General features: G+C 34.5%; 6 protein-coding genes across 6 annotated transcripts; 5 read left to right on the top strand and 1 right to left on the bottom strand.

Moving 5' to 3' along the window:
* Positions 1-1728: 1728 nt before the first annotated feature.
* Positions 1729-4920, top strand: LOC133333320 (probable serine/threonine-protein kinase yakA). Its single transcript, XM_061541635.1, has 3 exons — positions 1729-3177; positions 3977-4213; positions 4342-4920. Exons 1-3 carry the CDS (start codon positions 1729-1731, stop codon positions 4882-4884), a joined length of 2229 nt encoding a protein of 742 aa, XP_061397619.1. The 3' UTR covers positions 4885-4920.
* A 4297-nt stretch (positions 4921-9217) lies between these two features.
* On the top strand, positions 9218-12536 carry LOC133333321 (uncharacterized). The gene is made up of 5 exons (XM_061541636.1): positions 9218-9788; positions 10410-10559; positions 10621-10890; positions 10951-11207; positions 11342-12536. The coding sequence occupies exons 1-5, from the start codon at positions 9218-9220 to the stop codon at positions 12524-12526; spliced, it is 2433 nt and encodes an 810-aa protein (XP_061397620.1). The 3' UTR covers positions 12527-12536.
* A 3087-nt stretch (positions 12537-15623) lies between these two features.
* On the top strand, positions 15624-18443 carry LOC133333311 (pre-mRNA-processing factor 40 homolog A). The gene is made up of 6 exons (XM_061541626.1): positions 15624-16053; positions 16120-16367; positions 16429-17780; positions 17854-17916; positions 17982-18071; positions 18129-18443. The coding sequence occupies exons 1-6, from the start codon at positions 15656-15658 to the stop codon at positions 18417-18419; spliced, it is 2442 nt and encodes an 813-aa protein (XP_061397610.1). The 5' UTR covers positions 15624-15655; the 3' UTR covers positions 18420-18443.
* A 547-nt stretch (positions 18444-18990) lies between these two features.
* LOC133333324 (splicing factor 3B subunit 2) lies at positions 18991-21699 on the bottom strand. The gene is made up of 5 exons (XM_061541639.1): positions 21638-21699; positions 20754-21580; positions 19726-20692; positions 19421-19665; positions 18991-19357 (listed from the first exon to the last, which is right to left on the bottom strand). Exons 1-5 carry the CDS (start codon positions 21656-21658, stop codon positions 18991-18993), a joined length of 2427 nt encoding a protein of 808 aa, XP_061397623.1. The 5' UTR covers positions 21659-21699.
* A 455-nt stretch (positions 21700-22154) lies between these two features.
* On the top strand, positions 22155-23202 carry LOC133333322 (histidine protein methyltransferase 1 homolog). The gene is made up of 3 exons (XM_061541637.1): positions 22155-22237; positions 22299-22719; positions 22780-23202. Exons 1-3 carry the CDS (start codon positions 22155-22157, stop codon positions 23200-23202), a joined length of 927 nt encoding a protein of 308 aa, XP_061397621.1.
* Positions 23203-28795: 5593 nt separating this feature from the next.
* Positions 28796-31606, top strand: LOC133333323 (uncharacterized). Its single transcript, XM_061541638.1, has one exon. The coding sequence runs from the start codon at positions 28796-28798 to the stop codon at positions 31604-31606; it is 2811 nt and encodes a 936-aa protein (XP_061397622.1).
* Positions 31607-72089: the final 40483 nt, after the last annotated feature.

Raw genomic sequence — 72089 nt, forward strand, 5'->3', positions numbered from 1 at the left:
TATAGGGACTTTGGTGCACCATTTACATGTAATCGGACGAAGCTATATATGGGAGCTATATACAAATCTGGACCGATTTTCTCGAAACTTGGCAGACATCATTCTAGACTCAAGTCAGTACGTTATACCAAATTTCGTGGAAATCGAAAGATATGTAAGAACATTAGGGCACCATTTACATGAAATCAGACGAAACTATATATGGGAGCTATATCTAAATCTGGACCGATTTTCTCGAAACTTGGCAGACATCATTCTGGGCTCAATTATGTACGTTATGCCAAATTTCGTGCAAATCGAAGGATATATAGGGGCTTTGGTGCACCATTTACATGTAATCGGACGAAGCTATATATGGGGGCTATATCTAAATCTGGACCGATTTTCTCGAAACTTGGCAGACATCATTCTTGGCTCAATTCAGTACGTTATACCAAATTTCGTGCAAATCGAAAGATATATAAGAACATTAGGGCACCATTTACATGAAATCGGACGAAACTATATATGGGAGCTATATCTAAATCTGGACCGATTTTCACGAAAATTGGCAGACATCACTCTAGGCTTAATTCAGTACGTTATGCCAAATTTCGTGCAAATCAAAAGATATATAGGGACTTTGGGGCACCATTTATATGAAATCGGACGAAACTATATATGGGAGCTATATCTAAATCTGGACCGATTTTCACGAAACTTGGCAGACATCACTCTAGGCTTAATTCAGTACGTTATGCCAAATTTCGTGCAAGTCAACAGATATATAGGGACTTTGGGGCACCATTTACATGAAATCGGACGAAACTATATATGGGAGCTATATCTAAATCTGGACCGATTTTCACGAAAATTGGCAGACATCATTATAGGCCTAAATGATTAGCCTGTACCAAATTTCGTGCAAATCGAAAGATATATAGGGACCGTTTACATTAAATCGGTTAAATATATATATGGGAGCTATATCTAAATCTGAACCGATTTTTCCCAATTTCAATAGGGTTCGTCCTTGGGCCCAATAAGTGACCTATGCCAAATTTCATCCAATTCGGATCATAAATGCGACCTGTACTTTGTTTACAATTTAACATGGACAGACAGACGGACAGACGGACAGACGGACAGACGGACGGACGGACGGACGGACGGACATGCATAAATCGACTTAGAAAGTGATTCTATGCATATTCTCAAAAGGAACCATGGGTCTATCTCAATTATTTTTGCCTGTTACAAACATATGCACAAAGACATAATACCCTGTACCACAGTGTGGTGAAGGGTATAAAAATAAACCACATTATGTGTAAATTATAAAATGTCCGAGGACGGACCTATAAGGGTTAATAATAACAAAAATTCCATCATAAATACTGTGCGTCTGCAGTCTGTTTGTGCCGGCTGTCTGTCTGTCTGATTTACTAAACTGCTTGCATCATACTTACTTACTAGCTTACTAACTGAAGTCAGCAACTAATTGCAATAATTGTATTTCTTCTTCCTCGTTTTGTTTTTCTCATTCGTAGGTTTGAGCGGTTGTGAGACTTTTTGTGCCAAAAATAACAAAACAAAATTGTACATGCAACGAAGCGACATAATGATTTCCAGAGAAGTACTTTGAGTAGGGGTTTTTCGCCCCCGAAAATAACCCTAAGGCTTTTTTATCCAACAAAGGAAGGCAACGTGCATTTTATGCCACCATAAATGGTAACACAACGACTGACAATGTCTGCCGTCACCAACACACACAAAATTAATGGAAATTTGTTTGTGAGTGCAAACGCTGCAACAACAACGACAACGGCATCATCCAGCAAAACGTTTCTGCATACTAACCCCCACCCATCGAGTCATCAGCACCACCAACACCACAGCAATCAACTGCAACCTTCTCCCAATAGCCTACAGCAGCAGCAACAACAGCAACAGCACAGCACAAATTTAAAGTCATCATCAGCAATCGGTCTAAGCAAATTGCAGGCTCCGCAACAACATCAAAGGCGCTCCTTTATTCCCTCAGCAACATTGCAGCAACAACATCAACATATAACGGTTGCAACGTCTGGCGCGGTCACCCAACCACCCCAAGCGAATCAATTACAAACAGTAGCGACAATACATCAGCCATCCACACCAGGCCAACAACTGCACACCGTTCAGTCGGCGTCATCGTCGTTAGCGGCCGTGGCTGCCACACAAACTCCAACAACTTCAGCGACGGCGGCGATAACAACAGCTCCTAGTGGCGCCAACACCGATCAATTGACGAATCCTCCCAACCGGCGAAGTTTTTATCATTTGCAATCTCTTAAATCGGCTACAAATCTAAAGGCTCCGGCTCATTCCATACCGCCGCGTTATCAGCCACCACCACAGCCGGCCAACACCACCAACAACAGCCAGCAGCAGCAACATCCACAACACACGACCGGCATTCTGAAGAATTTGAATTCGCAACGATTAACAAACGGCACCAAGACCAGTCAGGGCACAACCAACGGTTACACATCATATTTTGCGGAGAGTCAGAGCAACGGTCATTTGGGCAACCTAAAATATCCCCCGGATATACCACAACTGTCCAGCGTTTACATACCCGACTCCTTGAAAAACGGCTCCGCCAGCAATTCGCGCTATTTGCAACAGAAACACCAACAACAAACGAATCAATCACAACTGCAACAGAGATTGCGGAGTGTTAATCAAGCAACGGCTATAGCAGCGAACGGCATTGCTCATAACACCAACACCAATAGCAACGGCAACAACAACCACCACAGCAATCATACCAACAACGTCTTAAACGGCCATCAATCGTCACTGACGGATAACCAGCTGCAACAACAACAACAGGATATGTTAAAGTTTGTACGCAAATCTGATCAAGATCATCCTTCACCAAATGCATCGGTCACATCCAGTGGTACAGGTGGTATAACGTCGACGGCGGGACGTCTAACAGCCGAGCAGAATCGTCAGCTACAGTCATTGATCAACGAATTGCGCGCCCTAAAAGAACAAAATCAACGGCTTATGGACGATAATCAGGAGCTGCGAGATCTGTGCTGTTTCTTGGACGACGATCGACAGAAAGGTCGAAAGCTGGCACGAGAATGGCAGCGATTTGGTCGTTATACAGCAAGTGTTATGCGACAAGAGGTGGCAGCGTATCAGGTGGGTAAATCAATCAAAATACGGGACTGTAATTTTATTTACTACAAAGTTTTAATTAGAATCAGGACAATTTTTAATATTTAATAGTCACGTCGTAAAGTATCATCATCAGAAACATGTAAATATTTAAAAAAAATCCTGTGGGCGGCACTTCTGAGGTACCGACATGAGTTTTATACAAATATTAAGATTTAGAAAATATCGTTCTAATAAAAATATGGATCTAAGTGCGAATAACTTATTTAAAATATCCATTCTAAGTCTTCCTGATCTTTTTTGTAGAGCCAAAAATTAAATGGAATGCCAGAGTTCAATACAATAAAAAAACATACGTCGTTTATTTTTAAAGTGGTTTAAGCCCATTTTTCTTATATTATGATATTTATTTATTTTGGGTTTAATTTGTTTCAAAAATATTGCTAAGTGGTATAATTTTTGTTTGTGGCTTACATGATAGATTATATAACGTAATATGTTTTGTAAACTTTTTTAGAAAACCAAGATTTGTATCAAAACCTAAAATGGACTTAAACCACTTTCAAAATAAACGACTTATATTTTGAGAAAATAAAATAATATCCGATTGAATTTTGCACTTAACATCTGAATAACATACAAACTACATACGAAAATTTGGCAATCTAAGTACATAACAAATCTTTGCTAAAATGTTCAATACGACCAATCTATGACAACAATTATATATTTATTTCAACGAATCTTGAAAATACCATAACGCTTTCAATAGATATACACATTACTATTAAATATATATGTATCTGCCCCTTTCCTGTTCCAGAATAAACTACGTCAACTGGACGATAAACAACAAGAACTCATAACTGACAATTTGGAACTTAAGGAACTCTGCCTTTATTTGGACGAAGAGAGGGCTCACATTGCTGCCAATTCGTTGTGTGTGAATTGTGGTGCCTCGACCCGTAACACGCTAAGAGATGACGGCGATGGTTCAAGTTCAAGTACAAATGCTGATGAAAATATAACTGCACTGCGAAACTACGAGAGGCAATTACCGGTAAATACAAAAAAAAAAAAAAAAAACTAGAATCGAATCTAGTCCATGTACCATAAATACCATTAGATAGAAATTCACTAACAATTATTGTTCGCTGTTGTTGTTTTCCGTTTTGTATTTCCCAACAGGATCTGCATTTACGTTCAACACTGCAAGACCAAACACTGCAATATGTGCGATCTTTGGAACGACGCATTCAACAATTGGAGGAGGAACGTTTGACCAATAATACCAATACGGCAACAACAGCAGCAGCCAGCCTGGCAAGCCAACAACAGCAACAACATCGATCGTCGTCACAACAGCTAGCGACGCTGCAGCAGCAACAACAGCCGCAGCAACTGCATCAGCCAACAAATGTCACAACAACAGCCGTAACAAATCACCAAAACCAAAAAATAGCAACACAAACATCGACATCGTCGTCGCCATCTGCATTAAATGATGGCTTAGTTGATCCCATATCTGGTCGGCCAGAAGCTGTTGTACGAGCTCTACAAGTTTTAGAAGTCAGAGAACAACTAGAACGCGATAGATTGGGGCATCTAACCGGCAATGCCATCGATCAAATGGATGACGGTGAAAAGGCATTGGTACGCGAGATGTGTAATGTTGTTTGGCGCAAACTGGAAGCCAGTCCAAATGGTCCGACGACACTGGAGCCACTATAGAAGCTTGTAAATTCAATCAAACACACATCGATGGACACACACACAGACACCGTCGCATTTCATCTTCTTCTTCTTTTCTTTTATTGTAATTTTAAGAAAACATTTTTGCACAAAACTCAAGAAAAGAAACCTGCCACCAGACTTTCCTAAAACATTTCGTTCATACAACATCTCGGTTTAGAAAGTTCTCCCAACCAAATAGTTGGAGGACTACGTTTGGCTTCACCTTTGTAAAATATCAGAACATCACTGTAGCCCATTTTTGTCCAAAGGCCCGCTAGCATGGCTCTTTATTGGCCTTTTTGTTTAAGCTTTAATATTTTTGCGTTATTTTTTAAGATGTCCATACAAATTACGATAATATCGTAAGTTAGTTACCCCAATAAGAAGAAAACTCAACCAATAATCGATTATATATTCTTGTCAATATATAATTGTGATTATTGATGTATGCTGCACTGCACTGTTTACTGTAGCGCAGTGTACACTGTATATTTTTTAAATAGATTTTCTTTAGAATTTCCCCAAATGGAATTCTTCTGAAATTCGCATTTGTCTACTCCTTTTTTATATTAATATTCTGTAACTTTTCATTATTTAATTTATTATTGACTAAACCTAGATATATAGTTATATAAGTTCAGCGACATAAATAACCCACTTCCAAAAATTGAAATAAATGATAATTATACATACAAATATACTTACATGCATATGTACACAGAACTTAATTGCAAAGGTTGTTTGTAATGTAGTACATGTAAATAGGTAAGATAACAATTAATTAATAAAACTCCTTGTACATTAGAACTTTTTACCGGGTTAACCTACTTTATGAGGATTTATTTGACATATATGCAAAGGAAATGACAATTTAAACCCACTGGGATAACGACATCCGGTTAAGTGTAAACGTACTGTAACAGTTTATTTTATGAAAGAAAAAAATTAAAATTAATATTATATAACACAAGGAATTAGGAAACACAAAATCGCCGGAGAGAGCTTAATATTTAGACCGCGTATGTTAAGATTTTTTTCGTTAAGTTTAATCGTGTGATTAATCGTACAATACATTGATACAAAACAAACAAAGTATGCAAAGGAAAAGATTTAGTTATGTTTCTAAATATATCTTACCTAAAAAATTAAAACCGAACTTAAACGTGTTCAGTATTAAAAATTTCTATGAAAATGTTTAAGCCTTGACATATTGACAACAATAAGACGAAACAAAAAAAATCGATATTGTGCGGAAATATGGAATTCACACAATGTTATCTTAAATGTTCTGAATAAACAGTTTCAATAGGTAATTTCAATATACAATATTCTGCCATTACCAACAACAACAGCTCTCTGCAATAAAAACTTTCTTCTTTTGATCTTCTTGTTACAGCGATATACGAGTGCCTACATATAGTTGTTGTTGTTGGTTTTACTTCAGTAGTTTGCTAGTCGATTCGTCATGTAGCGGTTTCTGTTTAACCTGATTTTTCCAACAACGACAGCAGAGGCTACCAGCAACAAGAGATGACAATGACAAAAGTGATTCCTGCAACAGTTTCACAGCAACGAGGTGTAATCTGAAAGATGTGACCATAACTCCAATCGTCCAATTGAGTTTATGCATACCCAACAACATGTTCAATAGCCAAGCAACAAATAACTAGTTGTAACCAAAAGACAAAGACTACGGTCGGATGGCTACCCTGCATATCTACCTAATACTCATTCTGCTAAGTTCCATTCTTAGCCATAAAGTGAATATATCCTGTAAAAAATCGAAATGTTGCGATAATAATTTGGTCTTCGGGTTTGCTTTTGGGACTTAAAAGCTACCTACAGTTTGAACAAATGTTATAATGGACAGACGGAAGTACTCATTAGGTTAGGACAAATAGTTTGCTGTGTTACAAATGTCAAGCAATATTGTAAAAAATAAAATTTTAATAAATCATTAAATAGGCTTGTTTTAAATGTACCTTTGGCTATAGCCACATAACATTTCTTCTCCAACCCTCTTAAGAAAGTATCCATATATGTATAAATAAATATAAACCACAACGAACATTAAATTACAACAACATAGAAGAAGAACAAGACAGCTAAATATAACACAAACCCAAAAGAAAAGAAGCTGTACTGCAACACCAACGTGGTCATATCATTACCACTGCACTCAAAAATGAAACAGAAAGAAAAGACAAAAAAACGAAAAACTGGAATTTTCCAAACAATTTGCAGAAAAATGCACCAGCATTGACCACGATATGCTCCACAAAACAACGAAAAAAACAACAAACGAAGAATCGGGAGACTTCACAACAATGTTGCATGTGAGCACATATACGCTGTGTGGGAATATCCGCTGCAGCATCACTGGCGTTTTAAACGGAATTTGGCACAGCAAAAAAAAATCAAAACCATCTTCAAGACAAAGGAAAACAGCTAAAAGATACAATTGCGCAAAACAATCAATGAAAGTGAAGTTTTTCCTTCCTTTCGAGATTCTCACAAAATCTCAGTTATTTTAGTTGTGAATGAAACGCAAAACCACCAGAGGTAAAGTCTCTTCTTAGGTATTTGCCAACAATGGCCAGAGAAATGACAAAGACAACGGCTGCTTGGAAAATAATTACGTGGTTGGCGATTAATCTTCATATGCACATAATTAATGAAGACGAGGCATGCGGAATGGATGCGGCGGCATTTAATGCAATCATAAAAACATAGTTGAAATGAAAAGTCATCTTTTGTTAAACGAACGTCTATGAAGTTCAACCAAATAAGGTGTTGTCTGCAAGCGGGTGTGTCGTAATTAGCTAATATTTTTTCTACGGAAGTTGGGAGTTCGGCTGTTGGACGAAAGCTTGTTAAGTTGTGTTGGATGGGAAAAAATGCATTCAAATTATGCGAATATTTTCATTATTGTGTTTTTTATTTGTACGAAAGTAAAATTTCCCTCTTCAATTAAATGAAAATTATAATAAGAGGCAATTTCTCTTCAGAATAACGTTGGAAATGTTGGATGCAATTATTGTAATGATTATATTTAATTGGCACATACTTTCAGCGAAACTTAATTCAAAAAAATCTTAGAGGGCAGTCTAATTTAAATAGCAAAAAATCGCTTAAATTGAAAGAGAACTCAAACCAGTTTGTAGTTAGTTTTGCTTTTAATAAAATAGGGCAAACCAAGGAAATCTATTTAAAAATTGGGTATTATAAAATTTGTATTATTTTGGATTAAATAGAGTGTATATTTGGTAGAATTCTTTGATCCGTTAAACGTCCATTCGACTGGATAAATATTAACCGATCATCAGCTAGTTGAATTCGGTGGATCTAGGACCGATATTTGGCCACACAAACAATACTTACTCTTATAGTAGTGTTAGGTATAAACCAAGTAATTAATTGTCGCCTTATTATCTTAATCGAGTTTATGAACCACTATGTGATTATTAGTTTGTTGTCTCTAAGATTTCATCAATTTGTTGGAAATATATTTGAGACTAATGTTTTCACACAGTTTATAATTCAATATAATCTACAGTTATCATATAAATACATCTTGCGAACCTCAAATATGTATCTAACATGACCCATCTACATAATAACAAACGATCACACACAAAACTTAAACGACAAACTTTCTTTGCTTTTGAAAGACTTAAGTGGCAAACTTTCATTGATAATAACAAAAGACTTAAGGCACAAGCGCGCTCTACTCCATAGAAGCTGTTGCTGACCAACTTGTTTTTTTGTTTACATTTTCTTTTTATCCTCCAAATCCAATGAACAACTACAACAATATATTCTTGAATTTCCATATATATAATAAAACTAAATAATATAGTAATAGCACAAATGGTTGTGTGGTTGGCCAAAATCGAGTGAATAACTGACATTGTCAATACTTGAAAAGTCTAACGCATGTAGGCTCTCTCTCTCCATTTGTTTGTGTCTATTACAATACTGGTGGATAATGGACATTTTAGCAACATTTGTTTGTTGACCAGCATCCATTGCAGTGGTAGATAGTCTTCTGGTCTATGCTAGTTTGTAAGCACAATATCGCACAACAGTGGCTTATTTTCAATTTAACAGTGAAAAGGAAAGCACAGACACGCATTAAGTGAAAACGATATCTTTGTCTCTTGTTGTTGTTGTTGTTGTTGTTTTTCAATGTGCCAAACGTTTAAAAAGCCATTAAAAATCCGCATTCTGTATTTTAAAATTCATTTCGATTTTGTGATACGAAAACAAAAGTTTAACAAAGCCATAATTAATTACCTAAACGAAGAACAAAGCAGAAAACATCGCACCAATGGAACACCATTTGGAAACACTAACCAAAACAGCGACCTATACAATATTTTCTAATTCCAATCTAAATTCTGTATTCCACAATAAGAACAATAAGAAAGTATTTTTAAAAAGAGCTAATCATCACCAACTACAACAACAACAACGAAATCACTTCTGTGCTCATCATCACAAATGTGTTTCAACAAAATACCTTTTACCGAAATGCATAATAACAACATGGATGATAATGGCATGGCTGACGGCAGTAGTAGATGCGGCGCCGCCTCATGCTGCTAGTAGTGATAATAAAGTCAATCGTGCCGCCTGGCCTCCTCTGAAGCACCATGACATTTGGAACGATGATATACAGGATTTAGGGGCAACGGAAAAACATCAAGGTGCTGATGATTACAGAATTTATGACGATGAGCCTACGCACCATGTCAACTATATGAAAGCGGTTGCCAACGATTCGTTACAAACACTAAAGGATTTTAATTGGAATTTGTATTCATTAATGAATTCAACGTCTTCAACGACCGCGATCATCAATAGCTTAAAAGATGTTAATTTTCGACGACAACATCGAGGTGAGAATGCATGTTTTGTGTAATGTGATCGGCATTCTTATGAACATTTTAAACCCTTTTTAATTATAATTACAACTTGTCTTCCTCGTGTTGAACTTTGTTTATTTCTTGTCTAGGTGTATATTTACTGGAATGAATTTTATAAGGTACATTTAAGTACCTCTTTAAGATCTTGATCACTGCCCAAAAATTTTCAGGGTTAATGTTAGGTTTGTTACTAACTCCATAATTTGCTCCATCCATCAAAAATTAAAAGACATAGATGTGATAGATGTTTGAAGTATTTTTATTGAAAATTTCAACGTTTACAGTTTTTGTGGTGGGATAATAATATGCGTATAATATATGGTTTGTTCACATACTGCAAGAATCGACTACTTTTTACTACGATTACAAATTGTCCTTTATGATATCGAATAATATTAATATTTGTGGGAATTCCCCATACTTAAATTTCTGTAAATTGCAGTAATGGTTTTTACCAATTATGTAAAATTGCTTATTAAACAAATTATGTATTCGAAACCGCAATCGATGCATTCTGCTTAGATTCGTCACCAAAGTGATCCTTTGTAGTAAACGAATTTCAAATTGATAACGTAATTTATTGACTTCCTGTAGTGATTCATTTGTTTCCCGTACCTGTGGATGGCGAGTGCTTATCCAACGATGGTCGCCGTACTGGCACCTGTTTCAATGCCTATGAATGTCGCAGCAAAGGTGGACAGGCCAAAGGTGAATGTGCTCATGGCTTTGGGGTTTGCTGTATTTGTAAGTGGTACGAATCGATCATTCTGAAATATAGCTCTTATTTTATTCCTCGATTTTACAGATATTGCCAATTGTAATGAAACGATTAACAACAACATTACATACCTGGTATCTCCTAGTTTTCCAAGTTTCATGCCCAACAACATAACCAACTGTAAACTGAAAATCAAATTGATGAACGACGATATAAGTCAGTTGCGTTTTGATTTTTACCATTTCATATTGGGGCAACCGAATCGTCGAACGGGAGTTTGTGATGGAGATGTATTCAATGTCACGGGTGGACCGGGTGGCACATTTTCGTTGTGCGGTCAAAATAGTGGACAACATGGTGTGTATAATTATATCAACGTGTATGTGTTATTTCAATAATAATTGTTTCCTTAAATAGTTTACTATGATGTTGGGGGAAGAATGGCTGCCAGACAGACACTGTACGGTTCGTTAAGACCCCTGCGATTTGAAGATTTATATCCGGGACGCAATATTACCGGAGATACTAGCATGGAAATTGAAATCAGTTTACATTTTGCACCAAGATTTCTACCAACTCGTCTATGGGAAATTCGTATTGCCCAAATACCTTTTAGCCAACGAGCACCGGCTGGTTGTTTGCAGTATTTTACAGGTGCGGAAGGTGTTTTTCAGGTAAATTGCTGCAGATTGATCGTTTATTTTTTTTTTCAATTTTAAATTACCTCACAACTATTATTAGAAAATGTGTTGTTATTTATAAAAAGCCTACTTATGAATTATAATAAAGTACCTATCAATGTTTACAGACTTTTAACTTTGCCGATAATGGACGTCATCTAGCTAATCAAAACTATCGCATTTGCATGCGACAAGAAGTTGATATGTGTTCGATTGTGTACCAACCTTGTGATGATCAGTCATTTCGCATTGGACCCAGAACGTCAATGAGACTATCGACAGCAACACAAAGTGGCGGTGTTAGTAACAATGGTATGGGCACAGGTGGAGGAGCCGCAATGCCACCGAATATTATGAATATGCCCTCGATGGGAAGTATGCCAATTATGAATCAAATGCTGATGTTGTCTGATGACGCAATGGACACAATGACTATGACCACCACCCCTATGACAACAGCAACTACTCCCGTGAGTACCTCGTCTTCTGCTAGCACAATGTCAACGTCTACATCTACGGCAGCTACAATGTCTTCTACAACCTTTACCTCAACAGCATCCACTACAACATCCACTTCCACTACATTATCATCCACCACTACAACATCAACTACCACTACAACCTCTGCCCCCGATGATGATCCCGATGAAAGTTCTGAAGCACCTACTTCGTCGACAATGACAGCCACAACAGCTACGATGGCGACATCAACTTCGTCTGTGGCACCAGACCCGACAACTTCAACTAGTTCGTCGTCAAGTGCAGACGATCCTGATGAAAGTTCAGAGAGCGATATGTTATCAACTACTACTGCCAGATCTTCTACCTCAACCACGCAAACAACCATTTCTACAACCACCGCTCTTAGTGATGATGTTGAGGGTTCTGGCGATGGTGATACCAGATTCCGCCCAACACCATCAGAGGTATCCAAACGACCACGCCCAACAAGTGGTGGTTTCGATTTATTAGGATTTTTACGAACGGCTTTTGAATTGAGATTTCGCAGTGCAAGGCAGGCACGATTTTTAACGGAAAGACAAAAACGTCAATTTTATAGTAGTTGTCGTGATCGAATTACAATGCCTTGCATTGTGGAAGATTTCATTGGGACTGGGCTTGGTCCGCTGCCAGGCTGTGAGCCCGTACACTGTGGAATGCAGTTTTGTTCAAATGGAATGTGGCCATGTCGCATTGAATCGACAGTAACTCCGTTCTATGTGGGAATTCATTTCGGCGATGGTAGAGGAAAAGGAAGCCCGGAAGACAATATTGGTGCTTGTCTACGTTATCAACAAATACAATGCATGTAATCGTATTATATAATAGGTTTGTTTCAAAACCTGCAAGAATGTGCAATTTTTGACAATGATAAAAATTAAATTATTAAAATTAAAACTATGTTATCGAAAAACTAGTTGATTTTTACAGTCATGGAACAGAGTAAATAAAAATTATTTAAAACAAGTGTTAGAGGGTTTTGCTGACAGATATGTACCCTCAGCTTACGTTTTGTGGAGGTCTACGGTCGCTTTAAATGAGGTATATTTTTTCAAGAGTTTAAAGATAAAAGAGTTGACTATCTGTGGTAGCAGAAGATGTTGACAGTTCGGTTCAAATTAAATTTACAGGTTTGTAAAACGTTTACCGTGTGTGGTGCAAGTACCAGAAGAAGAATCCAAGAAAAATCTTATTTTCTGTCGATGTGGCAACTCTGCCAATAAAAATTATCGAAAATAAATAATTTTGACAGCATGAAAATATTTAAAAAAATTATTTAAAAATCCACGCCTATTATCCCTAATAATCCTTGCGAAAATATTCTTTAAAAAATTATCCCTAATAATCCTTGCGAAAAAAATTCTTTAAAAATCCACGCCTATTATCCCTAACAATCCTTGCGAAAATATTTTTCTGGTTGCTTGCTATATGATGCTGGGCGCCTGGTACTTTTAAAAAATTTAGAGGAAAAACTGACCATTTTTTATTCTCGAATGATGACGTCATATAGAGAAAGGAAGTAATTGAAGACCCCTACCATTTCCATGGTAAATAAAACACTGTTTTTTGTTTTTAATTCAATATTTATTTTTATTGCAGACTTTTTTATTCGAAAACATTTTAAAGGTGGACAAATATTCTTGGCATTTTTATCAAATAAGAAAGACTCCATTTTTCGTAGATGAAATCATTCAAATCCTTGAAATGTTCATTTTTTGGATATCAACCTGAAGGCCATATCTTGTCAAGCCCTGTTTAGCCTCAAGATTTGAATAATGAAATCTGAATAGAAAAAAAATATTAAAAATTGAATGAAAATTAAATTTAAAAAAATCAATGTGTCTTATTTTCAAGAACTATTAAGGATAATAGGCGTGAATTTTTAAAGATTTAAGGATAATAGGCGTGGATTTTTAAAGATTTCAGGATAATAGGCGTGAATTTTTAAAGATTTAAGGACAATAGGCGTGGATTTTTAAAGATTTCAGGATAATAGGCGTGGTTTTTTAAAGATTTAAGGATAATAGGCGTGGATTTTTAAAGATTTCAGGATAATAGGCGTGGTTTTTTAAAGATTTAAGGATAATAGGCGTGGATTTTTAAAGATTTAAGGATAATAGGCGTGGATTTTTAAAGATTTAAGGATAATAGGCGTGGATTTTTAAAGATTTAAGGATAATAGGCGTGGATTTTTAAAGATTTAAGGATAATAGGCGTGGATTTTTAAAGATTTTTAAAGATTTAAGGATAATAGGCGTGGATTTTTAAAGATTTAAGGATAATAAGCGTGGATTTTTAAAGATTTAAGGATAATAGGCGTGGATTTTTAAAGATTTAAGGATAATAGGCGTGGATTTTTAAAGATTTAAGGATAATAGGCGTGGATTTTTAAAGATTTAAGGATAATAGGCGTGGATTTTTAAAGATTTAAGGATAATAGGCGTGGATTTTTAAAGATTTAAGGATAATAGGCGTGGATTTTAAAAGATTTTAAAGATCACTGTTGAGGTGTAAGATTGAGATATGTAAAAGTTTTAGAAATTTGTACTACTGTGTACTAAATTTGGTACAATTTGATTTGTGGGTAAACCGATAGAATAGTAATCCTGAAACTTGGATTTAGGATAACTGTGGGCTTGGGGTAGGAGGTATTGGAAATTCGTACTAATGTGTACTTAATTTGGTACGATTTAAATTGTGGGTGGACAGATAGAGTTGGAATCCTGAAACTTGGATTTAGGATCACTGTGGGGCTGAAGGTTTGGGGTATGTAGTTTTTTTGGATAGTTGAGGTGGGTACTCTTGGAAATAATGTGGGCTAAATTTGGTACAATTTATTATATATATAACTACACTTTTTGAAAAATATTAAATTTAAGTATGAAAGTTCTTGGTATAGTCATAAAATTGTATACTTATAATAACTTATCTGAATAATAAAAATTACCCTCATTATGGATTCTTCATTATGTAGTTGAATTCATATTATAAGGAATGTTAAAAACAACATATGTCATCAGATTTTTCTATTTTTCATTTTAAGGAGATAATCCACCGATATGGAGATAATGCACCGACCGACAGAAGTGTTTTTGTCACTTATCATGCAAGAGGAATCCGAAATAACCTTCAGTGTAAATAACCTTCATTTATTGTCAGGATTTCGTAAATCCACATCATATATGGCCTGTTCCAGAACTGTAAAGCTAGTAAAAGGGAGAACTTTCAAAATCGCTCTAAGAGTACAAAATAATGTGAAAAGTTCGGGAACGCAAATCTAGTAAATATTCCAAAATTAGATGGCAATACTTCAAAATCAATAGCATTTTTACTCGTTCAAATTTCTCGAGTAAAAAGTTTACAAAGATAACGCCATTTTGTTTTGTGTTCTCTTAAATTTGGTTCAAAGATTTACTAGTTTTGTGGGTTGAGGAACGGTTTTCGAGTAAACAGTTGAAAAACTTGTAAAATTAGTAGATTATTTTATGTTCTGGAACGGAACTATAAAGTACGTATTAAATACGCTACTATACATCCCTAACCGATAAGAAAGAAATTTGAATCAAATCGTTTCGATTAATCGAGGAGTCGAAACGATTATCGACTTAGTTATCCCTTATTGTGGTCTCCGAAATAATCCGGCGTATCTCTAATTTCCAATTGTGTGTTTTATCCAATAAAACAATGTACAGGTTGTAAATATCTAGGTCATTGTTAAAAAAACTATTCAAAATTGAATAAAATATTGGAAAATAGTGAAGTTTGCTAGCATATAGTTGTAAAAAGAGTTGGCAAAAAAGACGCTGCAATTGACAGTTTGAGGTTATGCTGAAAAAAGCTACGCTGTCAGACGACGTACAGTGAGAGAGAAACTGGGGGTGAGAGAAAAATAGACAAGTGAGAATTTGTCAACATTGGTTGTTTGCTAGAAACGTACCGCAATGAATTTGCCACCAGCAGCTGGCGCTCCTCCTGCATTGGGTGGTATGGCATTTCCACCTGTAGTACCTCAGTTTAATATACCTCCTCCTGGATTTGGAGCCCCACCACCTGCTGAATTGGCTGCAGCATTTGGTTCAGCTCCGCCCAATACAGAATGGACAGAACACAAAGCACCCGATGGCAGGCCCTATTACTATAACAACATTACCAAACAAAGTTCCTGGGAGAAGCCAGAGGTGCTAATGACGCCGGCAGAACGCTTAAAGCATCAGTGTCCATGGAAGGAGTATCGTTCGGATGCCGGAAAAGTCTACTATCATAATGTTACCACTAAAGAATCGAGATGGGATCCACCTCCAGAATTTTTAGATATGCAGGCAAAAGTAAAAGCTGAAGAGTAAGTGCAGATGGATTTTCACATACCAAAAAACGGATTAACATAAGTTTGTTTTTTTCGTTTCAGGGCAGCTGCGGCGGCTAAAGCTGTTGCGGCAATGACCTCTTCCAGTTTGGCTGGAATTGTTCCTCCTGCAGCGTTGGCCAAAATATTGCCTGCCACATTACCGACAGTAGCAAAAATTCATACACCCGATATTCATTCTCCCTTAACTCCTGGTAGCAATGAAAATTCTTCGTCTGCATTGGACCAGGCAATGGCTGCAACCTTGGCTGCAATAGAAATTCCTGCCTCTAACAAAGAGGATAAAGAAAGTAATTAAAATAATGTCGTATGCTATTTGGTTTCTGTTATCAATCTTGTAATTGTTTTCAGATAAGAAGGAGTCACCAGATGAAAACAAGCTTGTTTTTAAAGACAAAAAAGAAGCCATTGAAGCTTTTAAGGAGCTGTTAAAAGAGAAGAACGTTCCCTCCAATGCAAATTGGGATCAATGTGTCAAGATCCTTTCAAAGGATCCACGCTATAGCTCCTTCAAGCATTTAAATGAAAAGAAACAGACCTTCAACGCTTACAAAACTCAGAAACTAAAAGATGAGAAGGAAGAGGCGCGTCTTAAAGCTAAGAAGGCTAAAGAGGATCTGGAAAAGTTTCTCATGACTAGTGACAAAATGAATTCAACACTACGGTACTATAAATGTGAAGAGTTATTTGCAAACAACAGAATTTGGACATCAGTTCCGGAGCCAGATCGTAGAGACATTTACGAGGACTGCATTTTCAATTTGGCAAAACGTGAAAAAGAAGAGGCTCGTATGATGAAAAAGAGAAACATGAAAGTGTTAGGTGAACTGTTGGAATCAATGGCATCTATAACATATTCGACAACATGGGCTGAAGCTCAAGTAATGCTTTTAGAGAATTCCGCTTTCAAGAATGATGTCAATCTACTGGGCATGGACAAGGAGGATGCTCTCATAGTGTTTGAGGAACATATACGCACACTTGAACGTGAGGAGGATGAAGACAAAGAAAGGGAAAAGAAGAGGCAAAAGAGACAGCAACGGAAAAACAGGGATAACTTCCTTACACTTTTGGATTCACTGCACGAGGAGGGGAAACTTACTTCAATGTCGTTATGGGTTGAACTCTACCCTATTATTTCGGCTGACATTCGTTTTTCTGCAATGTTGGGACAGCCCGGATCAACACCTCTAGATCTTTTCAAATTTTATGTTGAAGACCTGAAAGCACGCTATCACGACGAAAAGAAAATTATCAAGGAAATACTAAAGGAGAAGCAGTTTACAGTAAAGGCCAGCACAACATTCGAAGACTTTGCCACCGTCGTCTGTGAAGACAAACGATCTGCTACTTTAGATGCAGGCAATGTTAAGCTTACATATAATTCCTTGCTTGAAAAGGCAGAGGCATTGGAAAAGGAACGTTTGAAAGAGGAAACCAAACGTTTGCGAAAATTGGAGAATGAAATCAAGGCTGCATGGTTGGAAGCGAACGTATCGCCACACGAACCGTTTGAGTCTGCACAGAAACTTGTAGAGCACTTAGAAGCGTATGCTATCTATGAAAAAGAACTTGGAGTTCGCAAGATTTGGGATGATTTTGTTAGAGAAAGTGAAGATGCATGTACGCATCATCACTCACGGTCAAAGAAATCCAAAAAGAATAAAAAACACAAAAAACGCCTGCGTTCCAGCTCGCGATCTGTATGTAAATAGAATTATTACAATGCCTTCAGAAATAGACTAACATTTTCTTCTGTTGTTTTTTTTTTCACAGGATATTGAAAATGATCCCGCCGAAATTGAAAGAACGCGGAAAAGAAAATCACGTTCAAGATCGGTAAGAGTATCATATTATTAGATCTTTATATTGCAATATTAACGTATATCTTTAACTTTATCTAGATATCGGTTAGTTCAAGTGTTAGCCTTGATAGTATAGACAGAGTCTCCAAAAAGAAGAAAAAGAAGAAGAACAAGAAATCTTCCAGAGACGTGAGTACGAAGTATTCTTTTATTACGATGTGTTTAATGTTTGATTTCTCTTTGTAGTCATCCTGTGAATCGGAACGTGCTCATTCTGTGAACGGATCACCGACAACCTTAGCCATAGAAGAACTTTTGGCATCACAGCCCAAGAAAAAGAAGAAAGACAAAAAGAATAAAAGAGATAAAGAACGCAAGCATCACCACGATAAACAACGTTCCGTTACGCCTCTTAGTCCCGCTGCCAGCAATCGTTCCCACAGCTCACGAAACGATGAACAGGCGCTAAGTGAAACAGAGTTAGAGTCGAAAAGGGCTGCCTTGTTAGCTCAATTGAACGAACAAATGGAAGAATGATTTGGGCAGATTGTCTAGTTAATATAATTTATAAAAGTACGCTTTGATGAGGAATCACAAATACCACACCGGATGTATGTTTCACATCAATATCATTTTGAATATCATTTGCGTATATTGAATATTAGTTTGTTTTCCAAGCATTTCTAGTTTCGTACTATAATCACGTAATATATGGTTCTTTTTACCGAATAATAAGCGCGGTAAGTGTGGACATGATTATTTTAGATTATTTTTTACAAAATCAAGAAATAAACTTTTTTAAGTAAATGACAGCAGTTTAGAGTCAGAGCATTATGAACTAAGAATTCATAGCATTAAAAAAATCTAAATATAACCAAACAAATTAAAGACTGCGTGTACTTATTGGTGTTTTGTGGAACATTGTCCTTTATTTCAGAATAAGAACTGTGTTCCGTGGTTACATCGTTCTACAAGGTTACATGAATGCATTATCCGCTTCTTTTTGTATATCCCTGAATTGGGTAAGGGTAGAGCACATAGATATGGGTCTACGTTATGTTTATTCATAATTATGACTAAATGAATCGAATTACTGGTGTGTGAATATTTAAAACTTGAATTCTTTATATTTCTTTGTTGTCTTGGCTGGGTCTGCTTGTTGACGCTTGCGTTTGAATTTCTGCTGAGCAACATGTTCCGCCAACATATCCGACAAGTCTTCCTTTTGTAAATGATTCTGTTGTTCGCGCATTTGCTGTTCGTACCGTTGAGCCATTGCATCATTATCCATATCTAATTCTGAAGGATCCAATGCCAATTCAACCGTACCTTCTCGGCCTGAAGCAACAGTTGTTCTCGCTGCTGTCTGTTTGACACCTCCTACATCGTAGACGTGTGTCGAACCCATCATCGATGCACCAATGCGGTCAGTACGTTTTTCAGGCAACACATGATACAAAACAGGCGTTTCATTGCTGAAGAGAGAAGGAATGCAATTTTATAGAAAAAACTGAGTCTACATAAATCTTGATACTTACTCTTCCATTTCCTGCTCAATTTTCTTTTTACGCAATTCAATATTTTCTGGTGTTTCCATTCCTGTCGGCACACTTGTTAGGCCAGATGGCGTAATCAAGCCTTCAGCCGGAGTTACTAATCCGCTCTCATCGGGTTGATTAGTCATATCTTCACCATCCTCTTCTTCTTCATCCGAAGACTCCTCCGATTCAGATTCTAATTCACCCCATTGATTGCGTTCAATGTCACCTTCATCTATGCCATTCTAAAATAAAACAAAACATTTCTGTGAACTTTGTATAGAAAAGTGGGTGCTGGTACTCACATCCATATCCACAATATTTGTTCCAAAAACATCTCCATATAAGGGTTTGCCGTTTTCATCCACAGGTGGTTTACCCCAACCACCAGCGTGGTAACCGAATGAACAGCCTTCGGGAATGGGGGCATTTAAACCAGGTATCTTTAGATTGGGATAAGATGGCGGAGGTCCATAACGCTGCTGAGCGATTAACCATGGCGGTGGAATTTTGTGGGCATTGGGGCCAACAGGCATACCCAGTGCTATACGCAATTCTTCAGACAAATCTCCTGGTTTCTTTTCTTTTAGGCGTGTCTCGAACTCCTTGCCTTCATAGTAAAGGTCGCCGTGTATAGTCATCTTGGGCTTTGTTTGCCACTTGAAAAAGGCATCGTGCAATTTCTGATAGTCAATGTCGATTTTGCCCATTTTTGGACGTACGCGTTCACGCATTTTGCTCTTCAAAGATTTGGCATCCTCTTTCTCTTGGAGCGATTCGCGCATTTCCATAATGCCTGTTTTCTTAATGAAGGCGGGCAGATCGAATGGTGGTTTTTCAATACCACGCTTTCCCTGCAGATATTTTCTTTTGAAACACCAATGTCTTGGCACTTGTACCGTATTGCGGTAGGCCTTGAGTTGTACTAATAGTTTGGGATCTCGGGCAGTGACATCATGCATTTCAACTACATCTGGTCTGGAGACAAGTTGTTTGAGTTCAGCCACACTGAGACGTGTAAGTTTCTTTAACTTTCGTTTTGACAACTTTTCCTTGTCTTCAATCTTATCTTCATCTGCATCCTCCTCTTCTTCTTCTGGAACTCGACTTAAGGGCTTTTTCTGATTGGAATTTGCTTCGGCAGTCTCAGCTGCTGCCTTCTCTTTTTCCGAAACCTTGGGTTTGTTTTCTAATTTGAAAATCTCAAATACCCTATAGAACTGACGATACATAGGTGCCAAATCGGCAATTGTTATTCTTTCCGGTACATACCTAAGGAAGAAAGAGTACAATATTACACCGCTCATTATATACTTGTGAAATAGTTTCTTACTCTATGGTAACATCTTCATTTGAGGCTTCGACATCATCAGTGTCATTGGTACTAGATTCAGCTTCTTTCCTTTTGTCGCTGTGTTTGGATTTGCTTTCCTTAGATTTTCCTTCTTTTTCTGAATTGTCTTCTTTCTGTTTCTCTGGATTGTCTTCGGCATCTTCTGCAACAGCCTCCCCCTCCTTAGATTTCTCTTCTACTCTAGCTTGCTCCTGTTGCCGTTTAAGTTGCTTGTTTAGCTTCTTGCGTCGTTTTTTCTTTTTGTTCTTCTCGACTTTACTAAGCTTTCCTGGTTTAGATGGCGCACTGCCATTTACAAGATTTTCGCCTTCATCGTCAGAGTCTTCTCCTGCATCGGCATAATCGTTACTTATGACACCCGAAGCATTGCCAGATGACTGAACAGTATTGTCGACATTAGAGAAATCTTCAGTATTTACATCAAACTCGGCTGCTCTCTGATCCTTTAGTGCTAACACATCTTCCAATGCTTTAGGTAAGACTACTTCAGGGCATTTAGTGTTCTCTTTGCCATCCTGATTTACACTTTCTCCATTGGAAGATCCATCTCCAGAATCAGAATTGCCATTTACTTCGCTTTGATTGATAACAGGAGGCGGTTGTTGTTGTTGCTGCTGCTGTTGAGGTGGTGGCGGAACTTGATTGGTATTTTGTTCTGCAGGCGGAGCTGTGTTGTGCCAAGGTTGTGGTGGAGGAATCTGCTGTATATTTGGTAAAAATGTAGGAGCAGGTGGCCTCATGCCTGGCGGCAACGGCATCAATGGCGGTGGTGGTGCTCCATTTCCGATAGGCGGCAAATTAGTACGCTAGAACAGGAATTGTATTAACGAAATGTCCACATGCAAATTGTTCGAGCAACTTACCTCTCCATAAGGATCTGACATATTTATTGAGAAACGAAGAACTTTTCCTATTTATAAATGCAGTTATTAACAACGTTTGCCGAAAAACCAATCCACTTTGTTGGCTGTGTCGTGATTACTTTTCCGACATGTAATTATTTGGTATTCGGTTATTCAACACATGCCGAATTAACTGAAAAATGTTCCATACGCAACCATAGCACATCTGAGGCAACTAACTTGATGTATTGTTAAAAAAAATTGTTTAACTTTCTACAAGGCTATTAAATCATATGTTGAGTTGAGTGTTATTTTAGAAAGTGTCAATTTTGATATGAAAATGTAATTTCAGTTAAATTTACCTAATGGTAGTTACGCTTCGGTAATGAAAATTATACGTGGTACGCCACGCTTGTCTATCTCTCACTTACTCACTATTCTCATAGATCCGAGCATTTGCTTATGACACAATCACGCACGTGGGAAAATGTAAACAAAAACAATTAGTTGTATATTAGTTGCTCTCTCGATGTAAACAATGTTTAAGTTTGACTTCAAAATTGAGTCGGAAACTGGTGACATTCCACTGGAGAATGGCGAAGTATCCACTGAATGTAAAGGGTACAACCATCTAAAATAAATCATGTTCATTTGAGTTGTAAAGTATTGGTTTTCATTGCAGAATAACGGTTGCTGAAGAATGTTCCAACAAAGATTGGTACAAATCGGAGGAAATAAAACCGACCGAAGATATCTTGGAAAACATCGACATTTGCAAATTAAACTCTTTGAGCAAAGACTACAAAAGCGTTGCCCTTCGCTATATGGTTTCGGGTTTTCTTCTGGAAGATATAAAGAATAACGAAGGTGACGAGGTCACCGATTTAAAGAAGGCCGAAGAAAATCATTCGGATCTTATACCGGCAGTGTATGAGGGTGGGGCAAAGATCTGGGAATGTACCGACGATCTGTTGATGTACTTTGCAGAAAACATTTCTACCTCGGAATGGAAAGATAAATATGTATTGGATTTAGGCTGTGGATCTGGACTTCTGGGCATTTATGCTTTCAACAACGGAGCAAAAGTTACTTTTCATGACTATGTATGTAGGCAGATAAAGTAATGCATTTTTTTAATTATATTGATTTCCCCTTTTCTCCAGAATAAGGATGTGCTTGAAAACATCACAATACCGAATGTGGTTTTAAATACATTGCAACAATCCGATGATGATGATGAGGACATTTATGATTTCGAGAAATTACTTGAGAAAACTCGTTATTTTTCAGGTGATTGGGAAAAGTGGTGCAGTTCGCAAATATGTGACAAATTATATGATATTATTGTTACCTCCGAAACTATATATAATCCAGACAATCAACAGAAGTTGCTTAACTGCCTGCATGATAAACTAAAAGTGGACGGAAAAGTTTATGTAGCTGCAAAAACCTATTACTTCGGAGTGGGCGGAGGATTACGCCAATTTGAGCAATTAATCGAAAAGGACAAACGATTTACATTCAAATCGTTGTGGTTATCCACAGAAGGTGTTAATAGGGAAATACTAGAATTAAGAAAGAAATGACAATTGTATTTGATGCTATAATCATAAAACATAGTGTACATATTTTATTATTTAGTTTATTGTACAATGGAATTGTTTTATGAAAATAAAAAATGATTTTACAATATGTAACTGCTGTTAGTTTCATCCATAACAAAGTAATTACTTCCAACGATAAATCATTTCAATTAAACCGTAAATTTTATAATTAGAAAATAACTATTATTTAGCAGTTGGTGTATTCGTACAATTTAAAATTGCATTTTGGTGATACAGAATTGTTTTTTATTCTGTGCAACGAGGTTTTTGTGATAACATAGATTTGTGCTAAGTCTGAAAAGTGAGTTTTTCAGCAGAAGCTCTCAATGTATGGAAGTTTCTTTAATCTTACGTGCCATGCTAAGTACATTTTTGCTTATAACTTTGGTTTGGATTGGCCGATGATTACCAACATTTCAGGGAATTTAAATTAAGGACCGTAGTATCTAAAAATGTAAAGAACTTTAAAACATGCTAAATCGACTTAGCATACTATGGTTCGGAGACGTCGATATGTGTAGTTGCAACGTAAATAAAACTTTGTATACCGAGCGTCAACTATATATGGTAAGTGCACCAGTAGCAGGAACTTTAAGTTAAACAAAAAATATATATTTAATCGATTTTTCTGATATTTGCATTAATAAATGATTTTTATAGGACGAGTCTTCCAGTGTTTTATTGACAAATTTATATAAAATAATTGTATTTATTAAAATATTACAATTGTAAAACATGAAGTCGACTTTGGGAACCTGTTATCGAATTCTCGGAATTTGCTAAATTACGCATTTCAGAGATTAAAGGGATTTAAGATTAAAACCATTTCCTCTATTATGTGAAACCACTTTTTTAATAAATTAATCGGTATTAGGACACTTATTTAAAATTATTTCCAAAATGATCGAAAAGGTGCTTATTATTCACATATATACCGACTATCGGAAAACCTGTATGCTCTTGTAAATAATATATAATTTTAATATAGTTACAAATCTTTTAAAATCGACATGTCCACTATTTATTTATTAAGAAACATGAATAATCGCTAGTGTTGAAATCTCCACTTTTTTAATAAATTAATCGGTATTAGGACACTTATTTTAAATTGTTTCAAAAATGATCGAAAAGGTGCTTATTATTCACCTATATACCGACTATCGGAAAACTGTATGCTCTTGTGAATAATATATAATTTTAATATAGTTACAAGTCTTTTAAAATCGACATGCCCACTATTTTTTTATTAAGAAACATGAATTATCGCTAGTGTTGAAACCCCTCTTTGACAAAATGCAAAATTTTGCTGAAAATATGTAATGTTAGCTCAATTAAATTTTACACAGAGATTAGTTGCAATATTATTGAAGATTATTCAAGGTATTTTTGGTTATATGATTCTATAGTTATTTGAATTTATATACAACAGATGACGGCTATAGGTACATGCCGACATTGGGAGCACGTACCCAAAAAACTTTTTATTTATATAAACAAATTATTCTATACACAGTTTTGTCTTGTTTTCAGAGTTTAAAACAAGAAAATATTTTCAATAAAACTCTAAAATAGTAATGGGTGATCTTATTGCTATTTTCCGAACCATATATTCAACGAAAATAAAAATACAACTATACGATTCAAAATAAAATGAATTTTTGGAAGGAAATACATAAATATAATGCTCGTTAAAAAATAACTTTGCTTAAAGTAAATTATTTTTTATATTATTAATTCGATTCGATATAACCAAGTTACTTATCCTGAAAACAACAAACATTGGTATAGAATGTTACACGAACGTAGCCTTTTCCTTCAATGTAAAAATTGCAATACAAGTTTCTTTAAAAAAAAAATCAAAACTCATTCACCAAATAATTAGTGTCGTAAACATGCAACACAACACAACTAACCTACGACAACAATTGATGTGATGTGTCGCAGCAGTAAGAAAGCGTAACTATCTTAAGATGTTACGAACCACTGCATTTTGGGTTGGGTGGATGAGTGAATGGATATATAGATAGATAAATTATGTATATGGTGTAATGTCGAAGTCATTATTGTCGTGATTAAAAGCTACCATATATGAGTCGCTCAGTGCACACATCGTTTAACTCCCTAAAACGATAACATAAGAAAAGCGTCGATGAAATTTGTGTTGTTTTCAAAATTCCTTTATAATATCAATTCACCTTTATAACGTAGAAAGCATAGAGATGGTAATATTTAGGTAAAATAATAGGGAAGAAGAATATTATAAATATAAAAAGCTACAACAATATCAAGGTATTTTAAATATAAATTTAAGGTTTTTCAAAAAGTGAAGTGTACGCTGAATGCCTCATATACAAATATGTATAAATAAACACACAAATAAGGGTGTTTGTTACTCTATATCGGTCTATGTTTTGGGCATAATCTCCATATTAATATCCCGACCAAATTGCTGTACATTTTCCTACCAAAAGCTGATGTTTGGTATTCCACATTCCAATCGATGTACTGGTTTTAGAACTTATGTTTTTTGAACCAAATCCGTTTCAGGAAGTTTGGAGTCGATTTACAAATGTCCGTCCGTCTAGTCTGTCCGACTAACTCTCGAAGGTACTAACCGATTACATCCAAACTTTTTACATCGTAATATTTTTCCAAACTTAAATCATGTTTGAAAATGGCCATCGGTCCACTCCTCACACAATGGTCAAAATATTGCTTAAAATTAATTTCATAATATCATGAAAACGGCTTATCCGATTGGAACAACACTTTTCACAGCCTAATATTTTAACAACGCCTTTATAATATTGGAAGATGGGACTTATCGGTCCACTTCTTTTAGTATCTTCTCGCAAGGGGAAATATTTTTAAAAACATTTAAATCTCATATGCAGGGTATATCGTATTTCATCGAAACTTTAAACATCATAATTTGTAAATCTTATGCCATGTACAGACGAGCGTTGTTCGCTCTCTCATTCGTTGTTCGACTCTTAATTATGAAGTAATTACTTAGTTCCCCATACAAAATTGTCTGAGCGAACACCTACTTTTGTACAAAAATTCTCCAATTTTTTAAATTTGACATTTGAGGTGAGAAAATATAAAAATGTATTGAAAACAACAATATTTTCAGGAAAAATGGAAAACATGAATTGAAAGTAAAGAGATAGGGGTTGATATTATAGTCAGGAGAAAAAGAATTATTTTTTCTATGTAGATCCATATGTGATTCACGCAAATATGTTACAATTTTGGTGTAAAAAAGAAACAAAAAGTTTGAAATAAAAAAACTCTGATGACTGAATTAAGAATAGTGTTGTATGAACGTGTTAATTCGTGTACGTAATACTGAGAGCGAACTACGTTGTTCGAATGCCCGTCTGAACATGGCATTACATAGATCTAGTTTGATCAAGTATTTGCAGGTACGACTGTAAAATATTGACATAATATAAATTTCGATTAATAATATTATAGTGCGTTTACATTTAACCGGATTTCGTTAACCCAGTGGGTTTCAATTGTCTATTCCTTTGCATATACGTCAAATAAATCCTCATAAAGTAGGTTAACCCGGTAAAAGTTTTAATGTACAAGGAGTTTTAGTCTATTTGCCTTCTACCTTCAATTCGATTTACTTCTGGTCTGTTCCCGTACTGCAAGAATCTACTACCTTTTACTACGGTAACGAATTTTCCTTTATGATATCGAAGAAAATAGTAAAATCTAGTAGATTCTTGCAACAATTATTATTAAAAAACTCATCCAACTTTTGATATTCTTACAAAGAGCAAACTTTATATTCAATTGTACACAAAAAATATATCAATTTCGGGAATTCAGAATTAACTCTTATTAGAAGAGAAGATAATTGCCAGAACATTTATATGCTTACTTAGGATCAATAATTTGGACAAAAACATAATTTAGGGACAATATTACGTAATATAATCTGACCTTTAAAACCCGACAATGGGTCATAAATTCATGATCCTTCACCAGTTATGGCTTCCTCCAGCCGATATAGAGACTAAGTTCGATATTAAAAAATTAGAAAAATTGAGAAAAAATCTATGCATATTCAATTAATACGTTCAAATGGATCGGATCCCTTATTATGTGAAAAAGTGTATGAAATATTAAAAGTTGTTAAAATTATATATCACTTCCTTTTCATTTTTTTGGTCGAATGTTGAGTAAATTCTGGTCGAATGTTGCACTGTCTGTATTACTTCGCTGGCAACATTCCATCTGGAAAGCACCCAAACATCACTCAGGGCTCTCTCCACATGGTGTTTGTTGCTGATGTTGTGTGGCACGCATGACTGGTCGAAATGAAGATGTAAAACGAGGCACACAGACGTTGCCTTGACTTGGACGATGATAATTCAGTTCGTTTCGATTAGCCATTGCCGATGGTTGGGTGTTCAAAGCCGTCGTTACTGAGCGTTCCCTAAAAATCATAACTTAAATACATATCTCACAGAATATCATACATACATATATAAAGATGAAGAAGAAGCTAGCATGTAAAACATGCTACAGATAAAAAGAGAATAGGCAAAATAAAAAACCAACAACATTAAGAACAAAAAAAAAAAAAAAGCAATCAAGCATATCATCGTAATCGTCATCATCATTCATAAAAAAAAACATATCGACGAATACGCGTGCAACACAAAAATACCAGTTAACTAAAAAACAAAATAGAGAATAAATTAAAGTGCGAAACGGAATAGTAAATCGGAAAAAGGAAAACGGATACGCTTGAAAAATTCTAAAACGGATTTGGCATAAATTATACGAAAAATTGCGTAAAACCTGAAAACATTAAAAAGAAGAAGAAAAATGAAAAACGGTTGTGCGGTGGTGATGGAATACGACGGTGTGCAAGTGCCCATTGCCTTGTGTCGGTGTGGGCCTACGCGAATGTGAGATGCACCGAAGTAGAATGGCATTCGACAAAGAAAGAAGTTGTTGGCAATATTAATTACCGTAACCAGACCAATTAAATGAAAAACAAAATGCTTCTGCAACAACAAAAAATTATATTAACAAAAAATAAATAGCAACAGCAAAAATAAGAAAAAATATGATTAATGGCGAAAATTTATTATGAAAATAAATCCCCAAACAAAAAGAAGAAAAATAGAAATGCAAAACAAACCAAAAGTAAAAAGTTGTTAAGGCAACATAACCTAAAAAAAGATCTCATTTTTAAAATATGCTCAAAGTTATAAAGTAATTAAGAAAATATTCACAAATTAAGTGTAGTTTAGTCCCATGACAGAATGTGTACCCAAACAAAAACCGTAAAGTCACAACACCAAGTTATATAATTTCTTCGAAGAAGAAGATGTGCTTTCGAATCCATTAAAACGAAACAAACTTCCCAAATAAAAATAATCATCTGGTGCTTGTTGTGTAACAAAATTAGGGAAACGGAAACACGGGTTGCGTCCCAGCCCCCACAAAATAAGGATAACAGGATACCAGTGCTTGCTAACGAACCCTTTTCAGTTTCGTTCGTTCGTTGGTTTGATGTCAATAGTCATTAAGGAAACGTACAAACATGACACAACATTGGAAGATGACATTTCTAATCCATTTGCTTGTCCTGCATTTAACATCTATGGTGTTCGGGGGGGTTTCCTCCCGTTCTTCGTCCTCATCATTAACGTCACACTATGGACGTGCTCAAAAAATGAAACATTATGCCGGTTCCGGTTCATCGTATCATTTCACCAAAGCATTGGCTTCGTCATCAGCGGCCGGGTCTTCCTATTCTTCTGCTTCCGCATCATCTCATCCCACCGATATGTCGCATCATCATCAGCAGCATCGTCATTATGGCTCAAGTTCGCGCCATATAGCTGCCCGTAAGCAGCAACCTTCAGATAATATGGCAGTCAGTAGCAGTTTATCATTTATGGAGAGTCCCACATTATCTGAGGAATACGAAGAGCAATTTCCCCAACCCAATGCGCCAGACAACACGGTCATTGTCAATCACCAACAGATGAGCACCTGCCAAACTGTGTGCGCCTGTAAATGGAAAGGTGGCAAACAGACGGTGGAGTGCATCGATCGTCAATTGAAACAAATACCCAGTAACATTGATCCGTCCACTCAGGTCCTGGATATGTCAGGCAATCGCCTGCAGACCTTGCTCAACGAACAATTCGTGCGCATGAATCTCCTCAACTTGCAAAAATTGTATCTCCGTAATTGCCGCATCGAACACATTGAGCCGCAGACGTTTAAGGGACTCACAAATCTGGTCGAACTAGACCTGTCTCAAAACCTCCTCTTCAATGTACCATCAATGGCACTGAGTTATATTTCCTCGCTGAGAGATCTGACCATAGCCTCGAATCGCATACAGAAGATTGAGTCGAACGCATTTGTGGATACTCCGGCATTGCATAAATTAGATTTGTCGCACTGCGACATACAGACCATAGCCCCCCAGGCCTTCGAGGGTTTGGAGGGCCTCACCCTGTTGCGTTTAAATGGAAACAAGTTGAGCGAACTGGTACCGAAGACCATAGAGACCTTGAGTCGTTTGCATGGCATCGAACTGCACGATAATCCTTGGATGTGTGATTGTCGTTTGCGTGATGCCAAGCTGTGGCTAATGCAAAAGAATATTCCATACCCAGTGGCACCTGTGTGTGGAGGAGGCCCGGAGCGCGTGTTGGATCAATCCTTTGCCGACCTAAGTATAGACGACTTTGCCTGTAAACCTGAAATTTTACCATCATCTCATTATGTTGAGGCCACAATGGGTGAGAACGCCTCCATTCTTTGTCGCGCCAAAGCCATACCGGCCCCTGTTGTGAACTGGTACTGGAATGGACGCCTCTTAAGCAATAACACAGCGTTCAGTTCGCATCAAAGACTTCACATTCTGGAACATGGCGGATTTGAGAAGACATCCCGCCTGGTAATGACCAATGCCCAAGAAATAGATTCGAGTGAATTTTATTGTGTGGCTGAAAATCGTGCCGGTTCTTCAGAGGCCAATTTCACATTACACGTTCGTATGCGAGCAGCTGGAATGGCATCACTGGGCAGTGGCCAGATTGTGGGTCTGAGTGCAGCTCTGGTTATATTGATAATATTTGTCCTTATATTTGTTATGTTCTTGATGATGCGACTGAAGCGCGAACCCTACAGTGTCTCGAAAACTCCCAATAATATGGAGGTGATAACTAGCATCAACCAGCAAAACATGATCGGCAACAAAACACAAGCGAATGGCGTAAATGGTACCATGGGCTCGGGCAATGGAAACAGTGGTGAAGCCAAAATTATAACCGACGAAATGGACCCTAGCGAAAAGGACTCGGCTTCAACACAAAGTGCCAATCCACTACAGAAGCCACCACGACTGACTGACATGAGCTATTCCACAAATGGCAGTGTTCTGTCTACGGCACCCTGCTTCATTTCGCCCACCGCGTCGGCCGGCAACAATCCAGACCTTATCAACGATACCAAACGTTTTGAGGGTGATGAGTTCACCGATCTGAAAATTCCTCCAATTTTGACCAAAGCTCTGAACTCGGAACTAGCAGGCCTCAGCACTAATGGAGAATACAAAAGAGCTGGTGGCTGTGATTCCCTCTATCCATCTGGATTGTGGGAAGACATAAGCGCGGCTGCATGCACCACGTCATCGGCAGATGATCTGTTTTTAAGACGATATTCGGACAAAACACCCATTATGGATAGTACTCAGTTATACGATTTACACGAAAGCGGCAGCAGTGCGGATAATTTCAGTAAAACCTTTCCACGCACCTCCTTCAACCATACGTTCCCCTCGAACGATGGCAGTTGTCAAATGAACACTGAATCCACTGCATCAACTACAACGACGAACCTCTCAAACTCCGGTTCAGGAATCATGGGCGGAATGGGAGGCTATCCAAATGATTATGGACTGCCGGTAGTGCCCGGTGCTGAACTGCAGCTGCAGCATCATTTACAAATGAATCCACTGCAAAAACAATTGATGGGCGGAACATTGGGTCGCCCAGGTGCTAGCAATCCATTGTGTCGAGCGACGCTAACCTCAAGTAGTTATACTGGAACCACGAGCACAAGTAGTCCACCATTCACCAGCCGGACACTGCCACGTCAGAGACCTCACAACACAAGCCTGGATGCTGCAAGTTCCCGAACGTCTCCCATACACAATAATATAACAACAAATCACAACAATACATCGGTCAATGCCAAAACGATACGTGTCTGGCAAAAGGGTGGTGTTCCTGTTCTTCCTCCAGTCACAGCAATAAAACGAGCGCTGATTAGCACAACAAGTCGAAATTCGCCGGACGAAGGTTATCAAGAAGGTTGCGGAACTGATGTGTAAGCAGAGCACCAAACTTTCCGAAACTCTCAACCCCAGCTTTGTTCTTCAAATTGATAGAGGGGTGCTGCCTCTGACAGCATCTCAAATGCGCCTGACTGAATTTTAGTTGCATCCCGGCCGCCTGTGCCAGTACATGTTTTTGGTCAAAGCAATAATTGTAAAAATCCTTAGGCATAAGTCAGAATATGTGGACTGATATATGGGACACCAAAAACAAAAAACAACAACAACAAAAAATAGAGGAAACAATTAAACTCTCAAAACCCTAGCCCCCAAAAAAATGTGTAAAGATATGCAACATGTTGCGTATTAACAGGAATGTGATAGTGTATGCGTAAATAGATAATAATTTTGTAAAGAAATAATTAAATTAATTTCAATGAAAATGGAAAAATATACGAAATTAAATTAGTTTATGTAAAAAAGATAACACAATTTCCCAAGACCCCTATGGGGGGTGAAAGTAAAAATATGTTGTGAGCATTTCAAATAGCAGCAATCAACAATGTGATTTTAAACTTTTAAATACCAGGATATTCACTGAGAACAATCAATAACTGTAAATAATCGATTGTCACTGTGTGGAGCAAGGAATATTTGACACAACTGCATGGAGTATTTCCGATTTTTTGGGTAAAACTAATAATAATTATTATTATATATCGCTGACAAATGTTACTTTACATCACTCTGCTATGCCGCAGGAGCCGAAACTATAAATTTAACTGTTTTTGCTTTATAATTCGCAGGTTGAATTTCTAGCCATTTTTGGCTAACCTTTTTTCTATGTCATTGTAGCACTTGTACGCAAATGGTGGTTATTCCTGACATCTATAAAGAATGACCAAAAATGTATATATTAATTAATTATTATTTATGGCCAATTAATTGCCATTGATGATATTATATGACGTGGTTATTCTTGTGAAATTGCCAAAACAATTATTTCGGAATGTTAACACATTGTTGTGTTGAAATTGTTCTGTTATTGCTGTAGAAGTTGTTAATATTTATGCGCCAAATAATTTGTTTTTATTTCACTATCGATAATAAGGTCGTACAATTATGACACAATCGACATCGACATTAACAAACAACTGCACACACTGTTTATTGATTCGAAAATAAATACTGCTATTTATAAAGTAATTGTTGATTTGATTTTAAATGTTGAAGATGTTAAGTCTTTGTAATTCTATATGTGATATAATATGCAATTATATTCACAATGGTTTTGTAAATAACATTTAAGTCAGATGACTGCCAATCTTGACTATACCGTTTTCATATGTTTTTCCAAGAATTTCAATTGCAATTCATTTGTAATTCGGAAACTCAATTTGTAATTCTTAACATTCAGTTGTAATTCGAAAATGTAATTGGTAATTCACAACTTTTCATTTGTAATTTCAAACTTTTCATATGAAAATCAAATTGCATTTGAAATTAAAAAAAAATCATTTGTAATTGGTATATTAACATTGGAAGAGAGTTTCATTTGAAATTCAAAGAAATCCGTTTAAAATTTAAAGAATTCAAATTGAAATTTATAACATTTCACTATTTCAGTTGTAATTCTTAACAATTCATTTCAAATTCATACATATTCTGTGTGTGTTACCAATATTATTTTAAATATTCTGAATAACAAATGAAATGTTATATATTTCAAATGGAATTATTTGAATTTCAAATGGAATTTAATTAATTTCAAATTAAATTTTATGAATTTCAAATGCAATCCTTGGAATTTTAAATGGAATTCTATGAATTTCAAATGGAATTCTATGAGATTCGAAAGGTATTCTATGAATTACAAATGAAATTCTCGAATTACAACTGATATGTTTTGAATTCCAAAATCAAGTTCTCAAATTGCAAATTATATGTTGTGAATTACAAATGGAATTCTCGAATTACATATGATATGTTTGGAATAACATGGGAAAAAGGCGTAGAAGAATGGGAAAATGTAATGGTTTGTTGTTCCGTACAAGCATTTCATTTTAATTTCCAAAATGTGGTATTTATATTTATACACAAATCAATGTTGACAGTTCGCTAGTTAATTAAAACAATTGTAGAATGCGCTGTGGATGATTAATTAAAAAAATTAATATTAATTTTGTTTGGGATACCAATTGTATTAATTCCAACTTGTGGTTATTATGACACATGATTGCAAATTCATATTACTTAAAAACTCTGGTTATTTAAATACGTCAAGGCGTTACAACAACAAACTGGGATTAATCCTGACTATTTCGAATAAAAACAAAATGTGTATTCATTATAATATGTCTACAATTTCAAATTCCTATTAATATCAATAGCTTATTAATTGGATGTAAAATATCATCGCTGTTTATGATGGCAAAAGTATTTTAAACATATAATTATAATTCTGAAAATTTTGTAAATTTAAAAAATCTGCAAGTGAAGCTCTTCAAGAGTGATGTAAAGTATTTTAAAATACATAATAACAATTAATTTTACAAACAGTGTATTACAGTTATATAGACCAATAAAAAACGACTTAAATTCTGTAATGTGTTTGATATTGAACTTTTAAATTTGAATTAATATTAATTATTATAAACATTTAAACAAAAAGAAAAAAAAAACGAAAATATACTTTCCTTGTTCCACCATAAACCATTCAAATTTAATTATTTTATGGATTTTGAAAAACATCAATGCAATTTGTACTTGGCATGTTGTTGTACAATAACATAAATTGCTGCTATTTGGATGCAACCAACCAACTGTAAATTTATTATTAGACGTAAGTTTCCTATACTAGACCATAAAACAATAATTGCACATAATTATTAAAACAAAAATATATATACATAAATGAAATTTAATTATAAGATTGAATGTACATATTTCATCTTCCAGTGCTAAATGAAAATAAAACAGAAAAAATGAAAACAATAAATACATTTACAAGAAACAAACGAAAGTTGCCTCTAAATAAATGAAGGAGTAAGAGAAAATAGCATAACTTTTGAGTTTCACATTTTGTTTTGTTTAATTTATATTGCAAAGGCAAAAAAAGCGTTGTGTTTTGCGTAAAAGACATGAACGCAAAACATACATACATATCTGCAAAAAAGAAAGAGAAACATTTTTACGGTTCCTTAAGTTTAATTTCTTTTATTTAATGTTGTGTTAAATACACTTACATGTATAGACCCCTCCCCTCACCCCCTTCATTTAACAGTCGCTCTCCTACATTATTACCATCACAACCGCCATCATTAGTATCGCAATTATTAACAGTATCATTTCAACATCATCCTCATCATACTCATATGAACACGTATATTAGGGTAATCCTTTTTTCATACAAAATACATCTTGACTACGATGTGACAAAGTTTGTTTTCTGGCAAAAACAAATGATTTGCCGAAGTTGAAAAAAGAACTTAAAATATGTTTTACATTTTTGATATCTCATTTTAAAATATATATCCCAGAGAACGTGCGTTACCATTGCCAATGTGGGATTCATATTGCATAAATATTTATATTATTTTTTCGCAATTTCTTTTTCTGTAAATTGCATAAAAAGTACGAAAATAGAACTCAAAGTCGTGATCATTATTTGCTATAGTATATACCCTACAATCATAGAATGGAGGATATTGAAGTTTTTTTTTTTTATAACATTATGTAATACTTGTTTAGAATAATATAGGGTCAGACAGGGATGATATCAGGGTTTATATACTAAAAGTATATACAGGATATACATTTGGTCGACAGTTTTATCACCTTCTATATATGTATGTACTATAAATAGTAAACATGGATTCAAAATTGCAAAAATTATTTATTGAGCTGTATCTAGGGGAACCCCTACGGTCATGCAAAGGGTCTCCCATAATTTTCCAATGGTTTATAATATGCAATATTGGGTAATCTAAATTATTTCACAATCTCTTAAAAAACTAAATTTTTAATAGTGAAGAAAGTTAATGTTTGTGTTTTTTTTTTGTTAAACTAATTTCCATTTTACGCTAAATTGGTTTCATTCAGCGACAAACTATTATGTTTTTGGTTCAATTAGTTCAACTAACCGAAAGTACATAACTTTTTTGCGAAATAATTTTCACTTTTTTTGTTATTGTTGGTGAATGGATTTACAATGGAGCTTACTGTTATCTGTTGAATAGCTTCTGGAGTCTTCTTTGCGAAGAAACAGAGACAACATGCTTTTGGTTTGATGTACAACAATCTTAGATTACAACTGCCGTAAGCCAAGCATGCCATTGTAGAAATGTTGCTTCGTTTTGTGGCAACAGATATCTGGCTGCTTGTATAACTCTCTTCTTAAACGCCCGTGCCAAAGAGATAATGATGTCGAAGACAACGTTGGCTGTTGTTGTTGATGATGATTGTGGTGATGACGACGAAGATGAGTGCGACGATGTTGTTGGTGGTGAATTAAACGCTTTTCAAGTTTATCAAACCGTAAACACATCGTAATTTGGCTTAATTTGTTGCCCAAGGTATGTGAAAGTTATTTCAGCAACTCACAACTGCAAGGCACACACCAACAACAACAGCAATAGCGAACCTCACAAGAACAAAAATCCAGTCGTTTATTTTTGGTAGTTAGTGTTGTTGTCAGGATAAATGCAATGTTAGAAGTTAGAGGGTGGGACGCTCTTTACAAAAGTATTTCTTCGTCCATGTTTATTTCGTTCTGTTGTCCATGTTTAACTGCCAGACAATACAAAGGACACGGCAATGCCTAATTTGCTCTGCAAGGCTTTTGATCTTTGTATCCTAAGGATATGCGAGTTTTTTGAGTGTGTAGGTGTGCGTATTTAGGCAATTCCTTTGAAATATAAACAACGGACGTTATCAAAGGTGTATTAAGGCTATCGATTTTACAAAAGACATGCTGGCTGACCTCATTTCGAAAACTGTCTTTAACATTTTAAATAAAGATAGACGGAAAGTTTTTTGTTCAAACGATTCGGTTTTTGTTTTTTTTTGCAAATCTTTGAAACATTTTCCATAGCCCAAAGACATACACTGACGATTGCATGCAAACACCAATTTGTTCGTTTATCAAATTATTGGCTGTGTCACAAATGTCCTTTACAAATTGTTGAAAATTATAATCAGATATGAAATTTCCTGTGGCCTGTCGTTGTCGTCCATGCCATTTGGCCATTTCGAATTTAGTTTTCAAAATAACTGCCACTAAATTCATGACCATATTTATTTTTCCATTGTCTAATCTCAGGCAATTAATCTCATGGTTGATGCATTTTCTGAAAAAATACAACAAACGAAAATTGCTCAAAATGTAACAACAACACCAATAACAAAAACAACAATGACAATAGCTGCAAAATAAATAGTTTTAAATCAAACTAATTACATTCATTTGTCGCTTTTTCAATATGCTTCGGCTAGAATGACGGTTGTTATTGTCTGTCATGCCAACTACTAGGTACACACACACACATGCATACACTCATAAGCATGTGTTGTTTTTTTTTGTATTTACCAAAATTAACCCTTTGGCAAGCTAAGGATTAGGAAAAAAGAGAATTATTTACTGACAATGTTGTTTGTCATGCTAGCCTTAATGGCTGTCCAAATTATAGAGAAGAGGTAAAAATGGATTTTTTGCAAACAAATTTGAATCGGCATTTGTTTGCAATTTCTGCACGACCACACGATTTTATATCCTTCAATGATTATTGTTGTATCGTTATTTATCTTTCTATTTTATAGTATTTTAACAATCTGAATAATTTTGTTTAATTAACTTTTAGTCTAAATTTGATATTACAAAAATAAAAACAAAAAATAGAGGAATGATTTCAATTGATAGACAAAAAAAAAAAAACAGAAAATTCGGCGAAATGGCATACAAATTATTTTTCAGAGAACCATAAATGAAATATGATATATAACTAATATCAATTAAAATCAGGCGATATTCAAATACCGACAGGAATACCAGCCAAATTTCGCATTAACTTTTGAATTCTTTGAATTACTTCAAATCACAATCATGATTGTGGTTTTCCATAAAGGAAATAAACCTTTTGCGAGGATTTATTCATCTTTATAATGCCAACATTTCAACTAATTTGTGTGAAAAATCAGAAGCTGGGTCAAAAAGTGCTCGATTGATTCGGTATGAGTGTCTTTTAGTGAATAAGAATACAAAATGCCAAACGAGTGGAAAATGTGGCTAAACCACTCATTGTCAAGATATGGATATGTATTGAATTTTTCTTACGGAGAGGACTCTAGTAATTTGTCAAAACGAAGGTTCGTGTATGTTTCGCGGTGTTATAAATGGGAGATTCTGTGATCAGGATACAGGAAACGTCTACCAATGTTATACTTTCTAATTATACACAGTGAAGTGCGGTTATAGCGAACTAGTTGGAGCCAAGCTTATTAGTTCGTTATATCCAAGGTAAGACAAAACAGGGGCTTAGAAGAAACCATATCCAATCCTTTAGAAACTGGTAGGGTTTGTGTCATTTCTGACAATACTTTAGCTGATTCTCTTTTTTCCTTTGATAAACATTTGTATGGTTTGCCGAAGTCTTCGGAGTTTCACACAGGCGGTCAAACCGGTTTCGGATTAAATGCTGATGAAATCGGTTATTCCATTCGCTTCAAATAAAATTTACAGTTTTATATAATATTGAGGAGAGGGCAGATGGTTCCTACCTTCGGTCTTGATCTATACATGGTAAATATAATAGGTTGTGGACAGTTTGTTTAAAATCTGACATTTCATTCGCCTCATATTAGACTTATAAATATTGAAAATGTTGACCATTTGTGTGGGAGGTGCCAGAAGGAGCGGACCAATGGGTCACATCTTCGGACATTGCTTAGATTTAATAAAGATAATATGTTGAATAAAGTTTGGTTCAAATCGGAAATTCCATTGGGGGAGGTACCAGAAGGATATTGATATTCCTCATTTTTGAACATGAAGAAAGTTTGGTAGAAATGTTACGATGTGCAGAGAGTTATTATTAGTTAAGCACAAACCGGCCAGACAGACATACGGACGGACGTTTGTAAATCGACTCAAAATTGTCCAATGTTTCGATAAGGTACATTTTTTACCGTATCAAAGTATATATACCCTCCCTCATTAGCCATATGGCTGAGGGTATAAATATGTCTTAAAACTACGGGACCAAGAAATATGTTAGCTATAAAAAACAGTTCGTTATAACCGGTGTTGATTATAAGCATACCGTATACTATTTTTCTGATCTGAGCTTTCAAAAAATATTTATTTATATATGTATTCGTATTGAAGTGTTTTTTTAAACTCATTTTTTTTGTTTTGATCATTTGGAAGCGAAAAGTTTACACCATTTCAAATTTAAGTTATCCCCTCTAGCCTTGCAGATTATTTAACCATAGAAACATTTTTTAGTTCATGATAAAATTAACATTCGTTACTAAAAACAATTCTTTGTAATTTTGAATTTTCCTTTGTAAGCCTTATGATAAGAGCTATGTCTGTGGAAAGTGTTTCATTCTCCATTTATATTGTAAAGTTTACCTTACCTTGCAATGTCTTTAAAAATGAATTTTATATACTGTTTAACAATTTGTTTGTTATTCGATATTTTTCCAATATTTGAATATGCATTTGATTATTTTTTGTTTGTTATTTTCGTATTTTTATTTATTTCAATTAAAGAATATAAACTGAGCATGTAAATAACTCCCTGTAACATAAAGTAATATATATATATATATATATAAAATATATATATGTATATATATATATATAATGTATATGTATATATATATAAATATATATATATATATTGTTTTGTGATTTACTTTTCTGGAATTGATTTTCTTACACAATTTTGCATTACAAAGTACATAACATTGTGTAAATAAATGGAAAATCCTTTAAGAGTGTTAAACAAAAATTTGAAAATATTTTACTAATACTTTAACATTCATAATGGTAAGAAAATGGCACACTTGATTGCTTAGATTTGCATAAATTTTACAAATGTTCGCCTTGCCCATGGCAGTACATTTTTATTTTTGGAAATTTAAAAAAAATAGCCTGATGTGCAATAATTTTTAAACATGAAAGTGTTTTAAACCGCAAAATGAAAGAAGGGAATAAAAAATAAATAAGCATAAACTACATAGTAAATTGAGAGTAGTAAGGAGTCATCAGTAAAATTGAATGTGTTGAGGGATTTGTATATATATAATATATCTATATATGGGCAATATTGCCAATTTTTTAATATTCCATTTTCAAAAAATCAGCTTTTTTGTTTTTGTGACACATCAATGATTTTTGGTACACATATAGAAAAAAATGTTCTGACTCCGAAACCGTTCGCGATCAAATTTTTGGTTGATGCGCGCAAAAGTTATCGAGGTTTTAATTTTGGGCATAAGAAAAAAATCTTAAAATTACGCCGTTTATTATATTGACCAAAAGCGTTAATATATATCTTCCTCCGTAAAATAAGTATATGAATATATTATAATAATCGCGAAAAAGTTGCACATTTTCGCGAAATATGAGAAAAATAATAAAAATGTAGGAGATTACGTCAATATATTCAATATATTAATGACATACATACACCTAAAAAATAATTTAAAAACACCATGATGAATCAAATAATATCAAAATCACACAAGTCCGTGTAGTGGTTTCTAAATCAAAGCGACAACAAAACAAGATATTGAGGAAAAATATTTGTTTTTGGTTCGAAGAAATAATGTCATCATATTTATTTTTTTAATTGTATACAAGAAATTTCAGAAAAAAATGTTGGGGTCATTCTGCTATTTTACCCGAATTTCGCCGAAAATTGACATATATATTAATAATCACTTTTTGTGTATAAGTATACGCCTTTCGGATTATATCAAGACCCTTCCTATAAATCTTAGAATTCTATAAATAGGAATAAATCTTAAAATAAAATAATATTATGAAATATACATTTTAAATTGCGTCTAAATCGCGTAATTCTCAAAATCATTTGATGCGCATGCGGTTTCCAGGAAGTACTGAAGTTTATCTTCCAATCCATATATATTTTGCGAAATTTCATTTGACGGCTAAGATGTGCCACACGTTACATTGAAGTATCCTAAAAATCGTAAAACGCGAATAATTTCCAAAAACTCCATATGCCATTAACGCGCATCCGATTTCGGTGTGCACCCTAAAAAAATACATCGATCTATACCGATTTCAATGTGGTCCATTAAGAACCATGGATGTGCCAGCACAATCTATTTTTGAGATAAATTGCGTACATCTCTCTTTCGGCTGAAGGTTTTAAAGTTCTCTTTTCGAAAAAGATCAAAATCCATTTGAGGTCATTTATTGAAGCGCAAATGATACACAGAAAACGCAAATAAATCCGCGATATTTTCAAAAACATTTTTTGCCAAATTTCGTGTTTTTGGAAGGCCAGTTCCCGCCGTTCTAGTAGATGGATTTTCACGAAGAAGATTTTATATCATCCGAAACGTAAAAAACCTTATTGATCGCGGGTACCCATATCATTCAGTTGACAGATCTAAAAATTTGGCCCGAAAAATAGGTTTTTTAGAAATTTGATCGCACAAAATTCACACCTTCGGATGAGTATTACTCTGAAGCTGTGCATACTACATACACAAAATACATATCAAATTACGCAGATTCGCGACTACAATAATCTTATAATCGATTTTTAGAAATTCCTGTTTGCGTATTAAAGCTAGAAGTAAAATTAAAAAAACACTCAAAATTGAGCTTCAAAATGTCAACATCATTTAAAGGTAGATGCAGTTAAAATTTTGAAAAATGATACATAAGGGGTGTAGTCCCCATTATGTTGGCTTCTAGTTTTCTTTTGACACGCAGACCGTGCAATGAGTGGTTTAGTCACAAATCGATAGAGAACATAAAAAAACTAGTTCGCCTCAACCTGTTTTTACACATTTTTTTACATTAAAGTACACACAGCTTCCACCAAAATAAAGTTTGGAGGTCAATATCATGAACAGTTTGCAACGACAGATCAATTAACTCAAAACTATTCACTTTTTTTCATATACTTAAGTAGTTCGCGAGTTATAAAGGGGTGAACCTCCGCTTCAGCTATGTTAAAAAATTGGCAATATTGCCCATATATATATCAAGAGATATTTACATATCTCTATATGATATGTGGGTGTTCTGGTAGTTTAGTAGATTCTTTGAAAAAAAAATGTAAAATATATATAGGGGTGTTCTTCGGCTTGTTTGAATTTTAATTTAAATATCCTCATTGAAATGCCGAATTTGACTTTTTAAATTATTTATATTAATCCTCAATTTTGCTACCGCTGCTATAGATTTTACCGAATTAATACCGTACCTTTCAAAGGAATTGTTTGTTATACATTCGTAATTTTATAGTAAAATTTTATTGTTGTTGTTGTTATTGTTGACCTGTGATATGTTAATTCTTGTGGATTTTTGTTTTGGCTCTAGGTCAATTGAAAAAAAAAAAAAAACTCGTTGTTTATGTTTTTCTTTTTTGTTTTATTTTTATTTTCCAATATTTCGACTGTCTTCGGCAGTCATCTTCAGGGAAATACTACAAAACATACAAATATTTTAAAGATATAGACTTAATTGTATTGCACAGATCTTACTTTTATGAGAAAAGCAACCGATTTTCATCACCGTCTATGCTAAACTAAGTTTTTCTTTTTTCTCGTCTGTGCTTATGAACTATGTTTCTATAAATATGTGCACAGTGGTCCGTGTCAGTCTTATAATTCATTCTTCTATCGTTAGGTACATTAATTATGTTTAACATTTCTAATGTGAATCGTCGTTTATAATTATTTTCTTGTGTCAATATGTCCACGTCTTTAAAATTCGGTGTATGTCCAGTTTTTGTGCAATGTGCAGCAAGCGCCGTTTTTTGCTCTAAAGGTTTGTCTGAATTTTGATCTGACTTATGTCCAGAAAGTCTAGTCTTGAGTTTAGTTTTTGTTGTACCAACATATACCTTTTGGCATACGTTGGATTTGTCCCCATTACATTTTATCTTATACACTACATTGCATTTGTCTTCCTTTTTAATTTTTGATTTTATTTTGCTGAACAGGCTATTGACGGTATTCTTCGATTTTAAGGCTAATTGATAATTGTTCTTGTCATATATATTGGAATTACGTAATCTCTCAGACAGTCCAGGTATATAAGTCAATGTTTTGTATGCTTTTTCCTCTTCTTTCTTCTTTCCGTTCTTGTGATTGGATGTTTTTAGTAATTCGTCAATAGTTCTCTGTGGGAAATCATTTTTCCTCAGTATATTACGTATCCTTTCTTTGTTCTTTTGGTGGAATTGTTCGTCGCTAATATCAAGTACTCTGTTGATGAAGTTTGTGGCCGTATTTATTTTTATTCGTCTAGGGTGCTTAGAGTAAAAGTTTATTAATCGTCCAGATGCGGTGGGCTTTTGGTACCAATCTATTGTTAGTTTTTGGCCCTGTCGGATTATTATTGCGTCAAGATAAGGCAATTTTTCGTTTTCTTCCAATTCGTGCGTAAATTGCACATGTTTGTCAAAGGAGTTCAGGATATTTAATGTATTCTCGATCTCTGTTCTTTTCACCATTGAAGCGTCCAATAACTCCTCCATTAGTATATCTGCAATAATCGGCGATGCTGGAGAGCCCATTGGTAGTCCTTTTCGTTATTCCTATACCTGGTCCTCATATATGAAATATGTTGAGTTTTTTTTTATACAAAGAGTCAATATTTCGATGAAGATGTCCTGTGGTAGTTTTGTGTATTTTTTTTTAATTATGTTCCTTTTTTCCGTGATTGTTCTCAATGCTAAATTTATAGGTATACTAGGAAATAACGTCAATGGATAGTAGAACTTCGTCTTCGTCAACCTTTATATCTTTAATTTTTCTTTTCATTTCAACGGCGTCTTTAATGTTATATATAGAATCTTTAGTTAAATTCTTTAAAATATCCACTATGTATTTTGAGAGCTCATATGTTGGGGAGTTAATGGATGAGCATATTGGTCTAAGTGGTATTCCTTCCTTATGTATTTTGGGTAGTCCGTAAATTCGTGGTGCAATTGCTGTGTATGTCATTATTTTGTTTTTCTCATATATATTTAAAATGTTCATACCGTATAATTTTTCGGTAAGCTTATTATTTTTGTTTTGTAAATTAGATGGGTCCCGTTTTAATCTTTTATATGTACACATGTCTCGTAATATATCCTTCATTTTTGTTCCATAGTCGTTTTTGTACATAGCCACTGTTTTTCCCCCTTTATCTGCATTCAATATTAAAACATCTTTGTTTTGTTTCAAAAATTGTTTTGTTCTACCCACTGTGTCAATTATCATCTTATCTCTTATAAAGTTTGTTTGTAAGTGGCATCAATTAGATGACTAGTTTTATTTCGCGTTTTCCTGATCTTCTTTGTTACTCAATGTTTGTACGCATTTCGCTCTCTGCTATTACGTCTAATAAAGGGAATGTTGTTTTTGTTGTTGAGACATGCATATTTTGGTCCCAACATAGAAGCAACTGAACATCGAATAGGTATGTTTGTGTTACAAACAACATAACACAAACATACCTAACGATGTTAGTGGCTTCATGTTGGGACCAAAATATGCATGTCCAACAACAAAAACAACATTCCCTTTATTAGATAATAGCAGAGAGCATATGCGTACATTTTGAGTAACAAAGAAGATAGGATATAAAATTTCTCTTAATTGACGACCACTTCAACGGACAAACTTGTGTATAAGAGATATGTGATGTTGACACAGTGGGTGACAAAACAATTTTTGAAACAAAACAAAGATGTTTTAATATTGAAAGGATAAAGGTGGGAAAAACAGTGGCTATGTACAAAAACGACTATGGAACAAAAATGAAGGATATATTACGAGACATGTGTACATATAAAAGATTAAAACGGGACCCAACATCTAATTTACAAAACAAAAATAATAAGCTTACCGAAAAATTATACGGTATGAACATTTTAAATATATATGAGAAAAACAAAATAATGACATACACAGCAATTGCACCACGAATTTACGGACTACCCAAAATACATAAGGAAGGAATACCACTTAGACCAATATGCTCATCCATTAACTCCCCAACATATGAGCTCTCAAAATACATAGTGGATATTTTAAAGAATTTAACTAAAGATTCTATATATAACATTAAAGACGCCGTTGAAATGAAAAGAAAAATTTCTACTATCATTTGACGTTATCTCGCTATTTCCTAGTATACCTATAAATTTAGCATTGAGGACAATCACCGAAAAATGGAACATAATTAAGGAATACACAAAAATACCACAGGACCTCTTCATCGAAATATTGACTCTTTGTATAAAAGACTCAAGATATTTCATATATGAGGACAAGGTGTACGAACAGCGAAAAGGACTTCCAATGGGCTCTCCAGCGTCACCGATTATTGCAGATATAGTAATGGAGGAGTTATTGGACGCTTCAATGGAGAAATTGACAAATAAACCAAAATTAGTTACGAAATATGTAGACGATATACTTTGCATAGTGAAAAGAACAGAGATCGAGAATACATTAAATATCCTGAACTCCTTTGACAAACATGTGCAATTTACGCACGAATTGGAAGAAAACGAAAAATTGCCTTATCTTGACGCAATAATAATCCGACAGGGCCAAAAACTAACAATAGATTGGTACCAAAAGCCCACCGCATCTGGACGATTAATAAACTTTTACTCTAAGCACCCTAGACGAATAAAAATAAATACGGCCACAAACTTCATCAACAGAGTACTTGATATTAGCGACGAACAATTCCACCAAAAGAACAAAGAAAGGATACGTAATATACTGAGGAAAAATGATTTCCCACAGAGAACTATTGACGAATTACTAAAAACATCCAATCACAAGAACGGAAAGAAGAAAGAAGAGGAAAAATCATACAAAACATTGACTTATATACCTGGACTGTCTGAGAGATTACGTAATTCCAATATATATGACAAGAACAATTATCAATTAGCCTTAAAATCGAAGAATACCGTCAATAGCCTGTTCAGCAAAATAAAATCAAAAATTAAAAAGGAAGACAAATGCAATGTAGTGTATAAGATAAAATGTAATGGGGACAAATCCAACGTATGCCAAAAGGTATATGTTGGTACAACAAAAACTAAACTCAAGACTAGACTTTCTGGACATAAGTCAGATCAAAATTCAGACAAACCTTTAGAGCAAAAAACGGCGCTTGCTGCACATTGCACAAAAACTGGACATACACCGAATTTTAAAGACGTGGACATATTGACACAAGAAAATAATTATAAACGACGATTCACATTAGAAATGTTAAACATAATTAATGTACCTAACGATAGAAGAATGAATTATAAGACTGACACGGACCACTGTGCACATATTTATAGAAACATAGTTCATAAGCACAGACGAGAAAAAAGAAAAACTTAGTTTAGCATAGACGGTGATGAAAATCGGTTGCTTTTCTCATAAAAGTAAGATCTGTGCAATACAATTAAGTCTATACCTTTAAAATATTTGTATGTTTTGTAGTATTTCCCTGAAGATGACTGCCGAAGACAGTCGAAATATTGGAAAATAAAAATAAAACAAAAAAGAAAAAAATAAACAACGAGTTTTTTTTTTTTTTTTTTTTTTTTTCAATTGACCTAGAGCCAAAACAAAAATCCACAAGAAGTAAAATTTTATTTTTTTCACAAAAAATCTAAATTAATTATAAAATCATTTAAATATTAGATTTTACTGAAATATAACTGATCTGGCGTCATCAGGGTTAACGTTAAAACGACAATGTTGTCACATTGCCAACATTCCATCCCTCTCCTTTCGACTGCGATTATAAATTTTATGATTTTATGACTTTGTGTCGTATTCAATATGAAAACATAACATATTCGTAATATGTTTTGCAACCAATTAAAACGACTGACAAATGTTTTAAATTGTTGTTGTCATTGCATTGCCTTGCCTGGCCAGGCATTAAATTTGTTTTTGTTTTGCAATTCGATATCTGTTCATTTCAATATAATTAAAATAAATTTATGTAAATTAATTCTTTTAGTTTTTTTTCGATTTTTTTTTTATTCGCAAATTGTTTGATTTTGTTGCTGTAAAAGGGAAAAAGTCATTATTGTTGTTATTTGGAATTGGATTTATGTTTGTTTTGTGTAAAAGTAAAGGAGGCGCGGCGGTATATGTATTGTTTGGCTGGATGGACAGACAATGTGTAGGCGTAATTGCAGGACTCGATTGCGTTATCATGTTCCAATAGGTTTGTTTGGTGAGGGGAATGTGAACGGCCCAACCATCTGTGGGTTTTGAACATGGCAATTTAATACTGTTCTCAAATGAATTTATTGGATTTGTGTTAATTACAAACAATAACAATAACATCAATGACAAATTAAATGAATGTTACTATGTGACATGAAATACGCGTATGTGTGTGCATTTGTATGGGTGATTGTTCTGCGTACTTATGTGTTAACTTGCCATGGAGGGGAATTTGTTAAAAAATATATGTATGTGTATATGTATTTTCGTTTTATTAATTTATAATACTATTAAACGAGGATAATTATTATTTTCAATTAGTTATGAAAAAATGTATTAAAAATATTTCATAATATTAATGAATATTTTATGGGAAAATTTAATTCCATCTATAAAATCAAATTAATACTAATTAGAAGAGAAAAACAAAACATAAATTAATGACCGATTTTTTCTAAGGAATTTCATTACATAATTTACATTTCAAATGTCGTTTCTGCAAACAATTTCTGACATCATTCCAACAACGTTTCCTTAATTATTTGCATTAGTTTGCAAAATTGAAACTAGTTAACTGCTAAAAATTGTTATTTTAATGAGTTTTCCAAGCATAAAGTGGAATGTGGATAATATCACAGCCATCTGTTGGTTGAACTGGGAACAAATAGAAACACACAAAAATAACGTCAAAGACAAAGACAAAAAGAAACATGAATTGCAGTTAATGGCATTGTTTGTTGTTGAGTCTGCCTTTTGCTTTTTTGCAACCATCAGCAGGTATTTTTCTTATTCAGCTTGACTGAGAAAATCTCATTAGGAAATGGCCGACAAAAAACTCATTAATTATTTAATTTTATTAAAATTAATTGAAAATTAACATTTATTGTCTTTTCCAAAGACAAACATAATTAATTTTGGCATCTTATTATATAAATATGTATAGCAAACAAAAAACAAAAAGTAAATAGAACTTACGATTGCCGGGATAAAAAAGCAGTGCAATCGAGTAGAAAAAAAACATTTTCCCGAAAATTAAAACCAGTAAATTTGTTTGCCAAACATAATGATGTTTAAAAAAAATTGATGTTTAAATATCTTAAACAAGTACCGCTCAGACGACGCGTTTCGCCGTTGGTTAAGCGGCTCATCTGGCATATTGGTAAGGTGACCATACGTCCTCTTTTTTAGATGACAATCATCGATTTTAACTGGCTGTCATCTATAACATTTATGCCCTCTATCTGCCCTATTACAGAGGTCGCATGTTGATAACTTGTATGTCGCAGATGATGCGGAATTGCATCTGCAAGATTCGACATTTGTTTCACTCTAGAAACAGTAATTTTTAAAGCAGATTTTTGTTGTAGTGATTTAAATCAGGATAGCAACGTAAAATCTATTTTCAAATATGTAATCTTCAGTTTAGAAAACAATTTTACCACATAACGTCCATGTCTGCCTTGGAATGATGATAGAAATATTAAAACACCTTTGTTTTTTGGTCTTTAGAACACCGTATCATACTATAATTAACATATATGACCTTATAGACATTCCTTAACAACAGCCAATGACATTGAAACGTTGAATGTTGTTGTTTGTGCTTGTGTTGTTGTTGTTATTATTATTTATTTTGTAAACCAAGGATAAGGTTTTGTGTATGTTATGGCCTGATGTCTGGTGACTGTCGGTTTTTTGACATGTTTGGAAACAGTTGCAAGGTTGCTGAATGGTCACACACAAATTTTGTCGAGCGTGTCAGAGGACAATAAACGATTGGTGAATTGCGAAGAGTATGTTTGTTATTGTGTGTGTGTACAAAAGTGTGAATAATACTGCTTACGTGTCTTTGGAATATTTTTCGTATAATAAACTTTTGTATTTAATTAGATTTTCATAAACATTCACCGATACAAATATATACACATCATTCTATATTCCGGTTATTTTTGTATTTAGCCAAACAAAGAAATGCCCAGTCAAACTTAAATTCAATATCATAGCCAATGCTCACGTTCACATCCACATTCACATTCTCGTCCATGTCCATCTCGTCATCGCCACTACTATTCCCTGAACGCTAATTATCATTTGTACATATTCAACGAAGCATCCAAATCCCAAACACTTCAACATTCCATTCAGTCGGTCATTCATTGCTGCGCTTCTCATTCATTCAATTCAATTTGTTGTACAGAGAAAAAAATAAAGTGAAACGCAGACAAAAACAATCGGACAGTTGAAAATAACAATAAAGAATCACAAAGAGAAATATGTAAATACAGATAACAGAAGGCAGTGTCGAACATGCTAGACCCTATAGTAACCTTACTGGTTTTGGGAAAAAAAGTTCCAAAAGTGTAGTTCATCACAGTTCAAATTTTAACGAATGTATCATTTTGATGTTGTGTTGAGATTGCTTTGGAAGAGACAATGAAGGAAGGTAGAAGCTCAGTGAACTACAGAGCTCCCCCTTCCTGGCTTCTTAACATCAAATAAATGTTAATGGACTTTATGATTTTAAAATGTATTAATATAGGCACAATATTTCGATAACTTATTAACTTGTCATATTTGCTCATCCTGTGTAGTGGTGCTTCGTACAATAAAGTGGACATTCGGTTAAAGCAAGGCGAACAAATTTTGTTACATATTAAATATGTTATTGATTAATGATTATACATATATGTATACAAATGATTATTATCATCATTATTGTATTATATATCACCATCATCATCATCATTATTATTCTCATTGTTATTATTATACAATCATCATTATATTTACATGTATGTATGTATAGTTAGTAAGCCTGTATTTATATATGTATGGATATGGATGTATATACAACTCTGTTTTGTGGCATTGAAATGTATATAGAAATGAAAACAACAACAACAACAACAAACAAACAAAAAAATAATCTCAACATTCTGTATAGTCAGTAATTGTAATTGTGTGAATAAAACACCTCCGCATACCCTGGACGTTACTCCCAAATAAGCAAACAAACAAACAAAAACATCACACATACACACTATGTAGCGTATAAGTAATGTATAGCAACACAAAGAAAAAAACAGTCATACGCAATCCTACAAATTCAATCACAGGATTGCCTTCTAGACCTACCTACCAATCGACCGGCCGGTCGACGAACGAACGAAAGCTATGAGCTTTAATGTATGTGAGAATGTGCGTGTGTAGTGAGTGAATTTGTAGCGTTTGTATGATTGTTGATAGTTTTTTTTTATATTTTGAATGGCAACTTGAATACCAATACAAATGTACTCTACTACTACAACTACTGCGAACTACTAATATAATGAAAATCATGAACAACAACAACAACCACATACCACTTAAATAAATAATATTAAATTGTTTAGACTATATTCGTATTTTATATTTAAGGTAATATATATAAAAAAGACTTTTTGATTATGAACAACAAAAACAACAAGAAAACCCCAAATGAAATACAAAAGAATGAATGACATATAAAACCCCAAAATGAGATATAAGAAAAGAAAAACAAATAAATTCATATATCTACTAAAAATAAATATGAGCTATGAAAAAGGATCATATCAAAAAATTATTAAAAAAAATATGTGTTCTAATTAATTTTTATGATTTTGTCGAAGTTTATGTGTGATATGGGACGTAAGTATAATGATTTCTAAAAAAGTAAGTATAAATTTCAAAACATATAAAATGACGAGGACTTGTTACTGACATAGCGATGCAAATATAAAATTATTAATCAAAAATAAATATAAATATGTATTAAAATCAAGCATTGGGAAACGCATAAAACTATTTAATTGGAATATACAAAACTATTTTCTCTGATTTTGAATTGGAATGTAAACGGATATTAATTACAAAAAGGCGGGTCGACGAATAAAAATGCTTGAAATTACTAATATCATGGGCATCTCCATTTAATTTTGCAAGAAGAACTACACATGAAAAAGATTTCTGCAAGATGGGTGCCGCATTTTTTAACAGTCGACCAAAAACGCATACGAATGAACATTTCTCCAGCTTGTTTGGATCGTTTTAAGGGAAATAAAATGGATTTTAAGCGACGTTTCATAACTATTGTTGAGACATCGATCCATCAATATACTCCAGATACAAAAGAACAATCCAAACAATGGACTGAAGTTGCAGGAAATGCCCCAAAGAAGGCAAAAACAGTTCAATCGGCTGGTTAGGTTATGGCAACGGCTTTTTGGGACTTCAAAGGTAGTTTATTGATTGACTATCTGCAAAAGGGTAAAAAAATAAATTCAGAGTACTATTGCAACATTTTTGAACAATTAATTGTACAAATTCGAGAATAACGTCCTGGCTTACCAAAAAAAAAAAAATCCTCAAGGCAACGCACCAGCGCGCAAGAGTGTGTTAACAATGGCTAAAATTAACGAATTAAAATTACGATTCTACTGATTTAGCTCCGAGTGACTTTTACTTGCTCCCTAAAAAATGTCCTTGCTGGCAAGCGTTTTACCTCCAATGAATTACAGTTTTAAACCACTATTTTGAAGACCTTGAGGAAAACTATTTTAATCCAGGGATAGAACCGCTAGAAAAGCTTTGGACTAAGTGTATTGAAGTTTCTGGAGATTATACTGAAAAATAATTTTTTTTTTTGAAAAACTAAGTACTCTCTTTCATTGATAGGCTAAGAAGTTTCCGAACTGCCCTAGTATAGAGCATGAAATAAACTACACTTTTTTCACATGTTATTCAAAACATATCAAATGTAATTCGAGTATTCCATTTGTAATTCACAACATATAATTTGCAATTCGAGAATTCCATTTGCAATTCATAACATTTCAATTGTAATTCGAGAATTTCATTTGTAATTCATAGAGAACCTTTCGAAATTCGCAGAATTCCATTTGAAATTCGTAAAATTCCATTGGGAATTCTAAAAACTCCATTTGAAATTACTAAAATTCCATTTGAAATTTATAAAATTCCATCAACTTTCAAATAAATTCATTTGAAATTCGTAATATTTGATTTGAAATTAATAACATTTCATTTTAAATTGGAAAAATGTTATTGGAAACACCCAAAAAATTTGTAACACATTAAGGTGGGTAAAAATGTATGTACATATTAATGTAATACACGTTGACGGACAGTAGAAACAATATAATATAAAACATGACACTAGGCTTATATATATATATATATATATATATATTTGTGCTGCTACAGCCGTTATGTCACATAGTGAACTTGAACTTGACGGTTATAGACGCAACTGTCCGTCAACGTGTTAAAAATACCAAATGTTCAAATTAGATGAATACTTTTAAGTTTTTTTTTTTATGTAGTGTTTGGCTATTTGGGATACCATTTGTATTTTGTTTTTGCAAAATAGTCAGGCTTAATCCCAGTTTGTTGTTTTTATACAAAACAACTATTTATTAGTGGGGAATGTATGGCATTGTCCGCCGAGGGGTAAGGCAGGGAAGACTATAGTTTCGGATCTCGCCACTGATCCTCATCAGTTCCATTGGTTTTTTGTTGGGATATTCTCCCCAGAAGCTATTAATAGCTTCTTTACAAAAAACCTTTCAAACCCAAATGTCTCTTGTGACAATTCGAAGTTCTTACGTTACCAGCGATGCGACCCCAATGAGAAGTTCGTTTCGTTGGCGCCTGACTTCGTGGTACAGACAACTACAACACATTTCCCACTGCTATGTGTCGTCACTTTGTGACGAATGCACATAACGTTGTTGTTGGTATTGCTAGTTAAAGCAATAAACCAAACAGTATGACCGTGCCTCGTCTACAACTTCAGTAGTGTTTGGCGGGTTATTTGGGATACCATTTGTATTTTGTTTTTGCAAAATAGTCAGGCTTAATCCCATTTTTTTGTTTTATACAAAACAACTATTTATTAGTGGGGAATGTATGGAGAAACACGTTATACATCAGAACGGTAGCTAAGGTTTGGCCCTGGCAATTGTAAAGCCACATAGCCCAATATGGCTGATGAGCCGCTTAACCAACTGCAAAACGCGTCGCGTAATGGTGGGTGACTTCATGTTAAGGTGTTCTTCACCAGCTCGACTCAAAAAAAGAGAAAAAACTGATAGAAAAACACATATCTAATAATATTACCACCACCCAACCACAAAACAAATTCATTATTTATTATTCTGCTAGGTTAATTGACCTGTCTGAAAAAGGTGAACACATTTCATTATTGAAAATTAAATTACATTTCCATGAAAACTTTTCAATGAATACCATAAAGAGTAGTCACGATATTAGTGAGGGGAACCTAAACACACCGACAAACAGTTAACAAATTCAAACGTAAAGAAGAAAAAAGCCAAATTACATTGTCTGAACTGAGCTGAGCAAAAATTCAACATTATATAAAAAAAATTATTATTTCAGTTTATAACTCAGTTAAAAAGTTATTATCCCATTCCAGAGAGGTATTATCACGTTCGTTAATATCCTCAATCAGAGAAGAATACATTTTTCAAGTTTAGTCTTTTTATTATAATGTCGAATGATTAAATAAAGTGTGCCAGCTGAAGTGGAGGAGAGACTAAAATGTAATGGCCTTCCTTCATTACTTAAGTTTTGAGAAATCTTGGGCAAGTGTTTGTCCATTCGACGCTCGAGAAACCGCTCGCATACATTCTAATGGATCCCTAACAAGATTTTACTGGCCACTGTTCCACTTTTGTCTATTCCTGTCATTAACATCATATTCTCTTTAATGGCTACTTCCAAGGGTTAAACAATATAATTCATATTACGTTTATTAAATTTTTTAATGTCGATTATTAAAACAACAGCAGCGACAAAAAATGAGCAGAACAGAGCAGAAAAGATGTTTAAAATGTTGCCTTTGGCGAACAAAACTCATTCAATTCACATTCTTTGAGAGAAGACTTTTTTGTTGTTGTTGTCGTCGGTTGTTCATTGTTCGCTTTGGCTTCCTTCCATAATGTTTCCTTTTTATGATGGCTGTTTAGCTGGCAGCCTGGCAGGCAGTCATGCAACCAGCATGAATTGTAAGACAAGACAAGTAAATATGTCCGTTTCTGTTATTCGCCATAAGGAATGAGATGAGAAAAAATGGGAAAAATGAACGAACCGAACTAAACCGAAATGAAATGTTTTGAATGAAAGCGTCAAGACAGATGGCAGAGGGAATGACCGTAGGACAACTGACTCCAACTGAGAACAACATCATCATCATCAAGTATGACAACAATATGAAACAAGTTTGGGAATTTGGCTTTATTAAATTCCATTAACTCGGCATCAAATCCTTCAAAAATACTCTCCTTTTTTTCTGTCCACAGGCGGTTAGCGATGAATGTGTGGCTCAAGGAAGGGGTTGGTAGATAAAGAATATCATAGTTGTTTTCCAATTTTTTAGTTTTTTTCTGTTGACTCGACCGAAAGGATGTGGTTATAAAATTAGGTTTGTTAGCGTTATATATACGATTTTTAAGCACCATTGTGAAGGTATTTTTTAAATTGTGATAATATTGAATACCAGTGAAAACCACTACATAGTGGTTTAATAATATTAAAAGATTAACCTGGTCGAAAAATCTTATGTTGAAAAAGTTGTGTCTGGTTATAATTGTAGCAAGAATCCCATATTCGCGCAAGCTTCTTATTCAGTCCGACGCTTATTCAAAAGGACAAATTTTCGTATCGTAAGTGTCGGACATAAATTTGGTCCATAGATCTTTCGGAGAATGTTTCTCTCAAACACTCCAAGAGCTGCATCATCTGTTTGTGCAAGTACTCATGCTTCAGACCCATACAACAGCACGGGTAGTATCAGCGTCTTGTAGAGTGTGAGTTTTGTCTGACGAGAGGTAGCATTGCATTTGAATTGCTTACTCAGACCATAGGAGTATCAGTTGGCCAAGACTATTCTTCTCCGGATTTAAAAGGTGATGTTATTAGTTTTGTTATGGCGGCACCGAGGTATATAAAATCGTTCACTACCTCGAAGGTGTAGTTTACAAGTTCCACAGTTGAACCGAGTCCACTGGACGTACAGCTTGGTCTTTTCGCCATTTACTGCCAGTCCCACTTAAGCAGACTCCTTCTCAATTCGTGCAAATGTGGTTGTTACCGCTCGTAATATTCGATCCATTATGACGATGTCGTCGGTGTAGTCGAGTAGCATATGTTTGGTGTACAGAGTGCCATTTCTGTTCACATTTTGCATTTTATGGGAATGCCGAACGCATACATAACTTTAAACACCTCTGAGCGGATTGGGCTGTCGAATCCAGCTTTGTGGTCGACGAATAGCTGGATTTTTTCGTGGGTCTTGTCCAATAGTTGGTGCAGTCTGAAAATCTGGTCTGTACTGTATTTGTCAGGTCTGGAGCCGCATTGATAAGACCCAATCATTGATCAGTGGCTTCAGTCGTTCACATAGCACGCTAGATAGCACTTTGTATGCGATGGGAAAGAGACTAATTCCTCTATAGTTGGCATATATCGTCTTGTCTCCTTTTTGGTGCACTGGACACAGGATGAGGAATCCATCCTGTGTCCAGTCAGTTGCTGCATGCTCCTGCAGCCGTCTAACCACCCGTCTTGAATAGTTTGGCTGGTGATCCATCAACACCTGCTGCATTATTATTCTTCAGCCGTTTAATTGCTACTCTTACCTCATCTTAGCTAGGCGGTATACAATCTACACGTGAAGTCTATTCTTATTTTTATTATTTACCCCAATAAGGTGATACTGGGAATTATTTTAGTGCAGTTGTGTGCAACACGCAAATTACTGTTGAGGATAAACTTTTAAAATCACCTTTTGAGTCAATTTATGCATGTCCGTAGAAGCAGCTCCCATATAGTACATATTCGTCCGATTTAATATCAACTTGTGAAGGAAGTATCCAATTCTTTTCAAATTACAACGTCATTAAAGCTTATCATGAATGTAAGGATTTTTGAGGCAAACTCATTTTAAATCTATTAGAGAGTTGACATTGTGACGGATATGCCCAGCTTCCCTTCTTGTACTTGTTTAAATAGAATCTCGATATGTAGACACATTATTTTTCTAATATCCTTTAAATTGAGTCGATTTTTTTCTCTAGATGGATATTTATGAAGTGGAGGATGAGAGCATGTGTGTTTGTTACAACAGAGTAGATTTTAATGACAATATATCTCACAACATACATTTATTACGCTTAAAGACTGTTAGTAGTTGTCGTCTGTACATACATATATACGTATATGTATGGATGTATGTATTTGAGTACGTATTTCATATAAATTAAGAACACAATGTTTCTGCCTATTGAGAATTCAGCAGCATCCTCTTAGAAGTACATAAAGTACTATATTCTTCTACACATATATTCTTATATATGTGGCAGGATATACATACAGACATCCATGTACACAGTTGCACAGTATGTTGACTTTAAATTCGTTATATGTAGCATGTCTATTTCTCCGCACAAACAGAGTGAAGAATGATGAGCAGACATAAACGCTCGTACATACCGACATACATACAGCTGTCATATATTCCGTCACAAATGTATCACGCGCCATTATCTTAACGTTAGGCCTATAATTTGATTAGTAATCTTCTCTTTCTCCATTAATGTTTATGTCATTCGTCATTAGGGAAATTGGAAAGCGGAAAAAGCTGTTCATTGCCATGTCGGGCGTATACGAGGCTTACATAGGTAGTCTGGAAATGTGCCGACCCCCATTTTGATGGCCATCTTAGGTGTTGTGCACTGTGAACTGTTACCACGCTATTCTTCATTAATGGGTATTTGTCCTGGCCAACGAATGACATCGCAAGGGGTAATTAAGAAAGTACACAACACTGAATAGAATCTCACGTATTTTCCCAGTCATGTTAGTTGTCATCCGTATGAATGTTTAATAACGAACGATTGCAGGCGTTTGAAAATTAATTTGTATACAGTGATTAGCCAATGCAATGTCGCCACACTCAAAAGTAGTAGTAGGAAAGGATAGGGAGGGTCAAAAAAATCAAATTATCTAATTTTCTTCGAATACATAAACTATCCTTTCCCTGATATCTTCTTCCAGGAAGTTGAACTTAAACTCAAAGACTTGTCAATGGTCCAACTTAAAAAAACTCTCTCAAATAAAAAATCCCATATAATTACTGAAATGGGGTTCCTTATAAAACTGGAAACATTTCACAGGAAATGAAATCTCTATTGGTTGGAAAACATTGGAACATTTTGACTTATTGTCAAAATTATATTAAAGGATACTGTTAGATTTTGTGGTAGCTAACACATTATATGTTTGCTCGAATCTTTGAAAAACGTATTATACATACATACCTGATGACGACCTACATAAGTACCTCAATCCATATACATACATCCATCCATCTATGTATGTATACAGCAATTCAATGAATGTCTTATGATGTTTGCTTTTATCAATGTTTCACTGTTTGAACGATGCTGGCAGTCAGTGAGTCATTTAGTGATTAAGTGGTTATGTAAAAGTCGTCTTCGTTGTCCCTCTCACCACCGTTGCCGCATAACACCATCTCACACTCCTTCACTCCAACCTTGCCGATTCACCGATAGAAGTTTCTTTCAAACCATTCCATTGCATTCGAGTCCTCCTTTTTTATGCAACAAGGATGTCAGTTGTATGGCTGTTGTTAAATAATGACTGACTGACTGTTTGGATGGCTGGCTGGCTGGAGGTTGTCGTGGAGAAAGAAATCGAAAAACAGTAGCTGCAGAAGTAGGTGAATGGGTGAGGTGAGTCTTTTCTCTTTTGGTTTTCTATAAGTAAATTGCAATGTTTGCTTATTGCTTTCATTTCGTTTCTGCTGTTCTGCTTTTTACCCCATTAACAAAAACAAAATAAAACATGGAAAACTTGAAATGGAATCGTCGTCATTACAACCGGTTGAACAGAAAGCTAAATAAACATGGAACCAAAGAAACGTATCGAAGACAAAGGACCACGGGGGATGCGCTAGGTTGGTGGCAAACATGTAGCCGGGACAAGCAACAACATCCATCTGCACAAATGTGAAATTTCAAAGCGAATAGTTCACATTAAGCAAATAAAAGATTTAGAGGGCGTTTCATGAAATTAAAAATTACCTTTATGAAAATTAATGAAAGATTTTTTGATAATTAATTTTCTTTTCGTTTCGAGGCTTTCAGGAAGTTGTAATCAAGGAGGAAAAGGTGAGTGTTTCTCATTCGAGTTTATTGGAATGTTGGGAACAAGTGGATGGGAAAATGACAGCGTTGGCGTTTAAAAGACTTTCTCAGTTATGTGTGTGTGGGTAGGGGGGGATAGGCTTGTGTGCCGCAACTGTTAATGAAGTGAACCAAACTTGTATGGGCAAGCTCAATAGAATGACAGATTACCTAGTCAACTCTAAACATCAAAATGTCCGCTTTGAGTATGGCACAAAGAAACTCTTTTACATCTTTGCTATTTAAATGACCATTTGATGAGTCATTAGTTTGATGCTGTTCAAAGCGGGAAACTTTGTGTGTTGAGGGAACATTTCAAAGAACTCTTATGCGAAATTCTTTGATTACAAGAAGTTTTTTGATAAATGCCTTCCGGTTTGGAAATGGAAATATTTGTGTCAATTTCAAAATTGGGCTACAAGGAAAATGGAAACTATTATATAGTGCGTTTTGTATTCCACCTTTTCATATATATTTGTATCCTGTAAAAAATAATAGTAAATAGTAAAACCAGTAAATAACTTATTATTAGAAACAGTATGCCTTTACTTTATAACTGAATCTCATCGTTCTAGAAAAATGAAAGTGAAAACATACAAAATGAAATAAGGAAACTGTTGTTTTGCTTCTAATCATTTTTCCATGGGAACAATTAAAAAAAAAAAACATAACACCTTGTTTGACCTTTTAATCGGGTATTAAGGAAAATATATATTTTTTGTTTCTTTTGAGAAATGTTGAAACGCCATTGCCGTTTTCTTTAGCTTTACGTCTGTTAAGAAATTAAGATGTGAAATATAACGCTTGAGCATAATTGCCCAATTGATGTTAATTCAATTTTTTATTTATTTGTTGACAAATTGTACTAACAAATTTTAAGATTCATGGGGAATATAGTTTCTGTCCGTAGGCAAAGTAGAGTAATGTTTGTCGAATCTTTCTAATTTTTGTTTGAAAGACCGAAATACAGATTTATAATTATTATCTATCTGTTTATACCATATCTTCATGTTTATACCATAAGGTGGTTAATGAGGGAATGTACACTTTGATAAGGCAATAACGTGCCTCATAGAAAATTGATTTGGTCCATGTTTCCTTGGACCAAAACCGTTTCAGACAATTTGGAGTCGATTTACAAATGTCCGTCCGGCTGTCCGTCCCTCGAAGAGAGTAACCAATTTCACCCAAACTTTTCACATTGTAATATTTTTACCGAACTTAGTTCAAATTCAAGATGGTGAATATCGGTCTACTCCTCCTGTAGCTTTCCCACAAAGGGTCAACATTATTAATATTTATAAATCCAATATCAGGCGATTGGAATGTCCGATTTAAACCTAACTCTGCAAAATATATTTTATCTTTACCAAGGGACCCATTGATCCACTCCTTCCTGTACCTGCCCCAATTCTGGCCGTTTTGTCTCCTTTGTTTTGTTATGTCGATGTTACGACTGCTAACGTGACGGTCAACTTCGATCGTTTCTCCGGTTTTATCGACGTTTTCGAAGACCGTCTTTAACATCAAAAATTCCTGAACGGAATATACAAAACCAAAATTGCACATAATTGGCTGTTGCAGTATCGGAACCATAAACACCATTCACAATTTTAGCCGCTAGGCTTGCATTTTCGTCTTTGTAAAAAAAAACAAAAAGCTGTAAAATGTAAAATGTATAAAAATTTTTTTTGTTCACTTCCATTTTTAACACCTGAACCAAACAAATGTCACCCTTCCAACGATCATAAATCTGAAATTGTTTGATAGATACTTTACGAGAAATCTATCAGTTCAGCCATCTGCCGATAAAATAATGGATTTCGTTTTCCCCAACCTAATAATTTCATGGTTGTCATACTTCTGTATTTTATCAATGGTCGAAAAATCAATTCGATATATGACATTAATCCTTTATTACATATATGGCGGAAACAGTAAATATGGCGGAAAAATTAAATGCTGGCAGGCTCACCGATTCCAAGCCAAATGTGCTCATTATTCCGAATGTAACCAGTACAAGTTCTAATATCTGAAGGCGAAACCGCATACCAAAGTCATCAGTTTGGCGCTTTAATTATTATTATGTTTTTTTTTTTTGAAAATATAATGTACTTCTTAATTGATCAATTTAAATCCAAAGGAAGGTGTTTAGTTTTATATTAAATTTCTATATAGATATTCACATTTAAATTTGATATGTATGAACTATTTTTTTATTCACTTTTCTTCACAGCTACTAAAACCCACCGCAACGGGATGGTGAAGTGTCAATGCCATTGGTGCATTGGGTACAGATTGTCGTTTAGTGAATTAGAAATAACAAAGAACACTTCTACCCCGGATTGATGCAAATATATTTTCAATCATGTTGCCATCAACGTTTTATCGCTGTCTAAGTCGACGATGTACCATTTCTCTTCCATGTTGTCCCTTGTCAGTGGGTAATGTAGTCAGTCAGCCAGTGTTTTGTTGCAAGTTGTCTGCTTGAATGGATGGGAGAATATTTCAAAGTTAGCATCGTTGCCATCCATTCCATTTTTTCCTCCTCTGTTTAATTTCCCAATTGTATTCAGGTGAAAAATAAATTCCCAAGTAAAGAAAAAACTTTTCATCTTTCCTGGAAATTGGTTAAAGAAAAACGGATTTTTTCCATCTCAACTCGTTGCTAAGGGATTTGTACCGGTGACCTATGATAGTCGAGTCGACACCAACAATAATCTTGCTACAATAAGGGTAATGTGTTATGCAGTTCAGAGGGAAAAAATAGCAACGGATCTGTTAATAGAAATCAACAATGCATAAGAATACTAGATCGCATATTATCTTCCAAGGCCAAGTAGTATTTTAGATAAAATTTTATTTTTTTTTGGAAACGGTTACTATAGCCGATTATGATTACAATTCTTTATGTTTGAGACCATATTTAGAAATTTGATTTAAAATCGGCAGTTTAAAACTATGACAATGGAATAATACAATTATGTTAAAAAGCGCCAGTTTAAGAAATATCGTCAAATTGTTACTTCTTTTTTCACAGTGGCCTAGGGGACATCGACTTTTGGGAATATAGGTCTGTTATAAGATGTAATATATATTTACATATTACACATAAATCTATATATATAAAAATGGAGCCATAAAAATGTATACTAACTCATCAATTGAGAACGGCTGGACCGATTTGACTCAAAGTTTCTTTCAGTTGTCGGTAATTACAGTGGGAAGGTTTTTATGAAAGAAAATTTTAAGAAAAATCCGCGAAAATCTTGCAAAAATTATTTTAAAAAAATGGCTGGACGATTTGACTTAAAATTGCTGTTAGTTGTCTGTAATTGAAGTGGAAAGGTTTTAATGAAAGAACATTTTGAGAAAAGTCCGCGAAAATGTTGCAAAATATATTTTGAAAGATATTAGAATGTCCACACATTTTATATCGAACCTTTATGATTTCATCTCTTCGTAGTTCTTCTTGGACATATTTTGGGCGGACGTTGGCAGCGTATAATATCTTTAAGTAATTGTCATTTATGGAAAATTCTCAAAATATGTTAATTTTCTACAATCAATTGGATTATCATTGTCTTGAAAAAACGTTTGTATATATATAAAATGAATTGCTGTTCATTAGTCTCGCTAAAACTCGAGAACGGCTGAATGGATTTATCTGATCTTAGTCTTGGAAACCGCGGAAAATTTGCAAAAAAAATTACTATGAAGCATATTTGCATTTCAACGAATTTTGTATTAAGCTATTTGCACCACGTCGTAGTTGCTTTTTGAGATATTTTGGGCTAGAATTGGTAGCGACCAATCCTATAAGCCTTCATTTGTCAATTATTGAAAACTTTCAATTTCAATTGGATTGACATTGTATTTAAACCTTTTTTGTGAGAATACAAAAAATATATGAGAAATATTTATGGCACCTTTTTAATACGTTAGTCCAACCCAATTCGCTCAACGCATTTACAATACGAAATCTTGGTCCTAAATAGAATTGTTTCCGCAAAAATGTGTTTTACCATCCCGGAATGATATATTACAGCTACTACAATGGGAATGGATGCCAAATTACAGCTGATTATATTTAAAAACGTGCCCAAATCCCCCATAGCATCGAAAATGTGGAGTACTATTATATAGGCGATATTTGGAGGCTTGGGCGAATATAAAATTACAGCCAAATACCGGATTTTAGGTATATGGGGGATATTCGAATTCTTGGGCCAATATTGATCATCTCAATTAGGCAGTATTAGTAGTAGCATCCCTACTATTAAATTAGAAGTAATTCTGTTGAATATTGGGGGCTACCATAAAAAGTGAACAAAAATGTAACATTTTCAATACCAAATATCTTATGAGTAGTAGAAATGTGCAAATTTCAAAGTTCTATATTGAATCGTGGAGGGTATAAAAAGCTATTTTAATATTACGGTACCGTTATTTGAAGTCTAATAAATATATTGGGGAAAATGTAATTAAATCCGGAAGTCAAACTTATATGTGCATTTAAATATTTTTAATTTAAATTGATTTTCCACAAATTCAATTATTAATCAACGAAACTTTAGAAAACAAAAATAGCAAATAGCTCATAAACATAACATTTTAGATTTTCAGTACTGTAATGTTATTTTTTATGTGTTCGGACAAATACCAAGGTATTACAAAAATTTGTGGAGAGTATAAAAACCAACCTAAAATGTCGAAAATTTTATATCAACTATATTGCTAGGCAAGACAACGTTTGCCGGGCCCGCTAGTTATAAATATATATTATTAGAGAACAGAAAGTGTATAAGAGTTGTTGCTATATCATAAGAATCAACTGTAATTTGCTCAAATATGTTTTGTGAAATATCAAAAGGCATCGTAGTTGGCCAACAAAGTAGAGCAAATAACAAACAACAATATAACGATGAATAAAACAAAAGAATAAATGAAGAAAACGAACAATTTAGTTTCGTATTTACAGCAACTTTAAGAAGCGAAATGTGAAAAGAAAATCATGTTTGCTATGATTCCTGCTGCTCACGTCTTTCTTTCCCACTTTTCCCTTTAACAACATAATCGTCGTCGTCATCATCATCCACACCGTCATCATCATAAGTGGTAATTGTATTTTATATTGGGAAGGATATTATTTTGCGCTGCAGTGCGACAAGTGTTCCAAACTTAGATTGTAGTTTGGTATTTTTTGTTTTTGTTGTTTCATTCTTACATTTTTTTGGGAAAGTGGTTCTTGGGCTAGATGAATAAACAACGATGGATGTGGCATCTGAACACAAAAGCTGGATAGCTTGGACACCGCACAAATTGGGTGGGGGCTGGGGGTCGATGCTGCCAACTGCTACCGAATGTAAAAGTGTGGCGACAAGTGCAACTAATATAACATTAAAACTTGTTTACTGTATGGGTGGTACTCAGCACAAGTTGGTGTGGAACCAACAACAGGCGACAATTCTCGGTCATGAAATGCCCTATACCAAGGGAGAAGTCAAAGTTAGGGGCAGATTGTAATGATTATTGTCGTTATTTTATGGTGACAACATAGGCTTCGCGATTAACTTTTATTTTTTAATTTATTTATTCCAAAAAATGCAATTCAAAACAATTCAGATCGATTTCAATTAAATGGTAAACTCTACAACTCCATGTAACAATGAATTCTTAATAATATCTTAGAAAATATTTAGTATAAAAATAATATTTTATGACTGGTAAATCAGAAACGATTACATTCACCGTTTTGAACGGCATATCAGTTATAACGACGGTATCAAAAAGTCCCGAAAAAATCACTTTAAAAAACTATTGCTTATATCCTGACATTATGAACTTACTTTCTGAAATAGGATCAAAAAAAAAAAAAAAAAAAAAAAAAATTGAAATGAAATTTCACCAATCATACCCAACGTGTCTGTGTCTGTATCAGATATCGTAGTGTGTAGGGTATAACATCTCCATTGGAGAACGAAAGGAAATCAACAAACGAACAGGGTATTGTATTACAATTTACACCAAAAGTTGATGTTGTTTTTCCCAAGTGTTTTCCCCTTGACAATAATGCTGCCAGAAATGATGCAAAAGTTTTTCCTTTTCTTCGTGTACAACTTTTATAGTTTCCGTTTAATTTTTATTTTTATTCGTATTTATGTTTATATTGTTGCTGTAGCTGTTGTTTTTGTTGTTGTTGCTGTTTGTCGTTTTGGCAATTGACAATACTCATACGCAAAGTGGTACTTCAACGCTTCAATCCTTGCCAAACAACACTTTTGTCCCAACGCTCACTCACTCGCCCGATACCACCACCAGTTTTGTGCAATTGACAATGGCAGTTGGAGATCTTGGGCGTCTTGTTGTTGCTGTGGTTGTTGTTGTGACCAACTTTGTAGTTGACGTTAAGTGACTGAATGCTGTTATGAAACTTAACTTAAGTGTGGTTACTTTTTAACGAATAATCACTGTTTACGAATACAAGGGGACAGTGATATCTCTTGCTTACCACTCTCCCAAATGATAATGGCCAAGGATTAGTTAGTAAATGATAAGAACAACAAAAACAACAGCAGCACATCGGGACAATGTGTTCCCAACTATAAAGGAAAGGAACCAACATTGCACAAAAAAATGAGGTTTATTATCTTCATATCATTCATACGTTCCTTTCTTCATTCGGTCGTCTGTCCATCCGCACACCATCTTACATTTCATTTCATACATATTTCTAACATTATCATTTAGAATGGAATATTTGGAATGTGTGATTGTGGCATGGCGGTACTGGACGGGACGGGGATAATGTGTGAGAATAAAAACTTCATTAGAATTTTTATGATACTCCACTTCCTCTATTTGTTGAAATTATGTGTTGTCGCAGTAGTAATAATTTTAATAACAAAAACTACTTGGGAGTTTATTATAACCAAACCTCAGTGCCGTTCCCACAGACAGTATAGTGAGTGAATGAGTGCCATCCCCGAATCCCTCTACCAAGAAATTGTTCACCAATTGTTCACATCGGCAGGTGGTACACTCAAGGAAAGAAATCCGATGTCTGCCATTGAATTATTGGCTATTTGTGGTACTGACATTTGTTGTTGTTGTTGGGGTAGGCATTTTAAGTGCCACAATTAATTGTTTCTTCTCGAAATTGCCCTGCGGCCGCAAAACAATTCCAATGAACTTCAGCATCAGTAGCATCTGTTACGAAACCACAACAATTTCTCAAAATAGAATTTATCTTTAATCTCAAACCCCAAATCGAGGAAAATGGTGAAAACATTTGGCAAAATGGTATTCTCTATAATGTGGTTGTGTAGCTGTTATTCCATTGTTGGATTTTTTTTATTATTGAATAAATGAACGGAATTAATATAAGCTGAGGTAATTTTTATTAAATAAGTAATGAAATAATATTTCTTGGTAAAATAAAACTATACAAACTGATATTTGATTAGGCGATAGACTGGGTATGTAGGCATAATAGGCGTTTTACCCTTAGAGTAACACAGACAAGAATTCCAATCTTCAACTTTTGGTTTTTGCTCTCATTCGGATATTGATATGAACTGATTGTATATCATCGACTTCTAATGGCATTTTCATTTTATAAAAAAATATCTATAGAGTAATAGTGAATATATTTTGAATTTATTATGTGAAAGGAAAATAATTCGTTTCTTTAAGCAACTGTATCAAATGGGGACCATATAAGTACATTTTGCGTATTCATTGACTACTTCGAAAAAGGATCGACAATTTTTTGCAACATTTTCATTGATTATCAACAACCTATTACATTTTCATTAACATCAACAGACTAATTACAACTTTAGAAAGTTTGACCCATGAATAGAAACTCTTGCAATTTCGAAAAATAACAAACAATTGGACTCGAGTGTATTTTCCACAGCCATATTAATAATGGCTGTCATAAAAAAATAAAACTAAAGCAAAGTGTACTTGGTATAAAGAATCGCTTATAGAAAACTATGGTCGTTATATAAAAACGCTAAACACAACAACAACAACAGCAACAATGGAACCGAACAGAATGAACATAACTGTAACAAAATGAAACAAAAAGGATTGTTCGGGTTTCTTCTTTTGTTGAGGAATTTTCACAACAACAACAACAACGCCAGCTCAGAAAAAAAGGATTAGTTATTTGTTTGTCGAGTAATATTTTGCAAGCCATCCGTTCATGCCCTCGCTAGTACGGTCGCTCACTCACACACTAGCTCGCTACTTCCAAGTCGCCATTCATTCATTCAGCCGTCATCATTGTTGCCGGCTGTCCATCAACACAGCCCGCAGAGGTCTTTGATGGCAGCCTTGCGCGTAATAATGCTGTTGTTGCGATTGTTTATTTGAAGTACTCCATAAATTGCTGATAGCCCTAGGTTTAGTGTAAGTGGCGCTGTTTCCTCGGTTATGAAATACGGATTATGTTTCCCTCTAATGGGCAACACTAAAGCGTCAATGAGTTTCGAGTGTAGTACACACTGGCCGGCCACACCACGCCGTATTTGGGTTTATGACAGAACATTTCCGCTTTGAAGTCTCAGCTAAGTGTCCATTACACTGATTTCCGTTTGAATTTTTCATTTGCAATTTACATTTGCAAAATATTAACTCAATAGTATGGACTATGTCCAAGAGAGTGCTTTTTTTCCTCGTTGTTGTTGTTGCTGCTGCTGTCGTGTCGGTGCCTATTCACCTCCTAAGTATTGTCATTAATTAATTTCAATATACGAAACTCTGCATAGGGACAGCACAGATGAATTATTGATACGGGAGATTATGCATTAGCATATTTTGTTCTATTCTGTCCTGCCCTGCTTTGCTCGACTCGGTTCTGTTCAGTTCATCTTTATTACTCGGATGAGTTGTTATTGATGGTCATTATTTCACAAGAGGATGTTATGTAGGTCATTTTGGAAATAATAGTGCATAACTAACTAAATCTGGTCTGACTATCAGGGGATTATATTCAACGTTGTGATCTAGTTTTGCCTGTGTATGTGTGCTTCGTTGTAATGTGAGTTATTTTTTATAGAATCAGAAGCATAATATATGGTTATTAAAAAAAAGTTATCGATTTGGAAAAATACAGTCTTCAGGGGGAAGATAAGACTTGGTTAAATCAACTGCCAAAATATAAAATGTGTTGTGTAATACCATCACATCTTTAATGCGGTGAAATACTATAGTGCCAAATACACTTTGACATTTTGTAAAATTAAATCTCTTTAGGAAAAACTGGGGGAATAAGTTAATAATTAATAACAAATGCAAAATTGTAAAAATCACTATTTGACTGTGGTTTCGGATATAGGTTCGATTAATATCGTTAGCTAAAATGCATAAAGGCGTAACTAACAAAAAATTGAAAATTGACTTTTTGAATGTCAACACATGTAGTTTATCGACATTCACAATATTCATTCAAAAAGCCAATTTTCAATTTTTTGTTAGTTACACCTTTTTGCATTTTAGCTAACGGTATGTACTCAACAGAATGGTAAAATAAAATTTTTTTACCCTTCCCCACTCTGTATCAGGCAAAAGGAAATGAGATAGATCAACAGTTATTTTTGAGAATATGCATTGAATCACTTTCGGAGACGAATTATGCATGCATGGATTGATATGGAAAATTCGCCAGTGTTTGTTGACCTTTGCGGAGGTCTTCGGAATTACTCACAGGTTTTATTATTCGAAAATTGGTGAACGGGTCCCATCTTCGGACTTGATGATTATGCAAGTTTTGCTTCTAATCGAACATTCCATTCGCCTTAAATTGGATTATAAATATTGAAAATGTTGACCCTTTGTGCGGGAGGTACCAGAATGAGTGGGCCAATGAGTCCGATTTCGGACTTCATCTACGCTTGGTAATAGGTTGTACAAAGCTTGGTTTAAATTGTACAATTTGTTCGCCTAGTTTATAAATATTGAAAATTTTTCCTATATGTGGGCGTGATATTCGGACTTTATCTAGGCTTGGCTATGAAAATACATACAATTAAGACCATATATTTATATAGTAGGAAATGTGTGTATAGTATTACTAACATCATATTTAATACTATTTTTAAGCAACTAACTGAGTTCTCCAACTCCTCTGTCATCTATTTATTTCAATTCGTTATTATTTATACACACCAAAATGGCTATTATTTAAAGTAAAAAAAACCTTTTTTGATTCAATTCAAATATTTGTCTTTATAAAAACAATACTAAGTTCCGACCTTTACGCCCCCAATTAATGTACTTGTGGCGTATGAAAACATGTTTTAATTGTCACAGTAATATTTATTTAAGAAACTCCCGTCAGTCAAGGTTTTCACATTTGCTAAGCAAATCCCGAGACATTCATTAATCTTCTTCAAGTGAAAAAGAGCACGACAACTCACATTTCGTTGAAATGGAATATCAGATGAAGTCACTTGTCCTGCTCCTCCTTTATGTCTATCTATCAACTTTGATGTGTACTTAATTTTCGTGAATCTCTTTTATCTGCACTTGAAACTTTTTAACCCTCTTTAATATATAATTGAAATATAAGAAACTTTTGCTCAGGGAAAATGGAAAAGAAAGAAAGTTTAAGCAGCTACAAATGAACTTTTTTCTTTTCGCAGAGGCTGCTGAAAGAGATTACGCTGAAGCTTATTTAATGGAGAAATAAGTTAAGCGTTTTTGCGATATATTTTCTTCATTTTAAATGAACTTTCCATCGAACTTTAAATCTTTTCCACGGAATTGTTTCTTTTTTCGTAAACGTGTAACTAGTTTATGTTAAATATGTATATCAATGACCTATTTGGTCGGTTGCCTCCGAAAAATTGTGTGTCTATGATGTTGGCAAAGGGCGAAATTAAATAACGATAAGGAAACAACGAACAAAATAAAACTGCAAATAAAGCATGATTTGTCTGAAAAAAGAGCCGGAATTGTTTTCACATATTTTTTTAAACACACCTTACAGAAGTCAACGATTTGAAAGAGAAATTTACATTTGGATTCCCTTCGTTGGCTGGTTGTGGTTGGACAAGGTTCGGGCCAGGTGACGTTAACTTAGTTTTGTTATATACAAATAACAAAACGTCTGCCTTGTTTACACTATGGACCTGTGCACACACATTCACACACACACACACGAGTAGACATGCGATCGACCAGTTGTAGGAGCAACTCGCCCTTATAAACTAATTTAATTTTATTCCTTAATATCCCTTAGACACGCAAATCATAAATAAACTAACGATATTATAACTGCAAAAATATTTTCCCACCTGCAATAAATGCTACTTTGGGCCATAAAATGCCAAGTGTCTTTTGATGTTTTTTTTGAATTCCCATTTTCTGTTGTGTCTGGCGGCAGTACATGCATAGACCAACAAACATTTCATTCATTCCCACTAGAAAATAGCACAATCAAGAGATAGAATGAAAGGACGCGGCCAACAATACTAACAACCGCAACAATCTACGCTTTTTATCACTATTATATGGCTCTATGGGCCACAGAATAAAACGGCCGAGTGTGTTTTGTTTTGTAAATTCAACCAGGAACTGTGATTAATGGAATCACAAATTTGTTGTTATTGTAGTGACAGATATAGACCGGCTTTTAAACCATTAAAATGTTTTTGTTTTGTTTTTTTTTTTTACTTTCCATGTAAATGACATCACACACTGGCAACTAATTAAGTCCATATCTAGGTCGTCAAATTTCGTTCTTTTTTAATGTGTTTATTAAATATTTCATCAACAAGTGTTGTTCTTTGTTGTTGGTAAATTATTTAATTTATTGAATTAGTTTTGTATTTCGGTTATATAATGAAGTACTTAATGATTTCGTGTCGTATAAAGGTATATTTTTTATATTATAATAGTGTGGTTATTATTATTTTCATTATTTACTAATAACCATAACTATTGCTTAGGTTGGGGAAAAGAAATCCATAGTTTTTATATGAAATATTTATGCTTCGGAATGTCTGATTTGGGCCAAATATGATTTGTTGCCATTTTAAAGATAACTTCATAATGCCTCTCCACAGAAGTTCTGCTCTCTATTTGCAACAAAAAAAAAAAACTGTATGGCGTATGCACTGTAGATGTGTGTGGCATAGCGTTGTCCTGGTGGAGCACGACAGCCCTCCTGTTGACCAAGTCTGGTCAATTGCTATCTTCAAACGGTCCAGTTGTTGACAGTAGAGATCAGAATTTAGCGTTTGGCCATATGGAAGCAACTCATAATAAATAATCCCCTTCCAGCCCCACAAAAATCGAGAAATCTCAAAAGAAGTCTATCTTCCAATATAAATACAACAAATTAGTATTTACATTCATTACAACAATAACACATTTCATAATGTAAAATCAATTAACAGCAAATTGCATAACGAAGATTTATTATTGTTGTTATCAACAAAAGCGGCAACAAAATAGGGGCAGGAACTCTATGTCGTGCCTGTCAAACGGAAATGTATAGACCAGTGCCGTCACAAACAACAGAAAACGCAAAAAAGAAGCAAAACTACAATTAATAACACCTTATCAACACTTCGACTATCTGCTAGCAGCCGATCATATCGACGTGTGGGTTTGGGCAACACTCCCTGTTCTTCTTTGCCCCGCAACTACCTTTTTGCATTTCTTCGCAGGCCGGATACAATGTCAGATGGCAGTTGTGTTGATATGAAATGATGAATGTCTTTCGTTGCTAATGTTTAATTTAGGACCCTTTCATGTGTGAAAAATCGTGCGATGAAGTTGTATTGAAACTCTAGTTTACAGCTACAACAACAACAGAACTCGTCTACCTTTAACCTTAATAATTTCGTTTATTTAACATGAACAAGTGTCGGTATAGATTTATGTTAATATATTAGGATGGCAATGCATGTTAAATGAAATAATAATAAATTAAATAAAAAATCCCAATAGAATACAAAACATTTACAACTACACATACTAGTAAAAAAGCTATCTAATTACATTATTAAATTCTCGATATATATGTATGTATGTTGGTTTGTTGCTATACGCTCAGAGGCATTTCAGCAGCAGCAGCTACAACAAAGTGTGAATAGAATTTAACAATAACTGTAATATTCTGTAATTTGCCTTGGGGGAACTATTAAACTAATGCATAACCTTCTTTTTTTAGGACCGAACAAATGATTTGTTATGTGGTCATTTATGACCCTGTTTTTTTTTTCTTCTCGAATTTCCTCATTAACTGTAATTTATTTGTAATTTATTATTGTTGTAATTATGCCTGTTGTTAGTAAGTGATTTTAAGTGTCACAACAACAACAGCAGTAGCAACAATAATAGTTTATGATTAGCTGGCCAGCCGATTAATAGATTATGCTAACTGTACAGTACCATGGCAAATGGAAATGAAGGAAATTGTTTTTGGATAAATTCTAAATATAGAATATTCAAGTGTGAAACATTTGATGACGTTGGTGGTAAGTGGCAAAAAGTGAAATATTAAAACCTAATGACGGATATAGGCTTAAGGCGAACGAATTTAACAGGCTTACTAAGGTTGATTGATATACATAAATAGATTTCAATATAAGGGGGTGTTATGTTACAATTTCATGGGAAAGCTCTAGAGGAACTCCAGAGGTCAGGCAGAGGGGAATTTTGTTCTTATTAAACACTGGGAATATTGTGATTAGGGAACTTGTTTCTCAATTGAATATCATTTATAATGTAATTACTGTTATTATACCCTCAGCCTTATGGCTATTGAGGGTATATACACTTTGATGGCGCAAAAA

Source organism: Musca vetustissima, unplaced genomic scaffold (assembly GCF_032173495.1).
Source record: "Musca vetustissima isolate MV318-11 ecotype Yass unplaced genomic scaffold, APGP_CSIRO_Mvet_v1 utg13749, whole genome shotgun sequence".
Classification (NCBI taxonomy): Eukaryota; Metazoa; Arthropoda; class Insecta; order Diptera; family Muscidae; genus Musca; species Musca vetustissima.

Bases quoted from the DNA above. Each gene is read 5' to 3' on its own strand.
- LOC133333320 (XM_061541635.1), top strand. From the start codon at position 1,729: ATGTCTGCCGTCACCAACACACACAAAATTAATGGAAATTTGTTTGTG. The intron at 3,178-3,976 runs GTGGGTAAATCA...TTCCTGTTCCAG, and splicing joins AAGAGGTGGCAGCGTATCAG to AATAAACTACGTCAACTGGA. The intron at 4,214-4,341 runs GTAAATACAAAA...ATTTCCCAACAG, and splicing joins ACTACGAGAGGCAATTACCG to GATCTGCATTTACGTTCAAC.
- LOC133333321 (XM_061541636.1), top strand. From the start codon at position 9,218: ATGGAACACCATTTGGAAACACTAACCAAAACAGCGACCTATACAATA. The intron at 9,789-10,409 runs GTGAGAATGCAT...GACTTCCTGTAG, and splicing joins TTTTCGACGACAACATCGAG to TGATTCATTTGTTTCCCGTA. The intron at 11,208-11,341 runs GTAAATTGCTGC...CAATGTTTACAG, and splicing joins GTGCGGAAGGTGTTTTTCAG to ACTTTTAACTTTGCCGATAA.
- LOC133333311 (XM_061541626.1), top strand. From the start codon at position 15,656: ATGAATTTGCCACCAGCAGCTGGCGCTCCTCCTGCATTGGGTGGTATG. The intron at 16,368-16,428 runs GTAATTAAAATA...AATTGTTTTCAG, and splicing joins TAACAAAGAGGATAAAGAAA to ATAAGAAGGAGTCACCAGAT. The intron at 17,917-17,981 runs GTAAGAGTATCA...AACTTTATCTAG, and splicing joins GAAAATCACGTTCAAGATCG to ATATCGGTTAGTTCAAGTGT.
- LOC133333324 (XM_061541639.1), bottom strand. From the start codon at position 21,658: ATGTCAGATCCTTATGGAGAG. The intron at 20,693-20,753 runs GTAAGAAACTAT...TTTCTTCCTTAG, and splicing joins AATGAAGATGTTACCATAGA to GTATGTACCGGAAAGAATAA. The intron at 19,358-19,420 runs GTAAGTATCAAG...TTCTCTCTTCAG, and splicing joins ATTGAGCAGGAAATGGAAGA to CAATGAAACGCCTGTTTTGT.
- LOC133333322 (XM_061541637.1), top strand. From the start codon at position 22,155: ATGTTTAAGTTTGACTTCAAAATTGAGTCGGAAACTGGTGACATTCCA. The intron at 22,238-22,298 runs GTACAACCATCT...TTTTCATTGCAG, and splicing joins GTATCCACTGAATGTAAAGG to AATAACGGTTGCTGAAGAAT. The intron at 22,720-22,779 runs GTATGTAGGCAG...CCTTTTCTCCAG, and splicing joins AAGTTACTTTTCATGACTAT to AATAAGGATGTGCTTGAAAA.
- LOC133333323 (XM_061541638.1), top strand. From the start codon at position 28,796: ATGACACAACATTGGAAGATGACATTTCTAATCCATTTGCTTGTCCTG.